At 45.0% G+C, this 72,089-nt stretch overlaps 1 protein-coding gene across 1 annotated transcript; it reads left to right on the forward strand.

Annotated features, from left to right (window-relative positions):
• The first annotated feature begins 4,244 nt into the window (after positions 1-4,244).
• On the forward strand, positions 4,245-31,713 carry ISX (intestine specific homeobox). The gene is made up of 5 exons (XM_054198704.1): positions 4,245-4,416; positions 13,226-13,468; positions 25,937-26,088; positions 30,682-30,798; positions 31,477-31,713. The coding sequence occupies exons 1-5, from the start codon at positions 4,245-4,247 to the stop codon at positions 31,711-31,713; spliced, it is 921 nt and encodes a 306-aa protein (XP_054054679.1).
• The last annotated feature ends 40,376 nt before the right edge of the window (positions 31,714-72,089 follow it).

Here is a 72,089-nt window from a genome sequence, read left to right on the forward strand (position 1 = left end):
TGAGTCACATACAAAAGTGGGAGCTTAAAGGAGAAGCTCCAGAGGCGTTGGGTGGAATATCATCCAATTACTGCCTTCATGCAAAGGAACAGACCAGTGGGGCAGGAACAGCCACGCTTCCTGACTGACAGCATAAATACAGTTCTTTTTCCTCTTTGAGAGTGGCAATATAGGACAAAAACCTCCCAAATATTGATACCAAGTTGATTTTGAGTCCGTATATCCAGGATTTTTCGCTTTCTGAAAGCTCGCCATATTTTAAAAACCTCACAAGCTTTGTGGACCTCTAGATTTGCCTGGCACAGGCAGGACAGGTTGAGAAAAATCAACACAGCATGATTTTGCTCTAGACACCTGTCTTCGGCTGTAAGGAGTTGCCTTCAGAGCTCAACAACCCCAGGGGAAGATGTGTTTCCTGCCTCAAGGAATTTATACACTAAATTAGACAGGTAGCACAATAATTGTAACAAATGAGTCATCTGCATTTCCAGGTCAAGCAGAAATGTAAAAATATCCCTAAACTACCCTACAAAAGCCATTAAATTAGAACTTGGCAGAAAAATATCTTCTTCGTTCTTTTTTAATTTAAAAGTAAATCATTTCTTGTTTTGAACATAAATAATTTGTTACATTCCAGCAGCTCAATCATTTGAAAAAGGGGGTCAACTGAAGTATTTTAATTTGCAAAATGTTAATTTGCATTTCAAGCTTCTATTTTTTGCCAGTCGTCTTTATTTTAAAGTAATACAAAGCAAAGAAATTCCAAACTAGCAGTCATTCCAAGGAAAGTATATAATTTTTTTGTTAATGAAATAGCATTTATCATTATTTTTCCATTTTTATATTAAAAACTATTAAAATGTTCAAGTCCTTCAGTATTACTTAAACATTTTGATATCAAATCTGCATTTTATTCTGAAGAAAGTTTTGTATGCAAAACGTGGGATTTATGCATCATTACACTGCTGCTTTCTAATCCCCTTTCAAGAGTTGTCACTTATTCATCCTATTTCCTACTTTAACGCTTGTTGTGTTTTTCTATATAGAAGAACAAAAATATATTTCTCAGTTGGCATTGCCTTCAGTTTTAATAAAAAGAACAATACAATAAGACAGAACAAAAATAAAGCCTTCACAAGGAAGCTTTCAAGTTGTAAATTTGCATGTGCGCGTCTCATTTAAACAGACACAGAAAATCAACTTCTCCCTGGGTGCAGCAGGGAGGTTTAAAGTCACAGACTAAGACAGAATAGTTATACAAACAAGCACGGTTTGATTTTGTGACATGGGAATACAGCATTGTCCCAGCAGGTGCCTACCCAGAGCGAGTTGGCGGCGGTGGAGACAGGCAGCATGTATTCTCTGAATATGGAGATACTCTGGTTTCACTTGTTACGTGTCGTCAATGTGATCATTGAATAAAGGTATTTCACCAAGATGAAAACTTGGAGCGCGCCTGTCTCGGCTCTCTTTCCTTCAGAAAATTTTTAATGCGGAGTCACATGGATTTCTGTAGGAGCTGGTGTGAGCGTTCACAGAGATGTAACCGCCAGAAGGCTATGTTTCTTCCTTTCAAAACAGTGTGTATTTAATTCAGCAAAAATGGAGCTGGAGCAAAGAGAAGGGATAGGAGGTGTATTTTTTGCCCTGAAGTCTCTAGGCTAATTTACCCAGTCAGTGACCTCCAAAGATATGAGTCCTCTCATAAGGAGTGTTGGGACCTATCAGACTTCCCCGTGAAATCCTCCTCCTCCTCCCCCTCCCCCTGCAACAAGAAATGAACCCCTTGAACACAAAGAGGCTTTAATAACAAAACAAAGCCAAAGCTTTCCACAGCAAAGGAATATGTGTCCTTTCTTGGGCTTCGCTTGGCAACTGAAGCAGACAAATCCATGGGCTTCACTCCTGCACCTACATAGAGCCTTTGGAAAAACGGGACAGCAGGGGAGGCTTAAAAAACAGAGTCTCCTGGTCCCTAGAAGTGGTTACGCTGTGCCTGAAAGCTTCCAGATAAAAGGTAGCACAGTAAACATCAGAGAGTCCAGACACTGTCATATATGCTAAAGTAACACACCGGAGGCTGGGCTAAGGACATTCAACTCGTGACATCTGGGAAGTAAGATTTGAAGACATTACTCTATAGGAAGCCAGTTAAAGCAAGAAGTGGCCCCTTTTTTAGTGCCTTAAGCAAGTTGAGTAGAGAAAGTAAGGCATTTGTAAGAGAATGCACCAGGTTTCTCCTTGTACTTTTTCATATTTTTTGAATCAGGAATTACGAGGAAAAGTAGGCGCTTTGTTTAATAACAAAAGCTCCTTGTTATTAAAATACCTGCCTATTAAATAGGCAGTTTTCATCCAGTCTGTAGATTCAGAGTATCTTTCTTTCCCTTCCTTCTGCATACAGATGACACGCTCACCTCTGCTCAGCCCATAAACTACTTACTCTCTCATTCTGCCTAAGCAGAGAAGGGGAGAACATCCCTCTTTGTGTGGCCAGCAGGAATTACAGGCACTGGCAGCAAAGCAGGAGAGGATGGCTTGGCCAGAGCGGCATCCCCCTGTGCGCATCGATTGAAATGGCAAGGTGTCCTCTCCTTACAGAGAGGGCCACAAGACCTTTTGCACCCACGCAACAGCTGCCACCTCACCACACAACCAGGAAGGCGCAAGATCCTCCTTTACACAAACGGCTCCATTGAGCCACTGGTCACAGGGATGCAAAGGGAACAAAGAAAAGCACTTCCCACTCTCTACCCATGCATTTCGTCAGTGTGAAAGACACTCGCTTGTCTACCCTGTCGCCCTGTCAGGAAGAAGCTTGATTAATAAAATCAGATAATTAAATATCCTTCATCCCTACTGGCTGCACCATTTTTTACCTCTTTCATTGTTCTTTCCCCACCACCCCCACCGCTTTTCCAGTATCTCGAATCTGGAAAAAGTCTTTCATCTTATCAGGTGTGGTTTATTGCCCCCTGGTTACACAGTAATTTTGGTCTCTACTCCATGAAAAGGTCATATGATGGGATATCAGCTCAAGAATTGTCAGTTCATTGGACAAATAAGGCAGGGCCTGCCAATACAATTATAAGAGCCTGATAACGAAGGTGCAGAGGAGAACCAGCAGGAGAGGGAGACACAACCATAGCAATTTAAAAGGTGAGGGGCAATCCCAGAAGGCAAGAAATGTCGGTGGGGGCAGGCAGAGGGAAGAAATGGGAGTGTATCTAACCACACATTCTTCCCAAAATAAAAACTAACAAGATAGAAGTGGCTGAGCAGAGGAATCACTGGCATTTATCTGCATTATCCGGGAAATCTCCCCCTGCGGTGGACGCCTGACTGAGAGGCAGAGGCAACTGGTGATGGTTATCAAGCTAGCTTGCCTCATAGCTCAGGAGAGAAAGAAAATAATGTTTTATCTTTAGGAGTACAGGTGGGGGGGTAGAGGGTACTAATTCCTACTCCTAAGCATGTTGCAAGGGGCATCTCTTTTTCTCTTGTGGCTGATAAGATGGGATGATGTTGAAAAGCACCTGTTTGGAAAGTTCAAAGAGTTTCCAAAGTAGAAGAAAAGAGGATCTGAACCAAAGCTAATGGCTGGGGGGATGGCTGAAGGATAACCTGGGAATTGCTGGTGAGGGAGGTTTCCCTGTGTGACACCTCCTTGTATGTGAGAGAAGTTTACGGGATGTCTCGCTGGCTAGTAAATGGCACGAGGGACAAGTATTCATCCTGCTGATTAGTTTCTTAACTCCATAATAGTACAAATGTAGTGGGCTTGTCGCAGATTTCAGCCTGAAAGCAGAAAAGAAGGGTGACTGTCCCACAAACAGGATTTACTAATGAGAAGTAACCCTTCCCAGGGCATTTTTCACCTGGATCTGCAAGGAGCCCACCTCCTCCTGGGATGGCCATGCAATTGTTCAGAGATCCATAAATCTGTGCTGGCTGGGGGATGTTCAGCAGTGAGCGGGGTTGGTAAGACTTTTCACTCCCATTTCTAATGTTGTCTTCCCCAGACATGGGAGTGCAGGTCTTGGTCCCAAGCTGATCAGCAGAGAGGAGCAGGCGTGTGTGCTCACTCCTGGGTTGTCTTTGTTTTTCCTCCCGGTGCTGCTGCAGGTCATCCGGGCACGGGTGGGGACAGACGTGCACCTTCCCAGCTGCATGTTTCTCGGGGTGCTCCGAGAGCCAGGAGAGCAGGAGAGGACTCTCTGCCTTGGGGCCACTGTGGCAGAAAGATGACAGACCACCGGGTGTGTGCCAGCCAGGGGAAGCCCAGCCTGTCCTTTTCCATTGAGGAGATCTTAAAGAAACCTTCTGCTAGCACCGCCGTAAGCATTGAAACCAGGAACAGAAGTAACTACGTTGAGAGACCTCCAGCCCTGAAAGCAGGGTCACCACTGGCCTTTGGTAAGTACCAGTTATAACACTTAATGAAAATGGTCCTTTCTTTTTAACCCCTAAAACTACCCCGTATGATTATGCAGAATTTGTATTCTTTAGTTTTTGTAGGAATCTGTGATTTCCCTAATCAGGTACAAATCATTCATTATATATACAGAAATAATCTTTAAAAAACAATTTACTTTTGATATCACAGTAGACTGGGCTCTGCTGCCAGCCTTTGGTGGGATTTTGTACATTATGAAGCCCCTGTGTCATTGGAGATGTGGGTATGCAACCTGATCAGTTATTGCAGATAGATCTCTTCAGTAACAATAAGAAGTACTTATAGTAAACAAATACAACATCCTAGTGCCTTTCTCTTTAAAAAACAATACTGTTGTTATTAAAAAAAAAAAAGAAAAAAGAATCGCCTGTCATAACGAAGGACAGACATTCAAACTCAGGAAGCTAGCCTAAAACTGCTGCCGCTTAAAGAAGTTGTTGGAGTTTCACTTATATTAAGAGCTGACTGCTGTCTGGAATTACAGCCAAATCTCATATCAGTACCATTTTCAGAAAAATCCAACCATTCATCCTCAAGCAGGAGAAATGGTCTGCAAGGGTAATGGTAGCTAAGGAGTGTTAGAACTCAATTGCTGGAACAACAAAAGAGAAGGCATTTGTGTTTAATCATTTCTCCTTATCATCATGGACACTAGGTCCTTTCATGAGCTGAATAAAACCAGCTAGTAGAAAACTAGCGTGACTTCTATCTTAGCAAACCAGCAAGTGCATTAGCCTTTTTGACTTCAGTTTCCTCAGTTTAGTTACTTTGGCCTTGAGTGAACTCTTACTCCCACAGAAATTGTCTCTTTCTTTCCTTAAACAAAGACCAATGGCCAACATTTTCTGGATCCAGTATTTCTTCTTCTTTTTTAATCTACATCTTTCATGAAAAGGAGATGTTTTATGTATACAAACACATCCACTTAACTGAAAAATGACCTGTAGTTTTGACAGAAAATTGTCACTCACTTCTTGCTCAACTGCTTTCAACAAAGCTTAATGCTACACTTTATATTTTTTAACACAGAGAGATCCTTTCATGGATCAGGTCCCCATTTCCCAGGGCACTGGATGAACCATCCAGCAGTAAGGGAAAGAGTCTTTTTCCAAAAGCCTGGCAGTCCAAGTGACCGTTGCTTGTTCGCATAGTTTCAACTCTTTATGTCTGAACTGGATACTCACCTGGACTGGAAAGCAAACCAAACCTAAATCGGGAAAGAAACTGCAGTGAAGTGAGCACCACACTCACTTGTGTAACATTAGTCACCAGCTGGGTTCAAGCCCAGTCCCACTAATGCTGCCTCTCCGCCATGCTTTGCACAAGACCTGGACTTTTCTTGTTCACTTCTGACACAGGGTAACTTCACTCACTCTGTGCAGAGCTTGTTTCCTGATGATGGGGCAGCACCAGCGCACAACACATCTCACAGCCGTGGGAGCCCCAAGCATTGGGGCTGAGTATATAACCACTGCCTTTGTGCCAGTACCCGTGGCTTTCCATGGAAACCTGTGTATGGGGAAGAGCGATGGCGTGCTGCTGTATTTTCACTGAACCATAGGATTACTGAGGTTGAATGGGACCTCTTGAAGTCATCTGGAAATCCAGCCTGCTACTCAAAAAAGGGTCAGCTTCAAAGATAGATGAGGTTGCTGATGGCCACAGCTAGTGTTTCTTGGCTGTTTCATCACTGGTACAGTTGGAGGACTGCAGCATTTAGAGGTTTCCTAAAGCTGCCGTTGCAGATCGGACCTGAACAAGGGCAGACCATGTTTTAAATATGGTCCTGAAATAAGTGAGAGCTTGGTAGTTTATAGGGGTGGACAAGGACATAGCTGATGCTGGTGCAAGCATAATGGGGCCTCTGAGCTGAAGGTGCCAGGTTGCAAAAGGGGGTAAATGCTGGTGTGAACTCTCTGGGAGTGATTTTTTGTGAGCTGAAAGTCCTTTTGAGAGGGACCATGGCAGTGACTTTGTGCCACTGGATCCAAAGCGAGACAGATAACACCACTGAAAATGAAGTCAGTGCTGTTCATAACATGGACCATAGAGCCGCATTTTAACAACATAAGACTATTCTCTGAGAACTGAGAAGCATGGCAGAGACAGGACCTTTTTATATTAAGTCTGTTTCACGATCAATATGTTGAAGCCCTGTTTCACTGTGTGTCTCGGCTAAGCGTGCCGCTCCAAGCACAAGGTGTGACAAATCTGTATGCAGGACGTGGTGGGTTCCCAGGATTGCATTACTGCACTGCCAGTACTGCTCATCCCAAATTGCTCCACCCGAGAGTACAGTCAGTTTTTCACCTTGAAAGTAATACAGGCAAAACAGCCAGGCCTTGCCTTTGATTTCGCTTCATCGCCTAGCCGAAGAGTGGCTGTGGCTGTAGCAAGAGAATATAGTGACTCTTCTCTCCCTTGCTAGAAAGCAAGGTTGGATTAATATACTTAGGGCAATGAAAAATGTAAAATAATGGAATAGTATATATACATGAAGATTCACTTAGCTGTCACCGGAGCTGGGAAAACAGGAAAGCTGTAGAGATATTCCAAAATGTTGTTGTACATTGCTTTTGCAATTGATCAAGGGTGTTTAAAAAAGACAATGAAAATTAAGCTTTATCATTGTTGGTTTTTTAACACCAAAGAGATACCTGAGATTATTACCCTTTGCTGTTACAGACGAACTGCCACTTTTTGCAGATAAGGTTTATTTATTTCAGGAGTTCAATACCCTATGCTGTACATCTTGGGGTAATTGCTGTATTTCATCAAAGTCATTCAACTTCATGCCATATAACACTGGCATTAAACAAGCTGTGTAAATATCAGCCATATCTAATTTGTCTCAGTGCGGCCAAGGTCAGGGAACTGAAATGAGCTAGAGAACTTATTGGAAAATCCAGGATGGGACGCAAATCCAGCTGCTTTCCCAGAACAGTTCAGCAGCAGCAAAGGAAGTACTACAGGTCAGAGCTGAGTTATATCTTACTATGGATTTTAAGAACATTTCCCGTATGGTATGCGTCTGAGCCAAGCCATGATCCATATGAGAGCAAGAACTGGCACCACACACATACATACCATAAGGTAAATTCCCTGGACAGAAAGTATCATCCAGCTCGTGTGCTGATCTAGGCAGTCTAAGTACCAAGATCATACTTGTCCTGACGTCTAAATCTAGCTATTAAGAGCTGAGGAGATGGGTAATACCAGAGGACCAGAAGATGCAGAATGTCAGAAATGAGGGATATAGACAAAGCTTACCCTGGAGTCCTTTCACAAAAAAACCCAGGGATGCTGGACCAGCTAACTTCTAGAAGTTGCTTCTAACCTAAATTATTCTATGATTCTTTAACAAAAAGGATGTTGTGATGTACATTGCCAGCCTCTCATGGAAAGCTGGGGCAGGACTTGATCATTTATGAGAAGATGTCTGGGCCTGACTCCTAAGTTCACAGGTTTTCGTGAGTGTAATTCCAGCAGGACTTGGAATAAGGAGTGTGCACTCTTCCCAGGAGTATGTGACTTCCCAGTTGAAGTATTAGTTATTTGTGAGTTTACTGCGCAAACACAACTACTAGATGACATGGAACTGCAGCTGTTGATCAGAAGTCTACTGAAATTTTTGAATTTTTGAAAGACTCTTACCAAGTTAAAAAAGAAATAGTGAACAACAAAGCATTTTAGTATTCAGTCTATACTTTTCCTTTCCTCTTTTTGTCACAGCACCTGGAAAGCGTAACCATGGCATTTGCAAGGGACACAAATAAACACCCAGCAAATGCTTGTCTCCTCCCTAGTGCCAACTCTTTCATTTTAAACAAAGATTAGCAGGCCTATTTCAGAAGAATTCCTTCTTCTGAAATCCCTGGGAACTTGATTTCAATGTGCTTGAAAGTACACCTGAAATAATTGTTCATTACCCCCCCAGTTTCTGCCAGTGAGGTTCCACCAACAGGAGGCCCTTTATCAAGTCAAGGAGTTTGGGATAAGGATGTTACACCTGGGAAATTAATAGTAAAAGAAGTAATAGAAACCTTAATTTTGTCATTCTGCCTGTGTTATGCCCCATTATGTTAAGGATATGCAAATTAATAGGAATACAACTGCCAATTCAGACACAAATGTCAATATGGTGATTGTTTACTTCATCCTTAGCAACACTCCACCCAGCTTTATTGCAAAAGAGGAAACAGCTGAAGGTATATAACTGAACAGATACCACCTGGCCAATATCACCAATTCACCCCACCTATTACAAGGGAAAACAATCCACCTAACCTAAAAAAAAAAAAAGAAAAGAAAAAAACAAGGTATAAAGAGAAAACCAGCACAATAGAAAGCTGCTTGCACTTCTCAGTGATACTCTTCCCTGTTCATAGCCTTAGTAAGACCCTAAAATCTTAAGTCTTATGCCTACAACAGGTCTGTCTGTCTCCAGTGATTACACAAAAAGGCTTAAATGTAACTTATGGCATCTGAAATAACCTCCTGCTTCCAAAAAGAAATCTTACCGTCTTGACTGAATTTTCCCATCCTTTCCTACACAACTGAAAGTCAAGCCCAAAAGACCATTTTAAGCCACAAGTCAAAGTAATTTCTGTGCATAAGAGTAACAAATATCTCATGTTGTGCCAGGCTGAAATGTCATTGCCATCTCCGGGAAAAAAAACAAACAAACAAACAAACAAAAAAAAGAAAACTGCATTCCCTGGAGGAAATTTTAGCCCATGCCAATTTGTAGATATTTTTCAGAGCTCCCTGCTGGAGTTACATGAATACGCACCAAAAATTACTGGCTGACTTAAAGAGTTACCATTTCAGACAGTCTCCTTGCTTGTTCAGGACAGCAAGGACCAGAGAAGGTTTCAACGCAATTAGGATTAGACCTTAGGGTTCCTAACTCACAGATATGTGCTTTAAACTCAGTAACATCTATCTTCAGTCTTATCCTCCAGAACACTTCCTTGATTTTTCCAGCCTCTCTTTAAGGTTCATGCCACTCTAATTTTCTTCTTTGATCTCAAACAGATTCTCCCACTCCTTTCCAGTTCACAGACATGGATATTTTCCCGTGTACCTAGGACAGTCTTCCATTCCCTCCCTGTTTTCTCTTCAGCCTGTAATTATTCTATCCATGCACATATATAAGTTGTGCTCATCACTGGGGTATGTGATCATCTTGAGAAAAATTTTGGGGAGGAAAGTTGTGTATGAAGGATAAAGACATTTGAAGAGCCTTCTATAGTTTAGAAAATGCAAGTGTAATTCTTAGAAAGCTTTAATCACTGCCCATAAGAGAACCTTGCTCAGGTACCCTTATGTTCCTCATTACTGTAGGATATAAGTACCGTTAATTCTGTAACATATTCATTTTCACAGCATCATATCTAGCAAGGGAGTGCAACTAATCCTTAATTTAGGGATGGAGGACTGAGACAGAAGTCCTGGGCTAAGAACCCTTGCCAACACTGATATCCTCTGAGTTTTTGAGCAAATAATTTAACCCCACCCCCATGCTAGTGACCGCTCCCAGGTCTCTATCCTTCTGCTTTATCCCACAAATATTGTTCAAAACCTCATCTGTTTTCTCAACAGAAAACTCAAACCTAGTTGATCCTAAAGGAATTAAATGAGTCCTATTTTGCACAATATGCCTCAAATACAGCGGTGGACCTCAGACCACGTTCTTAAGGTCTGCATGGATGGACACATGCAATTGTGTTTAGAAGTTTACCCAAAGATTGGTGATAATTTGGAAAGATAACATTTGAACAATCATCCTTTATTGACATGGGGCTTTGGCTAATTTCCAGAGCTCTTGTAACTCCATTTTCTTCATGTCAGTGTCAGCCCTCTGTAAAATTCCTATTGTGTGGGCTTTTACTGAGGGCAGAACTGGGCACTGTGTCTCCAGATGTTATAATTATCATTGCTCCAAGGCTGCTTACAAATAGAACTTGTTATTTGTTCAGAAAATAAAACTCTGACAAGTCGAAAAAGTTAGATGCTTTGCCAATGTTAGATACTGCACCAGAAGTAAAAGATCTATTAAAAAATTGAGTTTATTCCAGTACAGCTTGTTGGGGTTCAAACCTGCTGCTATTTAGATATGAGAGGGGAGTGGGGAACATGCGCTGCAAATCCCAGAGCCTAGGCAAACCTGTGCTGTCACATTCACTTCAGGGTCATGCTAACCATGGAACATAAATTCCCCAATGGGTCCATTATGCCTATGTGTTGTCTCTTACTCTGCCTTTCTAAGGAAAGATATCCAGGCATGGAGAAAAACTAAATCAAACTCTTGGTTTGCCATTAAAGCAGCACAGACCCAGTTATCTTGTGTCTGAAGAGTCAAGCCTGAGCCTTGATTGCATCTACCAAAGCCAGTGCATAAAGCACCCAGAACTGGGCCTTATGGTGAGGCTTTAATGTGGAAAAGAGCGGGTAAGAGAATGGAAGTATTCGGTATACCTCTCTTGGGATGCTAACAGCCACAGATAGACCACTGCCTTGAACCACAAGGCTTCCCAGCATGTTATATTTCAGTGCATGGCTTTGCAAGGTCTGCTTACCTTTAGAAGGAAGAGTAAGGACTCATACTACATTCAGGAGGGCAGAAAACTAATCTGAAAGATCTTTGCAGTGCCTCTGCTACACACAGGTATGATGGTGTTAGTAATAAGGCAACACCATGGCAGAAGAAAGATAGTGGCTTCTGTGATCAATTTCATCACCACTCAGGGTCAGGTGTCCCAGCACATGTCACCACTGGTGACTGCTGAGGTTACCTTCAGCTCCCATTGTTTGTGACACTCATGCTCAAATCTAAACCTTATGGCTGCACTTCATGAAAATGCACTTCTCTTACGTTTGTCTTGTCAACAAGAGCATGCCTGTGATTTCATGAAGAGGACTGTCACTACCTTCCTGGATATCACTAGTGTCACCTGTCACAAAAGCAGATGGGAAATGTTGACAGCCTGGGCAAAGGCTGCCTTTAGAATTATCCAATGCCTAAATCTGGGCAACAGGCAGCCCAGGTGTAGAAGAAAGGACAAATGGACCTGAATCAGGGAAGACACTGACATTTAGCCTATTCTCTGGCCCATCTTCCTATAGGGCAGGTGAACCTACACGGACATTTAAGAAAGGACTAGATTTTCAAAAGCATTTGGCTTACAGCAAATTCCACAGCGATCTTGCTGACAGATTTTCAGAGCAGCTCCACATCTACCGTATTCTGGAGTTCTTCAGAAAAGGCAGCCATTGGTTTGGACACTAACAGAGAAGCTGAGCTTTCTTGATCATTTGGTTGCGTTTCCTGACTTCCACAGTCCTTTTTTGAAAATCTCCCACAAAAAAAAGTTATAAGATGAAAGGTTTTTTTAAGGTTTGAAAGTTTTAAGGTGGAAGGAAGTGGAGAACAGGCTAGATTTTGGGGTCAAATTCATGAGGACCATGCCCCTGCAACATGGGGTCATCTTGGTATTGATGCACAGCACAGAATGATTAAGGCCATTTAAAATATCACAGAATCACAGAATGGTAGGGGTTGGAAGGGACCTCTGGAGATCATCTAGTCCAACCCCCTGCCAGAGCAGGTTCACCTATAGCAGGTTGCACAGGAATGTGTCCAGGCGGGTTTTGAATATCTCCAGAGTCGGAGACTCCACCACCTCTCTGGGCAGCCTGTTCCAGTGCTCTGCCACCCTCAAAGGAAAGAAGGTCCCTCTCCTGTTTAGGTGGAACTTCCTATGCTCAAGTTTGTGCTCATTACCTCTTGTCCTGTTGCCGGGCACCACTGAAAAGAGCCTGGGCCCATCCTCCTGACACCTACCCTTTAAGTATTTATAAGTGTTGATAAGGTCCCCCCTCAGCCGTCTTTTTTCCAGACTGAAGAGACCCAAATCCCTCAGCCTTTCTTCATAAGACAGACGTTCCAGTCCCCTGATCATCTTCGTAGCCCTTTGCTGCACCCTCTCCAGCAGTTCCCTGTCCTTCTTGAACCGGGGAGCCCAGAACTGGACACAGTACTCCAGGTGCGGCCTCACCAGGGCAGAGTAGAAGAGGAGGATGACCTCCCTCGATGTGCTGGCCACACTCTTCTTGATGCACCCCGGGATGCCATTGGCCTTTTTGGCCACAAGGGCACATTGCTGGCTCATGGTCATCCTGTTGTCCACCAGGACTCCCAGGTCTCTTTCCACAGAGATGCTCTCCAGCAGGTCAGCCCCCAACCTGTACTGGTGCATGGGGTTATTCATGGGGTGGTGCAGCACCCTACACTTGCCCTGATTGAATTTCATAAGGTTCCTCTCTGCCCAAATCTCCAACCTGTCCAGGTCTCTCTGTATGGCAGCACAGCCTTCTGGTGTGTCAGCCACCTCTCCCAAGTGTCATCTGCAAACTTGCTGAGGGTGCACTCTATCCCTTCATCCAGGCCATTGATGAATATATTGAAGAGGACTGGAGCCAGTACTGGCCCCTGGGGAACACCACTCATCACTGACCTCCAACTAGACTCTGTGCCCCTAATCACGACCCTCTGAGCTCTGTCTCTCAACCAGTTATCTATCCACCCCACTGTCCATTCATCGAACCCACTCTTCCTAAGCTTCCCTATGAGGATGCTGTGGGATCAGGTTTGAATGGTAAAGTATCTAGATCACACCGATGCTTCTTTTTTTCACACAAACTGGAAAAGGTGCGCTGAATGACAGTTGCTTTATTCAAAGCTGTCTTGTGCTGTGTCCTTCACAGATTCCAGCAGCAGGAGTCTTTTAGACTGTGACTTACCTTCAGCCAAAGTGCTTCTCCCTGCCACATGTGCTACACCCATGGCCAGGGCAAAGAAAACGCAGGCAGCTCACTGCAGGAGACCTACTGACAGCCCAGCTTCCCTCCAGGGTGAGGACACAGCACGTGAACACCTGGAGGGCAAAAGAAAACACGAGGAAGAGGAAGATCAGCTCTGCGATTTCCCAGTGGACCATCCACTTCATGGTGAGTGCCTCTATATCCAAACTGTCTCCCAGAGTACCCAAAAACATAGTTGTTATCTTACAATGATGTACATGGCAATACCGAGTAACATAAGTCACAAATTTTTCTACTGCTAAGCTCCTGTCTGAGTCACAGGGATGGTTCTTCAGTCTCGCCATCATAGCCATGGAGACCCACCCTCTGAGCTAAAGATCTAGCTCAGGCCTGCCAACCCTACCAATTTTAGTGATTTCGGTGTTTATTGCCCTCCTACTTGGGGTGGCAATCTATGGAGTTTCCTGGTAAACGTGAGTTGCACAACGCAGGGAGTGAGGCTGCTGAACATGCCGAATCAGCTCGATGTGTTCCGTACACCTTGGACCCACTGCACAGGTGATGAAGAGGTCATCCGCATGCGCAGAAGCAAAGTGTCGATTTGCAACAGGTCTGGCATGCAGGATGTGCCGGGCACAATTTTCAAGCCTGGCCCTGTTGGTAGGTCTGCTAATTTCATTAGTTGTGAGCACAGGTAGACAGCAATCGCTTAGACAAAGCACAGGACGGTACAAATATACTTTGCCAATATATTGCCCAGAGACTTTAAGCTAAGCAGGATGCATGGGACCTGAACAAGACAAATTCCGAACAAACAGACTGCAATTTATTAGTAGCACGTGACAAAAACTGCTTTAAGTTCTTTGAGTTTTAGGACAGGGTAATACAGATGACCATACTACACTCCAGAAAACAGGCTCTCAGTAGCAACAGTAAGGTGTTTCCTGCATAGTTTGTTATTATTCACTCCTTCCTGAAAGAAAAAAAAAAAAAAAAAGCAATTTCAATTAAGTCTATTGCAGACTCCTAATGGGCTCATGTGACCGCAGATGCAGGGTAACTCACCTGGCTTCACTGAGATCCACACATCTTCCTCAGACCATACTCTGCAAGTTGGCAGAGAAAACATTTCTTTCTGTAAAATGGATTTGAAAGGAAAGCCTTGTTCCAGCTGCTGCTGCTATGGTATACATGAGCCATGTGACAAGCTACTGTCACCTCCTCCTCCTCCTGCATGAGACGGCGTCTGTCTTGATGCAGAGAGAAGTGTCGTAAGATAACTGGATGTTTTAGCCTGCCTCTGCCCTGTAAGCTGCCAGCAGCTGATGGCAGCTGGGCAATATCATGTTGTGTCCTCACAGGAGAGCCAGGGCAGTATGTATCTAGTACTCAGAGCTGCCTGTGAGTGCTAAAAAGGAGTCTATTTCATGCAGGAGGGAGTCCCCAGCCATGGGGAATCACAGCAGAGCTGGGATGTGGCCTTCACAGGGTGACAGAGGAGGGAGGCGGGTGTCCCAACTCCACACGCAGCCTCATTGACCAGCACAGTGTTCGGTACCAGCCTCATCAGCAAAGCAGTAGGGGAAGCCGGTAATCATCTGCACAAAATTGAGCCGAGCTGAGCAGGCTCTTTCAACGACAACTTATATTTTAAAGGCATTTTAAACAAAATCCCTCTGTTCCCTGGTGGCAGTAGGGTTTTGAAACCAAGCAGAGGTTTAATGATCTGCCATTTTCTAGGCTACTGGTTCCTGTAGTTGCTGAGCCTTTGATAGAAACTGGCTAAAGGAGGGGGAGGATCCTAAAGCACTGGACTGGCATTTTACCCGCGGTGCACAAACAATGATGTTTCGGATCCTGTGCACACACTGTGTTATTCTTAGCAGAGAGCTGGAGGCCCGAGTTTAAAATCCTTTCCAGCATCATAAACTTCAGCCTCTTCCCTCCACTTTATGTTAGAGGGGAAGAGCTGGCATCTCTTTTTCTCCTGCCTCTGGCTGTGGCTGCAGTCCCCTTTCTGAGATGAAGTTGGCAGCAGCGCCTGCAGGAGAGATAGACTGGCGCCATCCATGGGAGCAGTCTGTAATCCTTACAGCTCGAGCTGATAGCAAGTGGACTTCTGTTTCCATATCTATCGACTCTGCCATGCTTCAGATGCTCTTTCAACATGGTACCTATAAGCCAGTTATGGGTCCTCTAACAAGGCACCCGGGAGGTACCAAATGCCCACAGCCTATGCCAAGGAGGTGTCCCCAGGACCTCCCTCACACCCCTACTCAGAATGCCTACAACAAACACCCAGGGGAACAGCAGCAATCTCAGCAGTGGGAGAGCTTTCCGATGTGAAAGACAGCAGAAGTCCTTGGCTTGGTGTTCCTTCACCCCTTTCTCACAGACTGCCTCTATCTATATAAAACACCTATATAATTTGTGAGGATGGGCTCTGACTACAGATACACATCTGTATAGTTGTCAGGGAGCAGAAGAAATCAAGCATGCTATGCAACCAGCTTGGAGGCGGGAGGGATGGGGTTTGTCTGGTGCTTATTTGGATAGGAGGAGAAACATGTTGAGAAGGCCATGACAATATGTCCTTCATGGGCATATTGAGATAGCAAGAGCACCCCAACTGTGACCCTGAGTGTGGAATTGGAGCATATTTCCAGGCAAGCCCATAACTTTGTAGTGTTCCTAAAAACTTGGTTTTCCCACAAAATGGCTTCTGTGACTAAGTGGTTTAGAAATGCGGTGTCATTTAAAATGAACAGATTTATGCCCTTATCACAAACCATTTACAGGAAGCAATGCCTCTTGCACTTTGAACTTAGAGGCTGCATTGTAAGCAAAAAAAGAAAAAAGCCCTCATATGCTACAGATATTCTGACGGTAGCATTTAATTTTGCTAAACCCCCATTTGAATTTGGAAGCCTTTGTTTTGAATGTTGGGTGCTTTCACTTGCGGCCTTCTGTATGGGAAGCTCAGCAGAACTTTTTTTGAAAGCCCGGCTCCTGGCAGCAGCGCTGATAAAACCCGTTTTAGAAGAAGACCATTCTGATAGAGGCCTTACTTTGGAGCTGTGGGTACAGGCTCTGGCTTGGGCCAGCTCTCTGTGAAATTATTAATTGCTGCCATTTTGCTGTGTGCAACCACCATCACTGCCAGGGTCTTCAAAACTTAAGAACAAGCAGGGCAAACTCTTGTGGCTGTTGGTCAGCATCACAGCAACATGTCCATGTAAACCCCCAAATTAAATACTGACCTCCCACTTGCCTTTTAATTCCTTCTCTCTGCTCTGTGTGACACCCTTGAGACTTGACAAGTTCGTGACAACCAAGTACCGGAGCCCAAGCAGATTACATGCCCCCATACCTGTCCGACCTGTGGCAGCTCCTGCTAGACTGCCACATACAAGATCTCAGCCTAGTTCAGATCCTCATGGGAAATTCCCCTACAATGTCTTTTACACATGCAGGGTTTGATTGTATACGTTTGTCTGTGTGCGCTGTAAGTATTTACATCCAAAGGCAGGGGATGAGTGTGCCCAGCATTTCACATGAATAATGGTTCCAGTCATGCTCCAGCAAGGGAGCAGTCAGCGCCTTGGAGAAGCCAGATAGCAGCATCACCTTAAGACACTGGCAGGTGCCTGGTCTGGTGGGATTTCTTGTCTGGGCTATAATTCAAGCACAAAGTAGCTCAGGCTTCCATAAATGGAGCTGGCTCCTAATTCCACCAGAAACTGGGGGCTTCAGGCCATGGGAACAACTGGACAATGTTGTTCCCTGCAGCTCACGTCTCCATTATTCACTGTAGAAGAGGCTGCCATACTGAATCAACATCATCCAAATATTTCCATAGAAGAAATCCTCTGCACATTGCTGACTGGGAGCTCAAGGATCTTGTTATTAATCTAATAGTTTTATAATTATGATAGCATCTTTGCTCCCAAAGCATATTGACAAATTCTGGTGGCAATTATCATAAAGACAACAGGAAATAGAGAGATGATCTCAGTCCTGGAGAACTTCCAGTGTAAGTCATGTACCCTCTGTATTGATGCCAGTTGCCTGCATATTTAGCTTAGTGTTTATGTTTTCTTTGAAGCCATAAATTCATTTGTACTGTTCATTTGTAGACAATATGGTCAAATCCATGTATCCCTGTGAAACAGCATGGTTTATCTCTAGCAGAACAGTCTTTTCCCCAATATGCTGACTTATCTTAATGCATTTAGAAAACACTCAAGAGAGCATGAAGCACTGTATAGTCACAATCCCAGATAATTATCGGCTGCCCAGAATATGCCAATGGGGACTGAGAGAAAGGGCACAAGCCTCCCATTGTCCTGCAAAACAAAAGGAAGAAATTTTAAATGAAAAGCAGGAATAAAAAATAAATGCCTATATATATATATATAATTTTGCTGCCATTAGCTGTCTTACCAGTCTTCTGTTTTTCAGTGTGAATAGTCCCTGCAGCCCTGCGTCTCTGAAGTGCAGTATTCCTATATACATTTAGAAATGCAGCACACCATTGACCTTGCTTTGGTGGGTTTACCTGAGACATTGTTGCAGGCTGGTTCTTTGTTTTTCTCCCTCTTTGAAGACTGACTGCTTATAATCACACCCTCGATATTAAATGAAAGGCACAAAACCTGAATCCTTTACTCCCACCCTCCAGACTATGTTCACACACGAGTCTTACTGATACAAGTAAGCACTGAAAAAAGCAAAGCTGTCAGTGGTTGGAGGGACTATCATAAATTCTGTTTCTGTTTTTTCTTCATTATTATTTTTTTTTAAAGTAAATGTTAGCATTCAATGCTTTCATCCAGCAGCCCCTTCTTTCCTGGGAATTTTGGATCCAAAGGGTACACTATGCAGGACCCAGAGGTTAATTTGTTCCTGCTAGTCAAAAATGTGTAATGTGACCACTTGTAAAGTTGATAGCATGTCTTGATAAGTTTATTTCAAAGGTCTTTCGAGTACTTATTGGCTTTTCCTAAATTGTCTGAGAACTTTGCATTACACCTCTGGGATTTGGTGCTTTTAATTACAGTTCTTTAAAATTGAGGGCAGGCCTTTTACCTACTGTATTAGCAAGTGCTTTATGCTGAGGTGGGAAACAGCAGAGACTACGTACTAAAATAATGATGGAATTATGGTTTCTTGGAGGGAGCACAGACTCTGAGGCAGGGATGTAAACAACAATGCCTGATTGATGTCTAGAGGTTTGCGGGCACAAATAACCACAAAGAGCAGGAATAAAGCAGAAAACAAGCTCTCTGTGCAACCTGCGATAATCTCAGCTTTCTCCATGGGCAAATGGCTGTTTTCTGACAAAGGCATTGACAAGAGAGTTTGAGAGTGGTGGAGAACCTGTTTTCCTCAGTGAAAACTGTTATTGGATTAGGCTGGTCACTGCTCGCTTGTCCTTTAGGTGAAGTTTGTCAGTGGACGAACATTCACAGAAAGTAAGTTTCAAGCCTGAGATTCAGCTGAACGGGGAAGCTACACATATACTTACCCCAAATCCACTTTGACCTGAAGGAGTTCATGAAGGTGCAGGTCATTTAGCCTGGTTATAGAACTGATATCAAGTGACGGAGACTAACACATCCCCATGTCAGTTGGGGTCCCTCAAACCATGGCCGGTGTGCTTCCTTCTCCAGATACTTTGCTGACCGCTGGCTGTGCCAGAGCTACGCACAACACCATTTCAGGTTGGTGTACAACCAGCAGAGGTTGTAAACACCATTATCTCTTTGCTGGCAGATGAGAAGGGTTAAATTCACCGGGGGCTCAGGCTGATGGCGAGCACCATCCTCCGCAGCAAACTGTCCACATGAATGGTTTCATACGAGCTGTCTACTCCTTGCCGATTCCTCTGACAAGCAGACTAAGAAATTCCCCCGGCCGCCGCCACACAGCTCACTTAAACAGGTTCCTGGTCTGGTATTTTTAGTATTCCTGCTCACAGCACCTAAAGTCTGTACCTCTCTTCATTTCAGCCTTGCTGTCAAGCGATTAGGCACTGTACTCTGCGCCAGGACGGAAGCAACTCTCCGTCAAGGAGTTTTGGACTAAAGGGAGGGAAGTCAAGCCTTTAAAAGTTCAAGTCGTGCTGCTCTGTCTTAACTTCTGCAACGCCTGAACGGCCAGCAGCTGGATGCTAAATGCTGTGTTTCACTAGCAGGAGGCTCTATCCGGAGCACATTGTACCCATCCAATTAGGATCAGTCTCGCTGGCTATGCCAGTCCTTCTTAACGAAGGCTGGAAAACCACTTTAATAAAGATTAGCCACACTGCCATACTCCCACCTAAATATTGCAGCGCAAGCTCTTTTGAAAGCCATGAGCCACCTCTTTAACTGGGAGAGGGACTGCCACGGGCACACCTCTGTACACAGACAAGCACGTTTTGTCTTGATGCCATCAGCACTTTGTAATAACTCTTTGATAGAGTTGCAATTGTTTTTGCTGTGGGCTTGGCTGCCACAAGCAGAATGTCACCACAAGAGAATAATGTTCAGAAAAGCCACGGGAAGGAACCCGCTGGGAGACCCACATATCTGTAATTGGCTGAAGTAAAAAGAAAAGAGAGAGGAACTTCTTTTAAAGAGGGTAAAAGGAAAAAACAGAACTTAACCAGGTATAATGAGGCTCTTTTTCAACGCCCCTGAGTTTCTTTCTGAGAAACAAATGATACAGTCAACTTAGTTACACACAGAAAAATACATTTCTGAGGATATTTAGCTCAAGTTTCTCGCTTGCTTATGTAACAGTTTTCTCTCTTCTTGTCAAAGAAGCAGCAAAATCTTTAGATCTGGTTATCGCATACTGTGAGAGGGTGTCTGTCCAGAGATGACAAAGAGGATTGCAGCAAGATAAACTGATCCCACCAGTTTTCATCTACCCAGACTACATACTGCAAAGCAAATATGTGCCAGCACTAACTTCCAACCCTTCTCTTGGGGTTTTAGTTCCTTATCCTTCTAGTGTGTGCACCCTTGTAATGAGAGCAAGTAGGCTTGATACAGTCTTAGCCCGCTAATGGGTAAGTGCAAATGGGAGATACAATTGCAGAGATTTCACTGAGGTAGCATGTATCTATCTGGTTCAGGTACACAGGGCAGCTGAGAAACAGCAGTGCAAGGTGTACCGTAGGTTATTGGACTACTGACTACAGTCCAGAACGAATTTCCCCAAGTACGGCGTTGCTGCAGATGCCTATCTTTTACTTAGCAAACTCAGGAACAAGCAGTAGTCTTCGGTATCGATTGGCTCATATCTCTTATACCTTGTACCTGTGTTATACCTAAAAGGCACTGAAAATAAGCCATAATACACTAAGCTAAAACTATGTAAATAAGCAGTTGCAATTCAGACTCCTTGAGCTTAACTTCCCTTACTTTTTAGGAAAGGAATGATGGGGGAGCTTCAAACCATATGGATTTTTGGAGGTCAGGGATCACATCACAAAGTTAGGAGGGACCTCTGGAGACCATCTTGTCCAGCCCCAGCTCTAATCAGGGACAGCTTAAATCAGGCTGCTTAGGCCTTTGTCCAGTCAAGTTTAGAATATCTCCAAGGATGGAGACTTCTCAGCCTCTCAAGGCCCACGCCAGACTACCTTCATGGTGAAAACCCTTTCTCCTGCTATGTTATCAGAATTTTCCTTGCTGCAATTTGTACCCATTGATCTCATCCTTTCACTGCACACCTTCAAGAAGAATCTGTATTTCTACAAACTCAAATGTTTAAACTTGCTTCAAGCCTGACCTAGTAACAAAGCCACACCTGCAGGGGACAAATGGAGCCTGTTACTGAATTTAAAGGAGCTATACAGCTTTATCAATGTGGGGAATCTGGCCCTTCCAATGTCAACAGTAAGGCAACGTACAGACAGCTGTATCTCTAAGCATCTGCAAAAGCTGACATATTTAGCTGCCTGCTATTTTCAGGCTTGGTTTCGGCAGCCAGCTAACCTGCAAATGACTTTCACAGAGCATAAAAGTTCTTGAATATCCCCATCTTTTACATAGGAAATAGCTCAGGAAACTCAGGCAGGCTTTTATTTCCCCAGAGACTCTAGAGCTACGTTTGTAAAGCCAATGTTACACTTGCAACACTTTCTAGCCTTATATCTTCCACCCACATTCTTTATTAGACTGTAATTCTGAATGCTGTTGTTTGCTATGGGATCTCTAAGCTGAGGTCCCAAGGCAAAGGGAAGTATCAAAGCTACAGTCAGAGAAAGTTTCATCTTGCAAGAGAAAATGTTAACATACAGTCCTAGGTATTTTGTATTTTTTCATAGTTAAAAAAAAAATAGCATGACTGATTACATATAGAAAAAAAATGCACTATTCTAGATTTCCTACTGGCAAAAGCCTTGATTAGTTCACAGGAGTCTATTTAATTTCATTTCCAGTTGAAATCAAAGCCTGTCCTTCAGTCTCTATTGGCCCATAGCTGACCTCATGTTATTGTATTTTCTTTAATCTGATGAGTTTCAGCTTTGAAAAAGCTGGTTTCAGTAGGATTGACACTTCTGACCACTGTGTAGATCCTTCCCTTACATAAGAGTCCTGTCTGTAAAACAGTTCACCTTTCAAGAAGGAAAAATGTGGAGGATGTAAGAGTGAACTGATAGGGAGTTTCTTTTGCCCATCACCAAGTTATCTGAGTCATTTTCATATCAAAGAAGCTGATATGAGACACCAGAAACTCACAAGCCTATTCTCTCTGAAGCCATGCTCTCCATTCCTGGACTCTTCTTAGCTGTCAGTGGGACAGAGTACAGTAAGACATTATCTGGCAGATCCATTACCCATCCCATCTCCAGCACAATTTAAAATACTGTATGGTTCAAGGCAGTGGGTCCAGCTCTCAGGTACCGTAAGATGGCCCAACTAAAAGTTTCTTCACAAACTTTCACGAGCTGTGCACAGCCTTTGTCTTCTCATTCTCATAAATTCTTTGTAGGATAGACTTTGCAGGATAGACTTTGCAGCTCCTTCTAGAGTCATGATCTGTACTGACTTTGTTCTACACCTCGGCCCTATAGAGATGGTATTGCATGGCTTTTAACAGCTGATTTCTTGAGTCTATCTGTAGGCTGACTAATCCAATGGACTCTGCAGTAAGCATCCTTCCAGTGCCTACAAGTAGTTAGGGTGGTAGCCAAGGATAGATATCCACATTCTTTTCTCTGTTTCTGATGTGTATGAACATATCCTCTACGGAGAGGTCCTGCAGCTAGCATGGCTTAATAATGCAAACCATTTCTTTGTAACCCAGGTAGTATTCTGTGTTTTGGGCACTAAAACTCTTGGCCTTAACTTAGATTCAAGATTATAAAGAGGAGGTGATGGCTGTCATCATGTGTGTTTACAGGCAAGAACTAGTGATTGCTCTTTGTATGGTACCCACTGCAGTGATGCCTGATCCAGCTGGTCTTTGGCATTCACTTTAATCCCATCATGGTCCACTTGAGTCATCCCATTTCTATACAGTCTAGTTAATGTATGAGACAGAAGGGTTTACACTGGGCTAAATCGTTAGTTACTGTATTCCACTGTATATGGAGAATACTATAAAATACTTTGATTTTTTTTATCTGAGTTAACATCTGAGATATTTTAAAATGTAGACAGTTTCTTTCTTGCTTTGCATAGTCATGAAATTTTATTTCAGTTCATTAATCTAATACATTTTTTTAAAAAAAAGGTCTTTTTTTGCTAATTCAGAAATCTTCTGTGAGGTAGGCAGATTTGTTCTCTTTCTCCTGAAGGCTTTCTGATTGCTAGAAGGCACATAGACTTCTTGGACATACAAAACCTGGCAGGACAAGAACCCTGCCAGCATCCCAGATGTTTACGTACAGTTGCGACCACAGGAACAAGGGTGTGGTCACAGTTTGAGCTTGGATCTCTTGCTCCACCCAGGAAATGTTGTAGGTAGACTGCAGCTTCTCCCAGATTAGTGGAGCCAGTCTTCTACCCTGGATAGAGGCAGGAGCTCAGCTCAGTGTTCAGGAAGATGTACAGGACATCTCAAGGAGGCCTCAAATTCCTGAGACCAGGACAAACTTCACTCATTGGGATCTGCCATATGAATTGCCCTGTGCTAGAGAAATATAAATGCCATACATTGTAATGATAGAAATATAGTGGGGAGATTCATTACTGTATGACAGAACATGATGTGCTTGACAAAATATCACCTTTGTACTCAATCCTAGCTGTCTGCAGTGTCTCCCAGGAGGATATGGAGGCCAGCCGCCCACAGAGAGGTGTGAGCTAAAAATCTTCCAGAGAAGGCATACCGTTATGAACTGTTGTCTCTACCATATCTACAGGAGATGCAGTCTCCTGAGATTCATATTCTCAGCACTGTTATTTCCCTTTTAATCCACATAGCAATAAATCCCCCTTACAGCCATCTTTTGGGAAGGTTCAAGTAGATGCAACTTTGTAATCAGGGTTTCTTAGGAGAGAGTGCCCATTGCTATCTTGAGCAAAAACGCGCAAAAATATTTCTCATTTCAGCTCTCTGCCCCAGTAATGCCAGCAAGATTCAATGTAAATGACATTTTTCCCTTGGGGCTGAAGCCAGTGCTGCAGTCTAATGAGTAGTACTTTGATAGTCTGGTGAAAAGTCTAATGATACAGATTTAACTGTATTGGACATCAGCTTTATTAGGTCGTTTCTGAGATATGGGTGTATTGACAGTGTTCATGATAAATGACACGACACTCCTCAGTTATTCTTGCATGACTGGTTTCCTTTCAAAGTACCTGAAAGGTTTAGAAAAGATGAAATATTCACAATGGAATATATTCACTTAATGGTCCCCAGATGTCACGTCCTAGGCACCTTCCTACCAAGTCAGTGGACAGAATTTTGTATTCCTTATTTTTTGTGTCAACAGAGTCACAATGAAGTTTCAATTACAGAATGAAAAATGTCATTTTCTGGTTGGCACAGAGCCCAGTTTATATTGGCCAAGGTGTTTAGTTACCTTTTTCACTGCTTTATCCCCAAAAGGAAAAGGTTATGCTAATGGTTGAACAAAAGAGAGGGGAAAAAAGTACCAAGTCTATTTGAGGGACTAAACTAACCTTCTCTGGGTTAACTGTTCACATTAGGAAGCGTATGCATCTAGTTACATAGAATGAATTGCTTGTTGCCATCAGAGCACGGAAGACCAAAAGCAGTTATTCAAAAAGATCATTTTCTCAAACAACGTGGTGCCATTGCCAATTACTTCAAGGTCACTGAGTAGCAAACTCATCATAGTTACTAGTGATATTAAAACTTTTATACTCCTATCAGGCTGCAGTTTGCCAAGCTCAGTAGAAAAAACCTTGTGACTCACAATGCTTCGGCCATGGCTTTTTGCACTGGTCATTCAATGTCAACTAGAAGATACTCCGTTTGTGCATGAAAGAACATTCCAGCCTTGGGATGAGTTCTGCAGATCAGCTGCCTTAGAGCTCGCTTCTGCTGCTCCTTTCTCCTCCTTCTTGCAAGACATAAGCCCACCAGGATCATTTCAGAGCAACATAGACCTTATTCTAACTTACACCAAGTGGCATACAGAGTTCATAATCTAAATAAAATACCCTGGTGTAGAAGGGCATTTTCAAAACAGCATAGGAATGCTGCGGGAAGTCTTTAGTGTGGTCACGCCACAGTAGGTGAAGGAACGGCGCAATGTAAGAATCCCCTGGAATTCACAGCACCCAAAGTTCCCCATGTGCTGCTCCATGGGTTTTAAGGCCTTGTAGTTCCTAAGGCTAAGCTTGTTTAGAAAGTCCTCGCACAACGGTGCAGTCAGAATACCATTACTTTTCTTTGTAAGGTTACATTTTTAATGCCACACTGCAGTGAAACTGCTGCCTATCCCTAAATACTGCCGAAGGAACGGTATGGGAAGAGAGCAGCAGTCAGTCAGTTTGGAATGGTTGGCTTCCCTCCACAATATGCACACATGTTTGGGTACTCTTTCATCTTGTTGGCATACAGGAGGAGTAAATTCATCAAAATCGATACAGGGACAATGGAATAAGATAATACCTCAGGGCTTGAGGAAAGCTTAGTAAGACCAGTATGACAGGAACAGATAGGGATGGAAAATTTATGAGCTGAAAGAAAGATGGTGATTCGTTACAGGCATGAGAACAGCACCAAGACAAAATGGAATATCTACTCTTTCATTCCATCTGCATTAAGGGTTTCTTCACAAATCGTTAATAAGCAATTATAAATTAGCAACAGATGTGTGCATGTGACAGACAGGGGCAAAAAGGGGTCAGAGGTTGGTCCAGCACTAAAGGACTTCGATGACAAACCCATTGCAGGGCTACTGTGTTTAAAATACACAGGGTTTTGTATCTCTTGACACGCAGTGCACCAATGGAATTAGCACTTAAAATGGGCGCTTTTGACTCAGTCCTTGAACAATAAAAGAGTTCATTCACGTTTACTGCTGGGTCAGGAGACAGTCACCTATGGTAAGTAGATATCTAGAAAGTGTTGGAGGTGCCATCCCATAGCAATTAACAGAAATTGATGGATCTCTGAATCTTCTTGTGGCCCTGTGGCCTTTTCCCATAAAATGTGATGCGCTTTTCCTTGCTTGCACAGTTGAGAGGAAAGGGAAACGGAGAATCCGGACAACATTCACAGCTGAGCAGCTTCAGGAACTGGAGAAGATTTTCCAAGTGACTCACTACCCAGATGTCCATATACGCAATCAACTGGCAGCAAAGATAAACCTCCCAGAAGCCAGAGTTCAGGTACATTGTGTCTCCAAAAGGCTATGCTCACTGCACCAATACTTTATTCAGAGTACGTTCTTAATAGTTTATGCCTGGATGACAATGATAATGAAATATGTGACCTCTGTGTTACCTTACAGAGGAGGCCAGTATCACTGTTCTCTTTCTACAAACAGGGAAAAAAGTATTTGTCACCTAGCTAGGACTAACCACATGAGATTAATCAAAGGGATAACAGGAGCTCTAAGCATACTAAATGCATAGCAAACAGGAGTTACAGATGATTATGAACAACCTGTTGGACTCTGTAGCAACAGAGCAGCCATTTATGAAAATATTTATTAATCATTTATCAACCTTTTATAGACTAATGTACATCCAGCATGAACCGTCATCCACATCCATTTTCTACAGGGTTACAAAAAAAGTAAAAATAACTGCCCAAATGAAAATGCTTTCTTACTGTTCTGTATTTTGATATCGCAGACTATAAATGCCCTGGCCGTAATTTCAGTGCATGGAAACTAAACCAGTTCCCCCCAGCTGTAATGTAGTCTTGCTGACTGAGCTCAAAATTGACCCCAAATGTTTACTGCATATGAAATCTGCTACATTAACATATACATACCACTGTGTATTGGAATTTGGTGTTGTTTACCAGGCACTGTTGTGATGATTTTTGCATAAGGCAGTTTCTCTACTTGTCACAATGCTAGAGTGATCAGTGTACTTCTATGCACATATCCCACTCTAACAATCAAAGTTCAACACAGAGCGGTTTATTGACTATGACATGCCTGGGACTATCGACTAACCATGATGATATTGCTTTATAGTTAGGTGACAGGGAAAATTGGAACAGCATAGCTGTAATAAGCCCATTAGCAATATCACTGCACCCACAATTCATTCCCAATGGTATAAAGCACAAGCTGGGCTACTAGTCAGTGTTCCCAACAGAACAGCAAATCACATGAAAGACAGGACAGTCTTCTGTCTAAAAAATCATTTATAATTGGGGGAGTGGGGAAGGGGAAAGGGTTATTATGGGAAACATCAACCTGAGATGTAAATGAAGGAGGTAAAAAGCCCCTTGTGTATGAATCGCAGATGGCAAATTCCCAATTCAGACAGTGTTATGCATGGCACAGGAAATTTTGCATTTGACCTCATCTTGGCTGATAAGTGGAAACTGGCCACAGAGCTGTAACTATGGTACAAGTTATAAGTTTGGTTACAAGTTATATTAACAAGGTATGGTTACAAGTTATAAGTTATAAGTTATAATTTTGATTGATTGCATTTGTCAAAGAGAAAAAAAAATAGAGTACAGCGAATTTGTATATGCTCTTGGTATGTTGAAATAATAGTTTCGACAAAGGTAAAAGCAGCATAAGTCAAATCACCTCAGAGAGATATTTTAACTGGGGAAAAAAAGGTGAGCAACCCTTGGGTAACCACGTGAAACATTTCATAAATGTGCAGAAAGCTTGTGTCCTCCAATCAAGAAACAAAGCTATGATTGCCGTGAAACAGTTTAAGCGGCTAGATGGAATTATATCCCTGCAGGTGTGCATGCCTACATGCAACACAAAATGAAGAATGTTGTATGAGTAAACATTAGAAACAATAAATTATAAAAAATGAATAAGCAAAGCAGAAGGATACAGGCCAAAGCTTTGGTAAGAAAAATTAAGGATCATCAGAAACTCAATAAAAGTCCATTAAGAACAAACGAAAGAAGTGAAGAATTATATTGATCTGTTACAATAAACAGTGGGACTGTCAAGGATAATGCAGAAATGTCAGAGATGTTCAGTGACAATTTATGTTCTATCCTTGGAAATATGTCAGATAAGGTGGTAGTATCACACAATGATGACGAAACACTGTCCATAGGGCAATGTTGAACAGCAGCTGTTACAGATGCATATATTTAAATCCAGACATCCAGTTGACTTCCCCCCAGTAGTTCTTAAAAAGCTGCTTGAGAAGCACTTTGGGTCATCAGTGTTGATATTTAATCAGTCCTGGAGCACAAGAGAAGTTCCAAGGGCCTTGAAGAAAGTTAATGTTATGTCAGTATTTAAAGGATAAACAGGATGACCAGATAATGACTGGCTTGTCAGCCAAACATTGATTTTTGGCAAAACAGTGATAAAGACGATATGAGTCTCTGTTAATGAATTAAAGAAAGGGTAATACATTTAATGCTTAGGAACACTGATTTATTGAAAATAGATGATGTCAAACTCATCTTTTTATGATGAGATTATTGGTGGCAGTTTTAAACTGAAAGAGGACAGATTTAGATTGGTGGTAAGGAAGAAATTGTTTACAATGAGGGTGGTGAAGCACTGGAACAGGTTGCCCAGAGACGTTGTGGATGCCCCATCCCTGGAAGTGTTTAAGGCCAGGTTGGATGGGGCTTTGAGCAACCTGGTCTAGTGGAAGATGCACCTGTCCGTGGCAGGGCGGTTGGAACTAGATGAACATTAAATGTCCTTTCCAAACCATTCTATGATTCTGTGTTTCTACGTTTCTGTGTATTTGGTTGATAAAGGGCATGTCATTGTAAGGACCTTGCCTTGGACCTGCTTGGATTAAGAAAACGGAGCAGATCACAATGGCATGTGCTAGTAGACAAAAATCTAAGTCCACAACATGTGTCCAACTGGAAATTAAGACATTTCAAAGGAACCATTTACTAACACAAATGTGAATGTGAACTACATAATCAGTAAAATCTTTAATGATAGTGCTATGAAATGGTAAGAAGATTAAAGGACTGGAAAATAATGAAAAGGCTGACTCTTCACTACAGCAAGCTCTGGATCATTGCTCATGTGTCTGCAAGAGAACAACAAAGGGACAATCATACAGAGTAACAAACAGAGGACATTTCTACAACATGGGTCATGCCACCCTCCCTCTGCATTCTGTTTTAGTCCTTATTTCCTTGGACAACCTGCTGACCACTGAGAGGGCAAATGAGTCGTTTGTGAAATCTCAGGCAGGATTAAGGAAGCACTTGTCCGTGGCTCTAAAGCCACTGGTGTGACTTTTGTGAACACACCTGGGAATACTGTACTCTGTCTCAGTGCCATAGCTCAGAAACAATGGAAAAATGAAGTTTAGTAGAGTGCAGAGAATAAATGATATCAGTAGCTTGATATCTGTGGTAGACAGAGCATGGAGGAATATGTTTAAATCCCAGTAAAAGAAATGCAAGGTGGGCACTGAGAAATCATTTTAGGGGTAAGGGTGTTGGAGAGCTGGTTGGGCAAAGAAGAGCAGTTTGGTCTGTGAATACAGCTTTGTCTTTATTAAAAAAGGAAAAAAAAACTGAAAGTGAGGACTTTATCCCATGTGCAAACTTTGGAAGAAACACTTCAGAGGCTGAATTTTGGCTTCAGTCCCTTCTCTGCCCTCAATCACTTTGTCAGCATTAAAGAGAGGTCATTTTTATGGTGCTGTTTCACCATATAACTCTTGCATGGTAGAAAGGGAATGGAGCAGTTCATACAGACTAAGCAGTTCTCAAACACATGCAAAGCCAGATAAACAGGACTGTCCTTTCAGTAACCTCAGATACTGCCAACTATCAGCAATATAACGGAGGGCTCCTGACATTCCCATCACTTCCTGGGCAAAAGATGTAGAAATAATTGAGTTGCTCATTATTGGGTTTAAAATACATATGTATTTACCTCCGGCAGCATCTGGTTGTGATCGCTAACACCTTGTGTTCATATGAATCATTTGCCCAGAAAGAAATGTTTACAGTCAAATAGTAAGTTCCTAAGCCAGCTAGAAACTACAATGAAACGGGGATTCAACTTTTCACAACAAAGCAGCAAGATGCACTACTGTGACTGCACAATATATAGTTGTGTGCCTCAGCCAGAAGCCAGACAGGTCAAATCAGCTGACAGATGAAAGAAACTCCTTTGAAAAAATTATTTGTCTGTTTTCCAGTGCAAAAGAGATAGCAGATAGCATACAACTGCTGAGTGATTTCGAAGGTGGCATCCTCTTGGGTCTTTTGTGTAGGTCCCTTATGTGAATTTCAAAATGTTACCAGCTAAATATAGGAAGAGCCCTGTTACTACATTCGCACTGGTGACACATTTTTATTGCACCCCAGCAAAACATCTAGGTGGGTTTTTTCCCAGTCTATTGACTTGGGAACAGGGTGAAAGAGTCCTGTCATGCAACAAATCACAGCTCCTAGGGAAAGAAGAATGCTGTGTGCCTTCACTACTGCAAAGCTTTGACCGTGAAAGGGTCTGCTTTCCCAGGAGAGCCCTGGCAGACCTGCTGCACCCCATCCCACTGTCTTTCCTTGAACGGGGAGATCCTAGTTTTTCTGTGAGGTATGAGAGAAAAGACGCTGTCGTGATAATGCAGAGATCCTGCATGCTATGCAAAGTGTGAAACGTGCTGTGTTGAACCCAATGCTTTCCTTTAGGTTCAGCCCCTGGTTCTGCTGAGCTGGAGATCAATGTTTTCTGATGCTCACTTAGAGAGTAGGGAAAGTAGTTGGATGTGAGCAGATCCTCCTTCATCTCCTGTTCATTTCTGTGCCTCTTCTTTCTTGCCTGTATCCAGATCTGGTTCCAGAACCAGCGAGCAAAGTGGAGGAAACATGAAAAATTTGGCAACTTTGGTGGCCTTCAGCACCTGACAGAAGTTGACTTCGTTCCTGCTCCCAAGTCAGATATCACAGTGAGTATCAGAAGCTAGGTATAAAGCCACTGAGGGAGAGATAGCTATCCTTCACCAGGTTACCTCTTCACATGGGAATATGCTAGAGAAGAAGGACCGTAAAAGACCAAAATGGCGATATAATGAAGATAAATCACAGCAAATAGGGTCAAATAACAAGTTCTTTAGGAATAAGTATTATGCCATTCTTCATTAAATGAAATCTGTTTTGTAAATATGGTGTGAGGTGTCTCTTGCGGGATGATCCTTCCCCATTTTACTGTAAATCATACTTTGGATCAAAATATCTTTACCACCAGAAATTTCCTGAACAGGAAAAAATATGACATTTGCAACCATAAAGCCATGCTTCTTTACAGACAGTCAGTATATCTCTTTACAGTGTCCAGCCTTGTTAGGCTTTTTGACCTCGATCCATGTCCTTGCTAAGTCTAGGACGGTTAATATTAGCTAGGCTGGCACACAGGCTCTTCCCTGTCAGGAGTTTTTCCATGGCTAAAACAAAAGCTATTTCACCTTGCTCCCTGGTGACAGCACATCACCAAGTTTTAAGGAGTCTATTCTAAACTTTCCTTCTTAATTACTGAGCATCAGGGAAACAAATAAGGTTGATCGTAAATTGTATCTAACGAAAAGTCTGTATTGATTCACCTGAGACTTCATTTTTATTCTTGAAAGGCTCCTACCTTGATGCCAAGAAAGCTCGCTGCTACGATCCCTGCCGTGGGATACTACTCACCACTGCAAGGGCAGCTGACAACTGCTTGGTTGCCCAGCATGCTCTCCTTCGTCCCCCGCCGCTTGGAGCTGCTGCCCTTCCCAAAACCATACTTGCTCTTCAATGTCCTCCCCCCTTACAGCACACCGTTACCCCACAAGTTGGAAAGGAGCAGTATCTGCGCCAGCTCCACATAGAGGAGCGTACAGGGGAGTGGGGGAGTTTAGGGGCATGCTTTTCTCACCCATGACTATTTTGGGGGTGTGCAGTTCCTCTTCTTAAACAAGCCTGCCAGGACGACAGGTGGCCTGTGGTGAAAGGTCAGCTTGCTGCAGGAGTGCCACCACAAGTTGCCGCAGCCTAGCGAACATGGGCAAGAGCCACCATGGACTGGGAAGGAGCTCTCTATCTGTCTGAGGAGCAGCATGCTCTGTAGAAACTCAACCATTCAACTGAGAGCCTCTCCCTGGGGAGTCGGTGCACCAAGAAGCCCTGCAAAAGGACTCTTACTCAGCCCTGAGACAACGTTGGATGACCCTATTGCGCTGGTGGCTTGGGGTAGGCAAGATGCCTGCGATGAGGTGTGCATAGTCCCAAGGTCCAGCCAAATGGGCTTTCTTCCACAGGTTGAGGTTGCTTTCCTCATACATTCTGGTCCTCATGCGCTGGTGGTTGCAAAGAACATGTTTAGGTCAAAAATCAAATTTTCAAGGTACTTTTTTTTGTTTCCGAGTAGTCAGTGAGGAAGGGGGGTGGGTTTGATTTGCTGTCTGTGGTTTTGACTTGAATAAATAATGATGCTGATGGTACAAAACTGGGAGGAGTGGCTGATACACCAGAAGGCTGTGCTGCCATTCAGTGAGACCTGGAAAGGCTGGAGAGTTGTGAGGAGAGGAACAAGTTCAACAAACGCAAGTGTACGGTCCTGCACTTAGGGAGGAATAACCTCATGCACCGGTACAGGTTAGGGGTTGACCTACTGAAAAGCAGCTCTGCGGAGAAGGACTTAGGAGTCCTGGTGGACAAGTTGACCATGAGCCAGCAATGTGCCCTTGTGCCCAAGAAGGCCAATGGTACGCTGGGGTGCATTAAAAAGAGTGTAGACAGCAGGTTAAGGGAGGTCATCCTCCCCCTCTACTCTGCCCTGGTGAGGCACATCTGGAGCACTGTGTCCAGTTCTGGGCTCTCCAGTTCAAGAAAGACCAGGAACTACTGGAGAGATTCGGAGGGCTACGAAGATGATCAGGGCACTGGAGCATCTCTCTTATGAAGAAAGGCTGAGAGAAGTGGGTCTGTTTAGCCTGGAGAAGACTGAGAGGGGATCTTATCAATGCTTATAAATATCTAAAGAGTGGGTGTCAAGAGGATGGGCACAGACTCTCTTCAGTGGTGCCCAGTGACAAGGGGCAATAGGCACAAACCAGAACATAGGAAGTTCCATCTGAACATGAGGAAAAGCTTCTTTACTTTGAGGGTGCCAGAGCACCGGAACAGGCTGCCCTGAGAGGTGGTGGAGTCTCCTTCTCTGGAGATATTCCAAACCCGCCTGGACGCGTTCCTGTGCAACCTGCTGTAGGTGAACGTGCTCTGGCAGGGGGGTTGGACTAGATGATCTCCAGAGGTCCCTTCCAATCCCTGCCATTCTGTGATGATGTGAAAGGGGAACAAACACAATTTGAGCTGAAATATGACAGTCTGAGAGGGGTAGCAGTGCTGAGTTCTGGATTTGGTACCTTGAGTCTCTGAGGGCAAGAGAATTCTTCATCTGGTTAATTAAAATGCTTATGAGGAAGCCTCTTATTTTTTGACCTGAATTAAGAAATCTCTAAAACTCCACCAGAAACAATAACGAAAAGAGACAGCCTAACTGAGTTTAATCTGCTAAACATAATAGGATGGTATGACCCCACAGTTTGGTTTAATTGTAGATCAATAATGAGATCGGCCTGCCCACTTATAAAATGTCTGTATGCCTTATTATTTACATAATATTCATCTCCTGCCAACATACGGTGATTTTTTTTCTCTGCTTATTCAGGGTCCCATCCTGCTCCCACTAATGTCCCCACTGACTTTCGCGGAAAGCACTGTTGGAAAGCACTGCTCAAAGGATTGCACCATCTTCTGTTTTACAGCCACAGCACATACTGCACACTGACAGGGGAAGCTACTGAGCAAAGCTGTTAAAATGTGGTCTCCCTCCCAGACATAGCACTTGTAAGGGTAGCCATTCATGACACAGTCTAAAAGCAAATCAAATCATGACCCAAAGGCTTGGTGGGGATGCTGTCCTATGCACATGGGAGTGCGGGTGGGTTAATGACTCTGCATAGGTTGCTTACTTAAGAAATCCCTCTGGCCAAACTGCAGCTGCCAGGTCTTCAGCCTTCTTCTAGCCGCTAATTGTTAGTTACATAGTGGATCACAGTGAATCAATAGCTTTCTTGTTGTCTTGGTACCAGCTTTCTGTGTAGTTCACGTTTGGGAGACCTGTAAACTAGGGAGTAGCTGATTGTTGCAGGGAAAAAAGATAAATCCTAGTCTATATGGGTTTCATTTCTCCAGGCCACAACTATTCAGCAGAAGTCAGATATACTGTGTCCTGCCTCCTACAGGTCTTACACAAGACCTTTTTCCCTCACCTGCTTGGGTCTTTACTCTACATCCTCTTCATCCCTGGCATATTATCTGTCATCTGAAGGATAATCCAGATACAGGGCTGAATCAACAGGAATTACCTATGGTGTTCACCTCATGCAACTTTAGATGACTGCATTGCAGCCACGCACACCTGAATTAAGCACCATGGGCTCACTTTAATGAAGAAAAAGTGATCACACTAAAGTTTCTAGGTTAGGTGAAGTCCACGCATTAGTGCAGTTTCCCGGGGTGAAGTGTCCCTGTGCAAAGATTAGCTTGAATATAGGCACTGACGTTGTAGTCATCTAAAGTTAATGCAGCATCACTCTTTGCACCAGTAGACCAGGGCTGTAAGCCAGGACCTGCATTGGGACAGCTTATCCTGGGGGAATATTTGTGTAGCATAGAGGAGGTTCTGCGATGATCATAACATGACAATTTTTCTTGGTCAGGATATGGAGTGTTTTAATTTCACGAGTCTTTTAACAGAAACCAAGCAGCTTGCCAGGGTTATTGTTTAATTTCTGTCAACTACACACGTCTGCATGATAAACCCATGGCCAGGGTTCCCACTCATCGTGATGCCTGCCCAGAATCTGGAAGCTCTGCTTCATGCCTCTGAGGTCCTCTAGAAGCCCTGTTTTGGAGCAGAGAGGTGAGAAGCATAGCTGCTGAGCAAACTTCAACTTCAGCTTGGAAAATCAAAGCCTTAGAATTCCTTTTTTGCTATCATATTCAATACTTGGAGGGTTTGTTTTGATGTAGAACAGTTTTGCTTGTGCTTTCTTGTTAATTTATGAAGTTTCAGAATTTCCCACTGAACAGCAAATATAGGTTTCAGGATATGCATACCATCTCCATCCATATGCAGCTGGTCAAATCCCAGAGAGACTTAATACCATTATCTTGTTTTTCACCAATTTCATAATTTTATTCTGAGGCGCAGGCAGAACAAATTACCATTGATTGGTGCAGTTTCTGGCAGTGGCATCTTGTTAAGCCCCAACACCTCCTAGTCTTCCAGTTTTCATCCCATCTCATGTACTAGTGGCATCTTTTCCTTCCTCTGCACCCTCCACCTATCTTCAAAGCAAGAAGTAAGAAAGTTCACTTGTTTCATGTCTGCGGGGGTCCCCAGGATGCTATTTTTGCATTGGTTTATACTCTGATGTTTCCAGAAAATGCCAGGTTGGGCACACCCAGTCTTCGGGAAACCCTAAACTCCACAGTCCTTCAGACATATAGGGGGATTGCTTTGGGCATAAATGTGTCTTAAACCTGACAAAGAGTTGCTAGAGGAACAAGTCATCCAAGGAAGCTGACCACATACTAACAAGACCAGTGTATAGAAATGCAGCTGTAGTTTCATCCTAACTTCAGAGTAATAGTCTGTGGTATTCCCTGCAATAATCCCCAAACTTTTATTAACACTGACAGAGCTGTTTTCCTCTGAAATTCAGGAAACCCTTCACAAAGCAGACATTTTGAACTGTGTTTTGAACAGGGAGATGCTGGGGGAATAGAGCACCAGTGATTCACCTCTCTGAGCAGGTGGCTGGGAAAAGGAGTCACACTTCTCACCACTGGTGCATGGCTCTGGCTGTGCTGCCTTGGAGTGAACTGGTCCACTTGATCGCCCAGCACGTGTGCTACACTTGTGCCAGCCAGAAACACCCTGGCCACCTCTCAGCAGACTAAACCCCCTTCTCAAACAAAAATGTGTGGTTGTCACGGAATCACAGAATTTCATGCAAAGGGCCTGGCAGAGATCTTGGGCTCGATTCCGGTCACGATAACATTTTGTTCCCTGGGCAGATCTGAATCACTTCTCCAAGGCAGTAGCAATGAGAGGTGACAGCGTGGAGCTATGCACTCCCTGTTGATGGACATCCTGGAAGGCTGTTGCCGCAGCCTGCTGGATCAGGTCACATTAGCCTAATAGCATCTTGGAAACAAGTGATGGGAGAGTCCCGTCGTGTCCTAGTCCCTGACAAAAATGAAGGGCCATTATTTATGGTAGATGCTTAGAGGTTTTGCTTCACCTGATTTCAAATCACTCAAACGACAAGGTTTACAGCCCCCTCGGGGGACACCCCTCTGCAGTCTCACAGCTCTCCGTGACACTTCACTTACATTTTCCTTATGACGGTTTCATCCTTTAATCCCCCATAAAACCCCTCGTAACCCGAACAATTCCTGCCCACAGCTTATGGCCCTGATTTCCATTTTCACACTGACTTTTCTCAGTGAGCCAGGCCACCAATTTCAGGGAAATTAGTTCTTTTTGGCATGAAGAAGACACAGTCCTGCCAATGGACACAATCCTGCCAATGGACACAATCCTGCCAATGATGTTTGCACGCTGCAGCCACCTCTGAGCCCTCAAACTGCCCTGGCTTGTTCTTTAGCTCACCTAGCTATCTGTTGCCCTTAATCTTTTCTTGGAAGTCCACCTGGGACATAGATATTGAGGGCAAAATTCTAAATTGGATTAAAAACAATTAGATGGATGACCAAGGTCCGAGAACCAACGTAAATTAGCACCAATCAAGAGGGCGGAGACTGGGACAAAGTCCAAAGGGGGTGGTAAATATGCGTCGAGGAGAAGGGGATGGGGAGTGTGGCAAGTTTTCAGGGTTGGGACCAGCTTTGCCCTGTGCTGCTGAAGGAGAAGAGGGCATGGTTGTACTGGAGGAAATCTGGGTTTAAAAAGGACCCCACACAAAAATGGATAATGAGACTACCTGACTCTTATTTACACAATTTAATGTGGAAAACTTGCTGCATATCAGACTGAAGTGCACACCAGTGGGCAGAGCAAGAAGATACGTGCACAATGATTGCTCTTCTGATCAAAATCTCATTTTGGGGGTATTTTTTACTCTTAACTGGAGTTTCCAGATTGGATGACTTTTAACTGTACCACTATAAGAGAGCCCAGGGGCCTCTAGAAAGCTTTTCTGTTAGTGTTGCTGATGCTGTTTTGTGGGGGCGGCTAGAAAAGAGAGCTGGGGTTTGGAGGGGGTTGTTTGCTTTTAAAGGTTTCTTTTTTCTTTTTTTTTTCCCTGTGGTTACTACATGTTCTGATCACGGTCAGGGAGTGTGCAGAGAGGGTGCTGCCTGCTCTGCAATTCCAAACAGGTAGGCACCAGACCTTGGGTCAAAAAAAAATGTGATTTAAAGCAGCCAAACATCTGGTTCTTCATGCTTGTTGACCAAGCTCTCCGTCTTTTTCCTGCTCTACGCTCTGACCTGCGTTTGCTAAGCAACTGCAAAGTGTCCTTCCTCTGATGCCTCGCAGCTCCCCTTAGCCTGGACTAGAGGTCTCACCTAAGAGCCTGCTTCTGTTTTCTTGCTCTGCTCCCTTTTTGCCCCTTGGTAGTTTGGTGTATTTTTGTGTTATGAGAAAACACTATTAATTCTAGCTCAGGGACGCAATGCGCCCACATCTGCACGTCTCAGGGAGATCAATCAAAAAGACTGTGTGTAAATAAGGGCTTAATTCAAAACATAATGGTCATTGGAATAATTCAGGTGGGCTTTTATCAAACCAGGAGAGCTCAGCTCGTCCAAGAAGGAGTCTTGTGGCACTTCCTCTTTACATGTGTCTTCATGCAAACCTGCTCTCTTCCTGGGACAGTTTTTACCCCACTTCCATGACAGGTTCTTGCTTTTGCTGAAATCCATTGTTTACAGTGTCTATCCAAAGATACCTGCACAGACTAATTTTGTTTTCAAGTGGCTAGCAATAAAAACTCATTCCCTGACCTCCTGAAGCCCAGCAGAATGGAGAGGGTGGGAAGAGAAAAGGCCTTTTATTTCAGCTCTTCAGAGCTGGAGTTTCTGAAAGGACTCTGGATTTTGATCAAAAATGAACCTGGTGTCAAAGCCACACGGAGGGGTTTAGATGAAATGCTTTAAAAGGAAACCCAAACAGATTTATTTTTTTTAATCAGCTCAAAGAAAAAAAAAAATCCTCTGTGTCAAAGTTGGAAATGATTCATTACTCAGACAGACATTTTCACAGGCATTTCCAGGAAAGGATGTCCCCTCATGGGGTAGCTTGCATTGGCACTGCAACCCTTTCTGGCACCAGCGTATCAAGCGGTACGTGTTGGCCACCTGAACAATCTGCAGCCTGTTAAAGAATTAAAGAGTACCAGCCAGCAACCACGTGCCAGGAATTCATAGCAGCTGCCCCTTTTTCTGCATTTCAAAAATCTTATAGTCACATTCTTTGCCATTGCATTCCTCATCTTTGTCACACAGCTGATGTTGAGCTTACAGGACAGAAATTCACTGAATCTTTCACCATCTTCGATTAAATATAGATGCTGCTATTTACAGCCTTACAGACCCCAGGCCTTGACAGCTTTTAATGGTATTTAATGCTTCTAATAGCAGAAAAAAGCCATTTTGTCTGCTCCTCAACAATAGGAAAAGCCAATTTGACACTTTTCTTTCTTTCTTTGCAGGAAGCACGTTCCTAACTTTGGGACAGTACCCTTTGCTTTGTTTGTGTCTGCTGAGGCTAGGAAGAAGTTTAGGGGCTCTCAGCAATATCAGCCTTGCCTGCCACTAATTTTCCACTCTCTGAAGCCTTTCTGTTCCACCTCTCCTTTCTTTTGTCTCCCCCACACATTAACAGAACAAATGCTGCTGCTACTTTTGCTTTATTCCCTTGGCTAATCTCTTTTTGCTGCTCTGAACTTAGGGCTGTCCCATGCTGCCAGGATTTCCCAGGCAGGAATAGGTGTGCACTCTTTCAGGGGCGCCAGGCAGCGCAAAGCACCTCCTCGCTGCCATGAAATGGTTGCTGGTGTAAGGAGCTACTCCGGAGGGGCTTTCTCCTTCATTCGCCCAGAGGAGGAGCAGATAGGTGTTCGGTGCTCAGGTTCTACCATATGATTCCCAGGGTTATCCTTCTTATAGTTAGGAAAAAGCAAGTCCCCACCAAGGGGTCTTAAATCTCAGCCTGCATCGCAGTTGTTTGGGCAGTCTTTTATTGATGGCATTTTGCAGCACTCCTCAGGGCAATTCCCCGGCTCTCAGTCACTTTGAATTTTACCAAATTTAAATTTTCAAAAGTTAACATTTTTCTGTGTTACCTGTCTGCCTTAGGCCAATGCCTTAAATCTAAGCAATGCAGTCCCTGAGGCTGAGGAAAGTGCGCTCTTTTGCTCACGGTGCCAAATTCTGGCACCCTTTTGAGAACAGCACTTGGAGCAGGAGCTTGAAATCTGGCATGGAGGTGGCCTTTTCTGTTAATTGTGTTCTTTGCCATCATTGTCACCAACTACTGTCATCTGGCCAAAGTATCAGTCTTTGAAAAGTATTGGTTTGCGCAGGTTTATTCTGTGTCCTTCAGATTATAGCAATTACCTTCCTTGTGGAGCCGACGCTCCCTAGCAATGCTTATTCTGATGGCTCAGCATGAGTTCTGCCACAAGCTTAGTTCTTGGCTTGCTGTGAACAACACATGGCCCAGACTCTCACGATAGCCTGTTTCCCCTGGTTTCTAAACGCCCCACCGCCTCAGTGGTAGGATCTGGAGGGTGGAGCAACCTCCCCCAAGCTTAATAGCCAGAGCAAATACGCCAGGGGAGGTGGGGTGGCAGGGAAGGGTTCGGGCTGGAGAGGAAAAATAGGACAAGGACTGACATAGGCAGAAGAGGCTGTCTGGGTGAGGACACTGCTGGGGAGCCAGGGAGGTGTGACCTGAGGTGACCCCAGTGGGTTCCTGGAGCCAGGATGGGTGGGTAGCAGCGGACTGCACAGGAACAAAGAGGCAGGGTGAGGGACAGGCTTGGCCCTACCTATTTCTATGAGATGCTCAGCCAGTGGCTTGAACTGCAGGTTTCCCTCATGCAAAACTCCTTTTCCGCATGGCTGGCTTGGCTGGATCACGCTACAGCCCCATTTGGCATTGCCTGCTTGCAAAAATAAGATCCCCATACTTTGACAGTGGCGTGCCAAGCTCAGGAGAGCTCCCAGCCTTTGCCAGCCTCTGCCCCGGTTCCTGTCTGCACTATAGGGGTTGCGTGCCCTCGTAAGACGTGAGTCTGTGGGGCTCAGCCACCCCCAAGGTGGAGCAATGCAGAGGGCCTGGTGTGCTGGGAACACTTCTAACACCAGAGCAGGCAGCAGCTAAGGCCTGAAAGCTCGCAATTGATAATAAAGAGAAGAAAACAAGTCCTGCATATGGCCTGTCTTTCAGTGAGTCCTTCCATCCTGTTAATTCAATGAAATCTGACCCCACAGGGGAAAAAGCATTGTGCAATCATTTAATTAAGGACTCTGTCACAATGCAAGCACAAAAGGAGGCAGAGCTGAGGATTCACTCCACCGTCTCGGGGTTTCCTACCCTTTTGAGTGCCTGATTCAGCTACCTTGATCGCTTTTTCTTTACTCAGCTTTTGCCTGTGGTGGTGTGCAGAGCATCACTAGGGAGGGGTGAATGGTGAGGAGGGTAAGAATCCTTTGTGCCCTGCAGAGCAGAGAGCTATAAATTCTCCTTGACTGATGGAAAAACCTTGACCAGACTAGGAAGTATTTTATTATCTAATTATATTGTACGTTACTAAAAGACAGCAATAGAATATGTAGATAGCTACCTCTGATGAGTGTATGTGTGGTTTTAAATGTGGGTATGTATGTATGTGCGCATTTCTTGAATGAAACTGTTCAAGAGTGTACTGGTCCAGAAGATAAATTGCACTGATAAAACTGATTATTTTATAGAAACTGAGAGCAAAAGAACACAGATCCAACCACACTGGATCTAACCCCATATGAACACCCAGCCCAGTACCAGAGACTGCTTAGATACTCGGCACTGGATGTCTGCAGCATGTGCTACTCCATGTTGTGTTGTGTGCGTCAGGTTATTCCTGTGCATTCTTCCAACTTATGGAAACAACCCAACATGCTGTCATTTCACAATGGCAGCCTCTCTGTCTTTGACATCATCCTCTAGTTGTGATGTCTCCTTGGCCACCAGAACCCTTCATGACTGGGACTATCCTTTTCCTCCTCTGTGCAAAGCCTTCAGTCACAGCCTCATCCCTATGCCTGCTTCAGAACAACAAATCGTAGTATCTCCTCATCCTACACATGTACCTGCCTCCTTGGGTAGTCATGGTCCACCCACTTTTCACCCAGACTCTTTGAGTACTGACTAAGGTGTGAAGTGGATGCAAGCTGTCTCATGTGAAAAGCAGATCCATTTTTACCCCCCAAATATCCAAAAGGGTCCCCACGTGTTACGAGCCTTTGCTGACTTGTAAAACCCACAAACTACACATAAAACAAGTAATTTCCTATGACCAAGTTACAAAACAATTAGGGTGGCAAACACTGCCTTCTGACCTAAACCTTGTGAAAATCTGCTGTTCAGGTCATTGTAACCGGGTGCTAGGGATGGCCCCAGGAAGGATGGTGAGGCTGGCTGTGGAATTCTGGTTCAGTCCCTGCTGACATCAATCCATCATACTTGGCAGAACCAGAGAGTGGTATATGCTGGAAAAAAATCCTCTAACACCCACTCGCTGAAAAAAACTACAGCCTGTTGACGTTGCACTGGGAGTTACTCGAGTGCAGACCGGCATTAGCACAGTGTTCCAGGACTTAATATAATTCCAGGCAATTTATTGCTCTCCAATATTAAAGCTGCTGTCCTTACGAAAACAACAGCACACAGTGGTGTCTTGTGTTTTCTGTGTTTAGCTGAGCTACCTTAGAAATGCTGCTTTAATAAAGTTAAATCTGTACTCACATTACAATGTGCTGAATAGTGCTGAAGGAGCTATGAAAATTAGTTCCTCCTCTTCTGGGAAGCCAAGTCTTCTCAGCTCTTGTAGGATCTGTTGCAGCAGACAGCACTAGCCCAGGAAACGTTCTATTGCACTGCTATGCAGTAAGTGGTTCTTAGTATAAGTGTTTACTAGAAACAAAATTAAGCTTGTGCCTTTGTTTTCCATGGGGAGGATGCTGATCAGGGAGATAATCCTCGGTCCCGCTTCTCCCAGCGGACTACCCTGACCACTGGGCCCCGGTTGGGCTCTTTGACATTTGCCCTCCTTCTGGCCCCGCGGCCTTTGCATTCCTGCCTGCACTGTGACCCAGCCTGAAAAGGGATTACCCTCTTCCCACACACCAGAGCTGTGCATCCCATCTTCCTCCAGACAGAGAAAACTTAGGGCGCACATCCTGGTGAATAAAAGCTGTAACCAATAGGTCTGGGGTCCAGCTGTGGCTTTTTGCCAGGGATTTGCAACGGTGGCAAACATCACACCCTCAGTGCTGGTAGGGGCAGATGCCCTCTGCGATGCTGGCTGATCCCACCTCTGAGACAGGTTATATACCACGTTTAAGTGGTAGGGGCTTTGGGACTTTAAGCATGCCAAAACTTCTCCGTAGGGTCTATAGGGAAACTATCTAATTCAGGCAGCCCAGATGTGGGCCACAAAACTATGGCTCTGCAATGCCTATATCAGGCGTGGTCAGGATACCGTTCTCAGTGTTATGTATATATATATATATATATCTGTTAACAATACTTATCTTCTTAGAAGGTGTCTTCACCAGCCAGGATGGTAAATAAGGGATGCAGCACCATACCTTTTCATTCAGGCTCACGGAACACCTGCTCTTGAATCACATGAAAAGAAAGAGGACAAAAAATCTTTTTAAAAAAATTAAAAATCAGATGAGGATAGCTTAATTAAAAGATAAACACAAATGAAATCAAAACAATCAATGGTAGTTCAACTCTAATAGAATTTTATCATCAGCAGAGCTGCTGTTGTTTTTCCCTTCCTCCCAAAATGGGACACTCTGGAGAGGAAATTTCCCTCATCAAATTTCACATTCGGTTGAATTAGTCTGAGAATCTTTTTAATAAAAAAAAACCCAAAAAAACCCACACACCAAACCTTGAAAGAAGCCCTTAAACCAACCACGCTGTGCCAGACTGTTCAGTGAGGGAACTGGAGGGTGTCAGCACTAATCACCTGCCCCTGTTTTCTGAGGGTAAGTTCGGCATGTGTCTCAGAGCTGGGGAGAAAAGGCTCTGGAGTTCTCCGAGGAATTGGATTGTAATTCTGATGTGATGGCATCAGCTAATTAGCAGCTCTAACAAACCTCACCTCCACCCACTCTCTGGATTTTTCTCCAATTACGGGTAAGAATGAAGCCTGCAAAAAGGGAAGGTGAGGTGGGGGTAGTTGTCCGTAGTTATTGAAGGTTACACAGCTGCAAAGAATAAAAATGACTACAGTATTTAATGACACTCCTGTTTAATTCTGACAAACAGGAGCATTAACATCCTGCAAATAGGGACAAATTAACGTGGAAGATACTAAGCACAGATAAGCCCCAAAGCCCCTTCTCTGGCCCTTTCCACAGAGCTAAATTTTACCATTATCGACGAAAGGGATTTGGCAGACTTTACTACTCCTACACATATGTGTGTGAATATAAATTTATAATTTCCTTGAGGTTCTGCTTTATTAAAATTCTTAACTACAGAGGTTTTCTTGCTGCACTCTTTTCTCACACGTATCATGCAAAGCAGCAAATACTGTTTACCACAGAAAGAATAATCACTTACATGCCAAAGGCAGAAAACACTTTAATTGCTGCTGTCCTCAAAAGAGTTTTCTGCTATGTTCAGAAAGTTTGGGTGTGTTTTTTATTCCTCAGTGGCATTGGAAAACTCTCCCACTGAAACCAGTGTAGTCCATTTTTCATTGAAATCACAGTGCTTCCCAACTGCCATAAAATGACGCTATTTTACAAACGCCATAAAACCGCACAGAATTTTACAAATGTCATAAATGTGGCCATGCAAAGAGTGAAAAATGTTCCAAGTGTGGTTCCATCTCTCCCAAATAACTGTGACACCTCTGTCACAGTACAAAGCTTTGGAACAGTTATATCGCCGCACATAGCAATGTAAAGTGCAGATGATGACACCAACAAATGCTCAGTGCTGACACTTAAAAGAGCAGCTGTAAAAAATAGCAGTCCATGATAAAAAGCACAGCATCAGCCATTGACTTTATGCAAAATATATAGTTACTGTACAAACATACTGGGCTGCAAAATATAGCTAATAAAATAAGTGATTTGCCTGCCTGCTGCTTCCAGAATCACTCACAGCCTCCAGTAGACACAGTTCCCTAGGGGTGATGGAACGTATTTTCCAGCAGTAGACAAGAAACTCTTGATGATTTTTTTTCTTTTCTGCTGGCAGCAAAGAGCCACCCTTGAAAATCTGATTTTAACTCACTAAATTCATTACAAGCTCCCAGTGTAAAAAAACCTAAAAGCAGGAGTGCAGGTGCTAAATAAATCAAACAGATTACATCTCTCAGGGATAGGACCTCTTCCTCCAGCTCCGAAAGAGCCAAATGGCATGCCAACATTTTTATGCAGCATGGAGCTGCTAAATGTCACCTCGAAGTAAGCTGGTGTGACAGTCAAGGTATGTTTAGTTTTGACCAATGCAGAACAAAAACTTGGTGAGCCACCAGCCAGGTTCAGGCTGCAAGCCACTTAGGCACACTCACCCTGAGCAGAGACATCCTCCCCTTGGCTCGGGTGGCCCACGGATGGCTCCCTGGACACTGCCTGTGCGTGCCTGTGTCACATACATGCTTTCTTACTCCCCTCTTGCCTGTACTTTTACTGCATAAATTCTCTCCTTGCACAGGGCATCAATTTTGAGGTCTATGTGCCAATAAAGATCGACTTGAGGAAACTCTGGGAAGGCCAGGCAGGCCTCAGTTTCTCTGTTGACAAAGATGAGTTTCACTGTCTAAATACAAGACAAGCAGAAATCCTTCTGGTGGTGTCCAGACAACACCTACTTCTGAACAGTAACCAAAGTCCCTTTTCCTTGGCTGATGCCCAAAGGATCTTGCATCTCAACCCCCAGGCTGGTCACCTGCATCTTGCTCACAGGTGAAGATGGAGAAAAAATAACTAGATAAGCTTAGGAATATGAGAATTTCTTCAGCAACCACCATGCCTAGGAGATGAGTAGCTGGCATAGAGATTACTCTGCATGTACGCTAAGGAGAAGCAGCCAGCTGTACTCCGGTCTATTACCTTCTTGACAGGTTTGTATTCACTTTCGTGGGGCATCATCCCCCTGTTCAACGAAGCCTTTCATCAGAGAACCAAGTTCCAGGCTGGGAGAGGGAGCGGTGGGCATGTTGGGTAGAGTTTCCCCCACCACCAGCTCTTTCCTGTGGAAAGACAGTCAATGTTCACTAAGTCTACCACTTAGACAAACTTGGAAGCATTTTACACAATTTGCATGTTGGGTTCCCTCCTGGCGATCTCCCTCTGGCACCGCTACGTGGGCAAGGATCCCCGAAAATGGGGGACAGCATTTGCCAAGAGCCTGGGCTCCCCAGAGGTGCACGGTGCCTTGGCTGTGGACTGCCACCCACCCCTCTGTGCCTTCTCGCACAGCACTGCTTCAGCTCAGCTTTTCTCCGCAGAGAGCTGCCTCACCTAGGAAAATAATCAAAGTACCTGAAACCCACCAGGGCACTTTCAGGGTTTCCTACAAAGCCTCCTGGGATTGCCCTGCTGTAAATTGACCTCTGAAATTTCAGACAGTCTCCTGGGATCACTGAGGAGTTAGCACAGAACAAAAGGACAACAACATGAGTTTATGGCTTGAGAAATCTAAGGCAAAGCAAAGCAATGTCATTTCTGGATGGTCTTTTGTCCACTTGAGGGTTTCTTTGTTCGTTGTTTTCTATTTTTTTTTTCCTCTCCTTGTTTTAAAATGCCGACACATTGACAGATGCTTCCCATATATTTCCATCCTATGGTATATTAAATCTTGCTGCTGAAGCAGCTACAAGTCCTTTCAAGGGATTATTTCCTTCATTGTTACACCTGGGTCATCTGGAAATCTGAGGGGAGAAAACAACATTCTCCACTGGCTCCGTGATTAAAATGATTTATCTTGCCACATCTCGCAGCATCACAATGAGCAGAATGCCACCACCCTGTGTGAATGCTAGCTCCCGCACAAGGCTCCGCTAATGGCTTCTTTTCCCCAAGCAGGAATGGCTTCAAAACCCCAGAGTTTTCTTCTGAGGCCAGAGAAGTACCTGACGCTCAAAGCCAAACTCAGATGGAAGCAACACATTAGGTAGGAACTGTATTAAAAACTCAAAGCAACCTTGTTCTCCCTTATTAGTTGGGTAGCGTAAAGGCAGAGCCTGGGCTGATGACAGCAGGAATGTGTTCATTAACCGAAGGCATCACAGCTGCCTTCCTATTGCTGAGCTCTGCAACTGCGAAAATGCTGCTCCCACCCAGAATCAATGCTGCTTCAGTAATATGGTTTAATCTAAGCATTGCCCCGTTTATCCTATTATAGACTGAAGTTTTATCTTACCTTTTACATGACTTTTTTTTTTCCTTTGTGAAAAAATTCAACTAAAAAACCCAATAACTTTAACACTTGCTCTAAGCAATGGTTGCATTGCCCACCACAGTGGCAATGCCCCCATGCCAGTTAAAAATGCCTTAGAGAAATAAAACAAAACCATGGTCTTCTGAGCGTTGGAATATTCCTTTGCAAAATAAATATTTAACCATGTGTTGCCCCACACCTTGAGTTTCCTGACATCTGAAAGGCCATTCAGTCCGGTATTTGCCCCTCAGTTGAAGCAGAAATTGTATGCAATACTTCTGTGTCTCCTCACGTACCAAGAAACACATGCAAAACACAGCCTGGCCCAGAGTAATCCTACCTCTCGACAGACGCCGTTCCTAAATATCTCAGCTGTTGAGGCAGAACACTTAGAGGGGACTGGCAGCCATTGGGAAAGCTTGGTGCAAAGTCACACACCCTGAGCACTGCCAGGAACAACATTGTACATGACACACACCACACCAGTCCTTGCTTTTACATTCCCTGAGCAGTACCTCTTACAAGCTATGACCCTACCTTAGAGCCTCGCTTCACTCTTGCAATTTTTTACCATTTCCTTATAGAGAAAAGGGTAGATACACAGGTCAGTGCATGAAGCTGGACAGCTAGTTGCCCCACTGCTCCCCCAGGAGGTATCTGCTCCTGTAGCTGACAGCTCTACCCTGCCCTACTCATTAGGTGAAAAAATAGGGAATAGGGAGCTCATTTCATCAAATTGCACAATACACGGGTTTTACTACCTGGGAACAGCTGAGGAGGATCCCAGCTCCTTCTCAGCCCAGCCAGCAGAACAGGTGCTAATTAGAAAGTGCAATTTAGCAATGACCTGCATATGTCACACAATCTGCATGGAGCTGCACTTATGGCTCCTTGTCAGCGCCGGGGTTTCAGGAAATACAGGTTGCAAAATAATGTGGATTTCTACAGAGGCTGAGGAGCGTGGCTGGGCTGGAAAGAGTACCTGGCATCCATGCCCCACTCCTGAAGGTAAGTGCCTCCCAGACCTGCAGAGGAGCACCAGCTTATTAAAGCGCTCAAGAAGGCCAGTTAGCTCCACAGGGTGGAAATGAGTATCTGACCAACCAGGTAGGCCGGCAGCCTTTGCATTATTATTTTTTTCCTCAAACACCTGCTACATGACTCCAGTCCTGCACTACACGCCTAGGATGGGATCAGAGAGACCTTCCTGCTATCTGTATGAGACAATTGAGTCATTTAGCAGCAATTAGGCTCCTGACTGGCTTAACTCATTTACAACTATACACTGGCTCCTAACAACTCCAGAGTTCCAAGGCATTATTTGACGGAGGTAGTAAACCAGCCAGGGTGTTGGCGAGGCTGAAATGGAGCTAAATAAGTGGCCCATAAAAAGGTTTAACCTTTAAATGCCTCAATGGGAACCACTGCTATACCATTTCAAGGTTAAGTGAAAAACATTGCCATGCTTGTCATCCCCTTTTGAGACCAAAGAATATAGCTTGAAGCAGTTGACCAACTTTTCCAAGTGCTGCTTCTCTGTCTATACAGTAAGAAAAATTTTCTTGTCTTCCTTAATGAAGAAAGGGGTCAATTTTTTTTCAATTTCCTAAGAAGCATCACTGTAAACTGCATTCTTAGCATTTACTGTAATGCTACTTGCATTCATCTACCTGGTATTTTTAAAGAAAGTATCAGGATATCAAGAGCCCTGGAGGTGCTGTGACTGGCACTTAACCTCACATATTAGATACAACTTCAGGCTCTCTCTACAGGTCTCGCAAAGACATGGGCTTCATTTTAGTTGCTCTAAACCACTCCATACAGAGTCTTTCCTGATTGCAGGGGGAGCTAATTTTTGTATGCTAAACTGACCCATCGCAAATTGCTTCCTTGGGAATCCACCACAAAGAGCCTGGCAGACGAGGGGATTAGATATCTATTCTTCCCACCCATAATACTTTCTTGTTTTTTTCTTGCCAGTGTGCTTTCCCCCTGTATCTGACATCTGCCGGGCTACGAATTAAACCCCGCACAAGCCCTGGCACATGCCACCGATGTCCATCAGCAGGTTCTGACGTCCATGGTGATAAGAGCGACTGCCTGAGCTGGTAAGGTCTGATCTCTTGTGCTGTCAACAGCACGCTCACTGGCTCATGATGTCCTGGGGGGCGACGAGGATGTGGATAAAATGCTGCAACCAATTGTTAATCTGCTTGAGTCAGTGCTAAATTTGTTCTATAAACATTTGCCCTGAGCGCATGAGCCATCGTGCGTGTGGTGCTGCTTCTTGGCTGCTTATGAAGCTGCAGGAGCTGTTTTGTCCCAGTTGCCTCATGCAGTAGTGCTTAGAGAGTGTAACTGTTCCCCTGGGGAAATAAGGCTACCTGGAGATCCCGGGGGGGATGCAAATTGTGGATGGCTTTGCTCGCCTTCTCCTCCCAGGGTACAGTCTCAGGGCATCTGACTGCACTGAGGAATCTTATAGCCAGCTGGAACATTTTACTGAAGGTGGGTAAAGGCATGTATGAGAGAGAAGGCAAAAACACAGGTAGATAATTAATGTCAGGAAGCAAGAGTTTATGGGGTTAATCAGATCCCTGATGAATGTAGGGACAGGCTCTCTGTTGCTCAGCAGAGTTCTGTTGGCACCAGCACGGTTCAGTCTGCTTGCCCCTTTGAAAATTGGGCTTGGGGATCTTTTCCCAAGACACCATCCTCTCTAGGTTTACCCTGCTGCACCAGAAGCCCAACTCATCGAACTCCCACCCCAGGCAGGCAGCGATTCTTGGTCTGTGCATTTCTCAGCCTATGATCCTCCCTAAACAAGGCTGGGAGGTTCTGCATCCAGGAGCACTGGCACATAACAGAGGGCAGCACACAGAGGGAGGGACCAAGGCCCTCCAGGCAGCCAAAATGCTGATTTTTCCCTGCCTTCCAAAGAACTGGCCTGGCAACCTTACTCTGTGTCTAACACCGTTTCTCTGCAGACAAGGCTGCATAAACTCTCAGAAGAGGTCTCTGTTGGGTGCAGCATGGGGGCAGTCCACAGGGATGCCCTTTTTCTCCAGCCAGTGACCCTGTGCGTACTTTGTGTGACCTGTCCTTGGGCAAAGGGTTGGGCAAAGGAAAAACAACTCACACCGGAGGTCATGACTAAAGGAAGAGAGAAACAGCAAAGAGCACAAGAAAGAGTGAGGAAAGGCAAAGGTAGCAAAGCAGGCAAAAGAAAGTAAAACTACCAATGTGTTAAATGCCTCCAGAACTAAAGCTTTCTCTGATTTTTTTTTTCTAAACAAACCCAAAAAGGACAGCCTGGCCATGTGAGAAACCCCTCGCCTGCTCCCAGCCTCCCCCAAGCAGAACAGAGATGCCATCCTCACTTTTGCCAGTGAAAGGTTTCAACGCCTTTCTGAGCCGCTGCCTGACCATGGCATCCTCTAAACCGCCCCCGGCGGCCCATCAGAAAGCTGCTCTGGGCAGCTCATTCCCCAGTTCCCCACTGCCGTGTTAGTGCGGAGGAGGACAACGGGAAACTATAATGCATTCATACGCGCAGAAGGCCTAATTGGATGTTTGCTGGGGGATTAGCTGCTTGGCTGCCTGCTTCAGCACAGCAGGCATCCCGGCGTGTGGAAATATCACAACAACAAAATGGCAGCCTGTTTCAGTAACAGCATAGGCTGTGTAGAAAAGTTTTATGCACACTACTATGACAGGGAACCTCTTAAATTATCAGGAAAAACATGAGTGTTTGACTGGTCTTGAGGAAGTCGCAGTATTGCTTCAGATATGGCAGTAACTTGGCCTTGTTGGTGAGCATGGCCTTGGTTCTCTGTAAGTAGTTTAGATTGCCCAGGTTAATTAAGTTAAAAAGTGTCAAGGACACAGAAATGCTAAAGTTCTTGTGTTGCACGTATCATAGCTGTCTCCTTTCTGCAAGCCCTCTGAGAAATTCTCCCTGAAGAAATTGAGTCCTTTTTTTATTGAGAGAAGTACGCTCTGTTTATTAGTATCTCTCACACCTTCTAATAATTTCTTTTTTTAAAAAATAACTACGAAATGAAGCATAGGGCAAAGTTATCTTCTTATCTAGTGAGCAACCTTATAACTTATTATCTGCCTCCATCATTAGGGCAAAGTTCAGGTGGGATGTTAAGTAATGCAGAAGCAGAACTAACAACGGCTGTGAGGTTCCTAGGTGGTTCCTGTCTCAGTGCTTTGGGCTGGCACCACATGGCAAGACCTGGAGTTTAGAGCCAGGCCCCTGGTGTGCTTCATGTGATTTCTGAGGCCTAGATTTTAGTTGCTTTCATTCTTAAGCCAATAAGCAACAGAGGCACAAGAAGATAGGCTCAATCTCTTAAGGGCAGAGCAGGTATTTTATGCTTTGGCACGATGAAGACGTTTAGCAAAGTTGTTGCTCAACTTAGAATGGCTACATATATGTAGTAAGCAGTAGTTGCTAGAAAAAGCTACTTGCTAGAAATGGCAGAAACTGCAATATAAGCAATATACACGTAAGAATTTTAAGGACAACGTTGTCTACGTCGACTTAGAGGAGCACTAGGTGTCAAGAACAGTAGTGCCCAGGGCTGTTTGCACCACCCATTTCCCTCCAGGTAGTGGTCTCCATCTGAGATATACTTTGTGTGTTATGTTTCAGGTAGAAAGTTGATTCCCTCTTCATGGGGCTGGGGTGGCACCATACAGAAACTTCAATTCTTGTTGTCTATGCAGTGGCCTTTTCGGTCAGTCCTCTCTGCTACCCCTCTGAATAACCTGACCTGCAGAAAGCACGCTTAAAAAGTAATAAAACTGAACAAGCCATGAACTCAAAAATACAAGTGGAGCAGCTGAGAACAGTTCTGGGCTTTCGTTACTGGTACCATGTCAATAGGGGATTTGCTGTTTGTCATAGGAAACTGCCAGGAAACGTATTTAGGTGCTGACTTCTGAACTTCTCCTTTCACCTGTATTTGAACCCTGCTAAATGATTTTACAACTATTATTGCTTTATAACCCATGACTGTAAATTCTTCCATTAGATTTTATTACTTAAGGATAAAAATGTGTGCCTGGGGTTTGTATTTATATTTAATAATATGCCCTCACACACGAAGTGACTGATAAGATATAAGATAGAAGGGACAAACGGTGGTTTGTATCTGAGAACTGCGGTGTCCCTCACTGGGAGCCCATGTCAGGGCTGCAGCGGGGAGATCTGAGACACCCAACCCCCAGTCACCTCCCCAGAAGGCCCTCGGAGACCAGGAGCGCTTTGTGCTGGTAAAGGAAGGAAATACTAGTTTTGCCAGCCTCAAGCAATAAGAAAATTATTAATCTGGCCCTATAAAATCTCGGGAATGTTTAAAAGTATCATTTAAAACATGAGTCTCTTCTGGTTTTGTTCTCTTTTCTGAGGCTGTAGGGCTAACAATTTCAAGCTTTCCTCCAGCATCTGAAGGGCTAGGCTCTCTGTTCATTTTTAACAAACCCTAGATTATGCTATAATGGCAGGATTCAGAGGGCTAGGGCTTTATGAGGGGAAAAAAAAAAGTAGAAATAACTATTGCAAGAAAACTGTGATAAAAATGATGGGAATTGATATCATTGGGTCCTCAATGTCTGTTTCTTCTAGATGCACTTATTGTCTCCCATATGATGAACTTCAGAGGGACAAAGCTGTTTCCTTCCTTTGGTTTCTTTATTCCAGCCCATTTTTTATAGGTCATTTCCAATTAGAAATATCAACAAAAGGTGACGTTTTCTAGCAGGCTGTGGCTAGGGAGTCTTCAGAGTGCTGAAGTCCAAGCGGGGAATTTTCTTTCCCCCGCCTCCTCTGTCACTTGGCAGAGAGTCAAAACCTGGCAGGGTACAGCTGGGAGCCCCGGGAAGGAGAAGCGAAGGCCTGGAGCAAACGGCAGTGTTGCAGCCGGAGACAAAGCATCAGAGTGTGCAGGGAAAGCACAAGAGACGGACAGCCCGAGCGGCAGACAGCCAGACGCACAACAGGTTTAGCCTTCAGTCATCTGACAAGCGGGTTTGCCACTGCTGGGACAGGGCTAGCTTTGCCTCAGGACAGCTTGACATTTTTCAAAGGCCTGCGTTTGCCTCCTTAAAAAGGCACCCGCAGGGGCTCTAGCCAAAAATACCCTCTTCCACTGGCTGAGGACCAACTGTCCTCCAAAGGTCTCAAAGAGCTCACTTGGGAGGGAGGTCTAAAGCACGGAGAAGCTCAACCTCAGCCTGAGAAATAGGTAGCTGTGAAAGGGGAGGAAGGAGGGTCTCTGCTCTTCCCAGAATAGGTCTCTCACTTCTGCTGAGAGAAAATCAGGTTGAACAAAAGAAAAGGGTTTCCATACCAGGCTCAAAAGAGAACAGTGACTCCAAGAGCGTAGGGAAAATCCACTCCCTGATGGACCAGAAAACGCTTAAGAAACGACAGGAGTCTGAATGGACACTGAAAGTTTGGAGAGTGCTTCAGGGTATTTCAAATTCACCATCACGGCTCCTGTTTCAGATGATACAGAACTTGTATTTCACAGTTTGCTCCCTGTTTCTCTACCTCATCTGTCTCCATTACTCAATTGTTCCAAGTAAAACTCTAAAGGTTTTGCTCTGCAAAATGAAGAATCGGTTCGCAAGATCCCAAAAGACAAGAAATGTGCATTGATGGCATTTTTTAAATGGTATTATCATTCTGCTTTAACAAAGTTTAAGGCAATTAACTCCCTAAGAGCCTCAGGTGGCTGATTTCCTGATTACTCAGCCAGAGGGAATGTCATTGCAACTGCAGCAATTAATTAATTAACTCACACCAATTGATTGGAAGAGTCACTCCATTATAAAGCTTTTGCTTCAGTCTCTTGTCACTTTTCTGACACTGCTGGGAGTTTTTTTAAGGATTTCCTGAGGTTTTGTTTCAGCCCAAAGGCAAACTCCTTTTAACAGTTACAGTCAAAGCAATATGTCAACTTTTTCTTGCCTGAGAATGAAAAAGGCCTGTGCATGTATATCAGGAGAACACTAAGTATGCTCAGATAACATGACTAAGTACTTAAAAATCAGGAAAAGCCAACTGTAGGGCTGTGTGTCCAGCTGGGATCGACAGTATTAGCCCATGATTTCACACCATCAGACAGCAGCGAGCAAAGCTCAGGGAGCAAAGTGTTGGCATCACTGTCAGATTCAGTTCTGCTCCTGGAGGCATTGCCTCCTGCAGCCACTGATTTCATCTGAGACAGCAGGCTGGAGAGACAGAGCTCCCCATCCACCGCTGGGGAGGTTTGGAATGCGTGGGGAGGCACGCTGGTCAGACGTGCCAGTCTGGGCAATGAGGACATCAGTTTTCCCTCAAGGGTCAGCAGAAAGATGGGGCCTTTGTCTCCACGTTCCTCGCTCCCCTCCACTGAGCTCTGATAGTGCTTACTTTCTCTGGGAAGTTATCTGAGATGCACAGGCACTTGTCTCCTGCCAAGAAATAGCTGTGTCAGGACTGCGTGCCATAATTTCTCTCTCTGTTCCTTTCCTACGCTGATCGTGGATTTCAACTCTTTGGGCTCTTCTCCAGCTGCTGTCAGATTTCTTTCATTTTTAAACAAAGTTCTTTGGTTTTTCCCCTGCAGAAAATGAAATTGCAGGGAACATAGGCAGCAGGGGTCTCCAGTCCTGAAGCAAGCGCTGTCTCAGGGAAGTCACCACATTGCCAAGCTGAGATGTCTCCAGGCTGGGCATGGACTATCGGTGACAAAAATACAGTGCATTTTCACTGGGTTTGGGTTTTGTTTTGGTCTTTTTTGTAAAGCATGCAACCAAAAAATTTCCCTTAATTTTCTGGCGACTGACGTGCTTTGTACATGGGTGGTGTGACTGGAGAACCCGTGTGGTCCTGCAGCACCTGCTCCTCCTCATCTGGCAGCTGGAGCCTGCCTCAGGGTCAGGCAGCAGTGTAGGCTGCAACCTGCACAATGCTGCTCACCATCTCTGCTTTCCCCTTCGCAGCCTCACGCTTTGCTTCTGCCCCCACACCCTCCTGCTGACGGTGAAAGACACGGGCAAGGTTCATCATGGTCTCATCAAGTCCATATCCTTGCCAGTCACCAGGTCCTCCACAGTGACCCCAGCGATAAGAAGATCCCATGGGCTGCCCCAGCATTGCGCCTGGGGCCAAGGTGGAGCAGGATGCGGCTGTGATGCTGACAGTGGCTGTGATGCTGAGGACTGCCCGCTCTCCTTCACAGACCATGCATCCCATACCAGGCAGTCCTAATGGTGCTGGTTATCGCCCTCTAAGCCTGCTCTCTGGTTTCATTTCTCTAGCCATGGAATGCCAGCAGTACGTAGTGTATTACTGGGGGGCTGACTGATGGGGCTCACCAAGGATTTTTCTACAGGTCTCACTACAGCTCACAGTCCAGAGGTCATGGCATTCAGACTGGACAAGGCTTGCTCAGTGCTCCATGAGGTCCTGTCTGGTTAGCATTTCTCCTCACAACCCCAACTGTTCATCTCCATCCTTTCCCTACCATCCCCGGTGACTTTGGCAGGGAAGGTACGGGGCCCATCTTCCAGGGTATGAATCTTCCTTAAACGCTCTGGGAAGCCAAACTGCGAAGTGTTCCTAAAGTTCCTGGAGATCTTGGCCCTGCAGTTTCAGGAAAATAACAAAAACTATCTTCCCAAAAGCAAGGGAGGGTAACAAGGTGGCCTAGACGTGAGAGCAGCAATTCTGCATGAGTGCGCTCTTGGCACAGCTGGATGTTCCTTGTACGTCTTTGTGGAAGACAACAAGGTCACAACCAGATTTGGGGATTGGTGCCCTTCCTTAGAGTCATGGCCCTGCAGGTGTCCCGTCAGGACCATACCAGAGCACACTAGGGCTCCTCTACAGTCCAGTGGGAACCAACTGCAGTGGGGAGGTTATGTCACATTTAGGGTCTCACCCCAAACTAAAGCCAGGAGCAGGAGGCCTCTTCTGAGTCCCAAAGCACAGACATAGCTTCAACCTACCCCTGCTGCAGTTTTCTGTCCATAAACCAGGAACCTTGCTTCCTCCTTCTGTGCTGGACCAAAAAGACATCCATGAGTATGAATGACTGAGTCAGTCATAAGGGGGATGCCTCAAGTAGATGCCTAATAATGTCAGCCCCAGACTTAGCACAGAGTATTTGTGGTCAGTCCTATACGATGCTACAGCTGTGGCAGTAAATCATCATTCACACCAGGGTTCAGTCCAGGCTGCTTCATTACCACCCTGTGAAACTGTGTTAAACTAGTTTCAGCTTAAGTCTTTTCTTGTAAACGGCACCAGGGACTAATTAGCCTTTTTAAATGTAATGTGTCAGTGAGTGCTGAGCTCCTTACTCATGACTGAATTGGTGCTGAGAGATGCGTGGAAGTCTCTTCCACGACAGCAACATCAGGCACTACCCGAGGTTGTATTGACCATTGCCAGTGGTGGTCCCTGCTCCACAAGTGAGTTCAAGCTTCCTCGATTCCTTCCTTCCTTGGTTGCCTTCATGGTCACTAAGTGTCCAGACTGGCCGGTCTGCGTTTTCATGCCTGTTCCTAGTAAAAACATCAAGCCTGTGTGAATGAAAGCAACCTGCAGTACAAGAACAGCACGTGAGTGATAGTCATGCGGAGGCAGTGATGTGAATGACTGGAAATAATGTCAGCCTGGGAATCCCCATCTCTGGCAGTGACCTGTTGTGTGTACTTGGACATATGTGTCTCTACTTCCCTTGACACGGCTTGTTGCTGTTAACCTCAAGTTCATGCTTTGTCTCTTGTAACGTCAAGTTCTTCGGGGTGAGGACCATCCCCAGCTTCAGGCTTTTAAAGCTCTTAATGCAACTTGATCTTGTCCAAAGCCTCCAAGCACTCTAATCTAAGTAATAATAATAATAATCTATTCACGGAGCTGTATAAACATTAATCATTTTTCTCTGTCCTTTACAGAAGAGTGGTTGCCAGAGGAGGGTTACACTGCCCACTTTGAGGTAGGGTTATATTTCAGGATGCTATCACTATACTTAATTGATCATTTCTTCAGCACCAAAAAAAAAAAAAAGTCTCTGCTCTTTTAATCTAACCCAGTGTATTTGCTATACTTGCAAACCCTGTTTGCTGCATTGTCAAAAGCTATATTTAATTTTTATCTTTCTATATCATAATAGCACTTAAGAACCTCCATTACAGAGCAGGACTCCTGTGCTGTTGCATGAGCACAGAAAAAAAAAAAAAAGCAGTCTTTGCCCCAGAGAGAGATATAAATGGTTATAAAAACAGTGATAATTCATTCTTCTAACACTTTTGTGAAGTAAGCAAATATGATTATCAATCAACCTCATTTTACAGATGGGGAAGTATGTCACAGAAAGGTTAAGTGATTTATCTAATACCACGCAGCATGTCAGTGACAGGAAAAGACTAGAACTCTTGATCCCAGAGCCAAACACAGTCCTCTAGTCTATACGGCAGGTCTTTAGCAGCAAAACCAGAAAAGGGAACCAGAGTTTCTGAAACAACCGTTTAAAAAATGCGGTCTATTTTTGAGAGAGAAAATTATAAAAGTATTCCCCAATATTATTTTAATCTGTTGTCAATAATTCAAGTCCCTGAGATGAGAAATCTTGGACTTCCAAAAACTGCTCTCAAACAAATAAACCCATGTCTCCCCAGTGTGCTGCTTCTCTTTCATTCCCCGGTTTCCCTCATTTCAAAACATCACATGTAAAAATATTTGCCTAAAGCAGCAAAGGTTGACCCCATGGATTTTTGTTTCTTGTTTTTCCTGGTAAGACCCAAGCAGCCACATGTTCTTTAAGCAGCGTTTCTGAGATGTGTCCCCAGATGGGGCCGTCCATAGCCGATCCCCAGGGCAAACCAGCCCCATGCATGTGCCTGGCCCCTTCTCTGTGCCTGGTGGGGTGTCCTGCATGGAGGGAAGAGACCCTTTCCCACTGCTGCCACAGGTAGCCTGGGAGAGGGACAAGCTGGTGCTTAGCTCTGCACCACTTCCCCTTTGGTGGGACATCTTGAGGGTTCTGTTTGAGGTTTAGGACCTGCATGCAGCCAACTCCAGACCAGCATGCCCACACCTGTTCAGGCAGCCGTGTCCTCTGCAGCCTGGTGCTGAGCTGTGCTGCAGCCCCTGTCCCTGCAGACAGGCTGTGCGTCCTCGGCCCTAGGTTTGCCACCAACACTCAAGAGGGTTATTTCTGCCTCCTTTTTCTTTGCAGCTGGCTATCATCCTACATTCATCTGGCAGCATGGCCACAGACACTCTTCTCCAGCTTCAGGCCACAAAGAAATGTTTGTCAGTTTTCTGAAACATGATTAATATTTAACTTGCCCAAAGTAACATCCCACTCCAGCTGGCAGATGTGAAACCTCAGGTGTGGCCGTGGCAAGGTACCCCATCCAGCCTCCCAGCAAACAAGGACACACGCTAGCCCTGAGGTGCCAGCGTCCCTTCCCTGCACGCTCACAGCTCCCATTCCAGCTGGAAAAGTTCTCTGGGAGATGGAGTCCAGAAAGGTCTCCTCTGCCACGTGCCCCAAAGGGCATCATCATTTATTCCCTCTTTACCTTTTCACCTCTGCTTGCCCTGTTTGTAATGTGGAGTTTATGATGTAATTATATCTCACACAGCTGAAATTGTCCCCTTATCACCAGACTGATTACACTTAACAAGGCATAAACTCCCTCTCTCGTTCTCTGCCAGGAGTCCAATTTTAAGCTCTAATTGTTTTATAGGCCTTTTGCACTCAGGAGGAAAAAAAAAGAAGAAAAATTGGTTGCCATTTACATATGTTGTGTAAGGCACATTTCTCACCCTCCCATCCACACAATTGCCTCTTGGGGACTGCCCAAATGACCAACAGCCCAACAGCTTATATGCCTCACTGCTTTCCTGATGACTGCAAGAAGCCTCGGCTTTTCTCCCTCTCAAGTGCAAACTATTTCTTAGAGGTGAGCAGCAAAGGCCCCTTTCCAGGGCAGGAGTTTCTGCTCAGGGTCACCAGCAGCTGCCTGAGGGCGCGCGGTGACCAGCCGGAGAGCACCGAGCTCTGCTCGGACCTCCATGTCCAAGGGCTCAGCAAAGGCGCTTTGTCTCGAGTGAAGGGAAGGCGTGCGGCGAGTTACTGTGGCTCAGCTAGGACAACCTGAATGATTTCTGGATCTCTAGGAGAGTGGCCATGGGATATCACAAACAGCAGCTAGGTTATGCACTGGGCAGCCCTGACATCTTCGCAGAGCATTTTCCCTTTGGTGTGTTTTCTTGCTTCCCATTTTCCTCCGCAAAAAAGGAAGACACAAAGTGATAGCCACAGAAACAAGGTACACTTATTACCATCTTCCTTTGTCGTAATTAAAGTTAAAAGAATAAATCAGTCTGGCCAGCCCTTCGGAAACACCTTGATTAAAGGTGATGACAAATCATGGAAAAGTGCCTTTGCCATTGCAGCCTTTCCTTCCAGAGGTGTTAAAATATGCCAAGGCTCTTTCACTTGCTTATTCAGTTTGGGGCTCATTTAATTATGGCTTATATGTATTCCAGCAGCACCTATAAGCCAGTTGAGAAGTGAGTTGTACAAATCCAAAGTAGCAGATAATTCATGCTGCACATGGTTCACCCAGACTCTCCATAGGTACCACTTCTGCCTACAGATCCCAGCGGAGCAGGCAGGCCAAGGGCAGGGCTGATCAGGAGGAACACACACACAGGCAAGGAACAAGCTAGTTGCAGCAAATGTCAGATCGTCATCATGGTATTATTTTTATGGTATCATTCTGAGCAATAAACCCCAGCAGATTTATTGTTTTCAGGAGGAGATTGACTAAAAGAAAAGGGGCAACATGAACAGATGGGATCTGAGGAAGGCAGGGAAGCAGGGAGAGGAAGGAAGAGTGCACAGAGGCAAGTTTCCCAGCATTTAGGGGCAGGATCACAGCCTATCAAGCTGCTTATGCCCTTTTTTGATATTGGTATTCTGTTCCCAGCCTGCATCCACCTGTGGCAGGTGGTGTGCAGCTTTCTAGGGTAAGTTTTTGGTCTTTCTGTGCATGTACAGTACCTTGCACAGTAAGAGTCTTGCTGCCTGAGCAGAGATACTGCTGTAAAGGGAGGTGACCCAATACTAAGAAAAAGAGCTTGTGTAAGGACTAGGTGGACCATCAGAATAAGGAGTAGAGAGACCTCTGCAGTGAGGACACTAGTGGCATTTTCAGAGCACAGAAGTCCATGCTGATGGTTTTCTCTGTCTTGTCTGGCCCTCCTCCATGTCCTTTGGCTGCTAGAGCTGTCTTCTTCTGCAATATCTTTTTTTTTTTTCCCTCCTTCATTCCCCAAGCTCACTTGGCCCTAGGGATGTTTAGTGCCCTATTTGCAGTCCAGGCAAATGGCCTTTCATAAAATTCAAGCCAGATGCCCAGCTGGTGAACAAATCACATAGCTGAATTGATTTCTGTGGCACTATGACAATTTATAGCATCTGAGGCTCTGGTTTTATAAAGTCCAGTGAGCTTGAAGGGGAACCTGGAAGGGCTGCATACACCACAGGTTAAGAATGTATATTGCTGCATGGGGAATTGGGAAAGGTTTTGGAGATAAATGCTGTGAAGCGAAGCTGAGGAGCACAAGCAAAGCAGGTGGGCTGCCAAGTGAGGAACACAGAGGAGCACTGTGGGTTAGGAGTGAAGGGAAATGATTAAGCACATCAGGGCACACTGGCTTGCTTTCCTGACACACTTGCTAAAATTATGATGATGGAGAAAGGAAATGCACCAAGTTCTGCCCATCTGGTAAGGAGGGCATTTTGTACAGAGACTTGTAAATTCTTACACTGGTAAACAAATTCACAAGGGCGTAGATGTGGACGTGGTAGAACATGACTGCTGGCTGCAGGCCATGCCCGGCAGTACGTGCCCAGCAAGGGGAGCGTCAGGAGGGGTGTTGCAGTGAGCCTGTTATTGTTCCATTGTTTATTCTGGTTTCATTAATGTCTTCATTAAAGATCTGGAACAGTTTGGAGGAACGAGCGGAGAGGATGTGAGAGCCTGCTTTCAAAGGCAGCCAAGAAGGAGAAAGAACAAACCAGGGGCTGGAGAAATTGAAACAATGGGAAGAAATTACCCAAATGAAACATTAAGCGTGGCAAAAAAAATGTAACTTGAGGAGATTGGGGAGGAAGGAGGAAAATAACCCAAACCACAGGTGCTTAATAGGAAAGAGAGAGTGAGAGCTGCAGCAGTGGAAGATGACTATGGGTTATAATAGAGGACAAATTGCATATGACTGGCAAGGCAATGGAACACCCTCGTACAGGCACAGAGGTACTGTATGTGTTATGCAGAAGTAAGCCCTGCTCTTATTTCTCTACGGATGTCACACCTAAAGTATTGTTTTCTGTTCTGGGCACTTCAATACCCAAAAGCTATTGACAGAGCAACATACATTGATTACCAGAATAGAGACATCTAATTACAAGGAAAAGTGGAAAGAGCAAAGTTTGTATCAGTTCACTAAGCAATGACTGAAAAAAAGTAGGATAATTGCTGACAAGTAGGCAGATGTAAAAGAGGGACAGCAAAATCACTGGAAGGAAGAGAAGCATAACAAAGGATAAAGAAATACATTAATTTATAAAGTTTCAGAAAACTTTACCAGGCAATGATAGCGTGTTACTTTGTGTAATAGGTTTCCTCAAGGGGAGGCAGTGCATCTTTGTGACCTGGGATAAGAGAGGTGCCATAAATCACTAAAAATATTTTGCAGGGAGCAGAGAATAGGGAAGTTGCCAGTCGCTTTTCCTAAGTTTTCCTAATATTTTGCAGACAGTTCTTGGCTTGTCACTTTTTTGCTTGATGCAGACCATTCAAATGCTTCTCAGAAGGAGGCATGAGCTTATTCTTGTCAGCCGTGCCGCAGGTGGCATTTTCCAAACCCCAAACCTTGACCCACCAGGCCTGCCTCTTCTCCGCCATCAGCCTTACATCTGCTGAACTGCTCTTATTTCAGCAGCATTACAGTTTCCCAGCCCATAAATTAAAGGAAGAGAGGAAGGACATCCCATTTTACTCTGTCACACAAGACAGCAGAGGGTTAATCTCAAAGTGGAGTGAATGAGAGCAGAAGCTGGCTTTATTCTTCCCTTCATACTTCCTGCTCTCCTCTTCATTTTGCTATTAGAAGAGGTCAGAAGGACAGAAAAAGCCTATATATTTCTTCCACTTCAGTTGATATGATCTGCCCCCAAGGGATTCCTCCCTTTTGTATTACCACAATTCCCAGGCCCATCTTCCTCCAGGCTTTAGTTTTCCATTATTCCTCAATTATTATGTCTGATAAAAAAAATCAATTATTCCATTCAGTCTTCCCCAGACAGCTCCAATTCTGAAAGGAAAGGACATGCCTAACCTGTTACCAACCTGTGCTAAGCACTGCTGCTAAAGAGAAATCTCTTAAACCAACCCAGGAATCCGCAACCAAACAACCCCCCCACCATTTCACAGGGGATTGAGTGTTTTTGTACCAGGCAGATTTATTTTTCCAGGTGCAGTGATCTGAACTGTCATGCAGTAAATATCAGCTGCATTTCCTTTTCTGTTGGTCTTTTCTTTTTTCCCTTCCCCGTTTTTGTTTTTTGTTTTTTGTTTTTTTTATTTTTGTCTTGAAATTCAGTGGCAACAGGGTGCTCTGTCACAGGCAGAGCAGGGAACTCAGCATTAACTTAGCATTAACTCTGGCAGTCTTAAGGTAGCTCTGATTTGCTGCAGAGAGAAACAATTCAGCCCCATTCTGCTAGTAAGATTGTGGGTACAGCACATGATATAATATGCAAAAGTAAAAGGGAAAATCCTCAGGGCCATTTTAAGGATGTTGCTAGTGCTTTGGCAGCTGGGTCCCATCTTTGATGCTGTCTTTGAAGAATACCTGGGACAACACCCAACATATCCATCCGCAGCTAGCATTGCAAATAAGTAGCAAATAATTAGCGTATACCCACAAAACACACAATTACCTCTGTCTTGACTCTTTATAAAGCACTCATAATTGCTTTGATTAAATTTTAAAGTGTCATTTCACATTTTTACAAATGCACAGAAAACTCGGAGCACCAGAAACTGAAGCATATGTCGTCACACACAGGCTCTGTCGCCCAGATCTGTCCTCCCACAAAGCCTGCCCTGCTCTCTGTCACTCACCAAGGCAAGGTACTTACGTGACACGAATCCTTGAGGTCGCAGAAGAGTATCAGGTCACCCAAGTATTTCAGACACCTCTTTGCTGTATCATGGAAATAGAGGGACAGAGACCTCTACTTTCCATGAACAAATATGTATATGGCTCATAGTTTTGCACGTGTGTAATTTTGCATTTGTGCATGCCTGTGCACATGTGTGCATTTACATTGTCGGGGGTTGGACTAGATGATCTCCAGAGGTCCCTTCCAACCCCTACCATTCTGTGATTCTGTATTGTCAGTGAGGGCCTATCAAGGGACTGAGAATCCTACAAGAAGACACCAGTTAGAAGATAAAACACCTGGCCTTATTTCAACAATATTCTAGTCTATGCAGCTCAGTCCTGTGTATGACACAACAGCTGCTGTGACGGTCAGTAAGGAGCTCCTCCTGGTTTCCCAATTATACCACTGTTTTTAGGCCCTGTACATCTTTTGCTTCATCCCCCTGTTGACCATGGCACTGGCATGGAGACATAGAATCATAGAATGGTTTAGGTTGGAAGGGACCTTAAAGATCATCTAGTTCCAACCCCCCCTTGCCATGGGCAGGGACACCTCCCACTAGACCAGGTTGCTCAAAGGCCCATCCAGACTGGTCTTGAACAATTCCAAGGATGGGGCATCCACAACTTCTCTGGGCAACCTGTCCCAGTGCCTCACCACCCTCATAATGAAAAATTTCTTCCTGATATCTAATCTAAATCTGCCCTCTTCCAGTTTGAAGCCATTACCCCTTGTCCTATCACTACATGCCCTTGGAAAAAGTCCCTCTCCAGCTTTCTTGTAGGCCCCCTTCAGATACTGGAAAGCTGCTATAGTAGTTTGGGTTGGAAGGGACCTTTAAAGGTCATCGAGTCCAGCCCCTGTGCAATGAGTAGAGACATCTTCAACTAGATCAGGTTGCTCAGAGCCCCTTCCAACCTGACCTTGAATGTTTCCAGGGGTGGCACATCTGCCATCTCTCTGGGCAACCTGTGCCAGTGTTTCACCACCCTCACTGCAAAAAAATTTCTTCCTTATATCTAGTCTAAATGTACCCTCTTCTAGTTTAAAGTCATTACCCCTTCTCCTATCGCTACAGGCCCTGTTAAAAATTCTTTCTCCATCTTTCTTATAAGCCCCCTTTAAGTGCTGAAAGGCCACATCCTGGCTGCAGGAGCAGCTGTTCTGTCCCCTCTCCTGGGTGGTGCAGTGCGTACAGGCACACTTACCACACCGCCTCTCAGGCAGGGTGTCACCTGCCAGGCAGTACAACTGAAACCCTCTCAGGCAACAGGCACGGTGTTTTTCAGGTTGGCTGGGAGACCTCGGGGCCAGGAGGCACTGGGGGAGGTTTGCTGGTGTTAGCAGGAATGCAGCTGGAATGTGAGATTGGAAGCTTAGCAGAAGGCTCAGGGACAAACATTTGGACTACAAAATGAATCATTTCAAATTGCTGGGGAGAAAGACTTGAAAGAGCCCCACCTGCCCACCACTTTTTATCAAGGGCATGAATTTCACAAATGAGCAATCATTTGCAACCACAACCTGCAGGGAATATTTCCTTGAGATACAGCCATACATAAAGCTTTTAGATTAAGAGACGTGGATATTTGCAAATGCCATCTTATTTTGAAAGCTGTCAAAACAGCAGCAGCAGATGCATTTAGTGGGAAAACTAAGCTTTCAAACAGCTGCCCAGCATCTCCAACTTTTGCAGCTGGATTTTTCAAAAGATATGGTTCAAACGGTGCAGCCGTAGGCCTGACCTTGTAGACTTTTTATGTCCTCTCACAACGGCCTTTAACTAGAAACATTTATTTGGCGAAGAAAAACATTTCACAGAGCTTAAGCAGACAAGCTACAGTTGAGCAGCCCCACAGATAGAGACATGACCACAATTATATTATCAACAGACCATGATGGTACCTCAGGAGATGAGGCTGCGCACCGTGCTAATGCTGCTTGGTATATAACAAAGCCAGCCTTTTAGCTTCATTACTTTGGCTGTGTCCTACTGCTGTCCTGGGGATTCTCCCTTACTTATTTATGTTTCTGCCCTTTAGGTCTTGAAGTCACAGCTGCTGCAAGTAGCAGAAAGGCAGGAGAGAGAAGAAAGACCATCAGACCTGGAGAGGCTGTGATCTGGACTGAAAAAGAAATGAGTTCCCTCTCAGATGAAAAATGCAAGGGAAATGTGGAGGGGTGGGGGGAGGTGATCTGCAACAGGTATGCAAAGGGAGGGAGAAACAAATCAGAAAACAGTAAAACTGAAGGAGGCTTGGCGGTGACAGGTAATAAATTCATATACAAGCAGGCCATGTACAAAAAGCAGGAGGAACTTTGCCTCCGCAGCCAGGCCGTGGCTGTTGCAAACGCAACGAGTCGCTGCGAGCAAATGCGGGCTTGTCCTCTCCTCCTCCAGCCCCCCTCGCCGGCCCCGGCAGCGGGACGGGGCTGAGCACCACCGCTGGGACAAGCCGTGGTGAAAACCTCGTGCGGCAGCTGTGGGCAAGGCACTTTCGCTCTGTCCGTGGCAGCCTGTCTCAGCTGGTAAAAGGAGACCTCTGAGGGTGAGAGCACCAGCTAGCTCAGGAGAAAGAAGTTATCTGCCTGGTTCGCAACAGCCGGAGCTGAGGAGCAGTGGCTTACAGCTCCTGCAGCAATAGGTCACTTTCTTCCTGTCCCTGAGGTGCTGCAGCAGGTAATAGCCCTTTCCAGCCAGGCAACACCCAGCGCTGAGGGGTTATATTCTATTTTTAGCATATAACAGCCAGAAACATGTTCCCGAAGTGAACAGAGTTCAGAGAAGAACAGTAAAAAAAGATGAAAGGGGCAGAGGAGTTGATTTACAAGGGAAAAATAAAGGATTAGCTTGGCTCAACAGCAACTGCGGGGAGATTAGCAGGTAACTGAAAAAGGCTGGAAGGATGTAGTCAACAAAGTGGGGTCTGGGAGGTGGAGAGGAAGGCTTGTGGGGAAGGGAAGGGGCATTACCGCTTGACCAAGAGGCTTCTATTAGTAGTAGCAGGTTGAGAATGACCCAGACAGAGAATCTCCATCAGAGATGTCTACGAAGCCAGAGAAAGCAACTACTGGTCATGCCTGACACACCGATGTGTGGCTGTAATCCCCGTCGGGCGTGGGCAGGCTGCCATGCTTCCCTCTAAACAAGGGTGCAACCTCCCAACAGAAGACAACGGTTGTTTCTCCTCTGAATTGATGCTACGGGCAATTCCAGTAAAGCCACTGACTTCACCAGAACTGCATGGTGAAGCCTGCATGGTGAAGACAGCTGCATAGCGTAGCAGCAGTAAAATGCACCCCTCTTCTGACTGTGCCAAGTACTAACAAGCTTCCAGTTATCACCCTACCACAGAAATGGCGTTTTCAGACTCCCAGATTCCAGGAGAAGTTGCCCAGAACATGTTTCAGGAGGAGCGTGTGACATCCTGGGTTAGCTACCCCTCAGGCAAGGTGCTACAGCTGATGCCATGTGTCTATGAACCCGCCCTTAGTTTATGCTAAAGTACTTTGCCCAGGTGTAAGAAAAACGATGCAAAAGCTGTTCCATGGATTTGGTTACCCTGCTGCGTATTGAACTGTTGTGTATGCCAAAGGACGTGAAGTTGTATTGCATATTTTCCCAATCCTCCCTATTGCTGGGCCTGCTTACTGGCAGCGAGCAGCGATTCAGAGTGCAGGTACGGCTCATTTCAGCTTGCTGCTTGTTGGCAAGAGCAAGCAGGCAAATGCATGTTGGAAACCACTTCCCACAGGTGCTCCTCCATGAGCTGAGGCCCAGTGGGGTGTGGAATTCACTTCTGTGACATCTCCACCCTCCTCTGCTTGCCGATGTTCCCAGATTTCAGTCCAGCTGAACGGCAAACAAAAACATAACAGCAGGAGGGGGCTGTGATATACACTTCATACATGCTTTTCAGTCACATCACAGCTCTCAGAACAGCAGCGATATTTGTGATTTTGCCCATTGAGTTATATATCCTCTCTCCTTTTGAAAAAGCATGTGGTTGGTTGAGAATACTGAGCTGGAAACAGGAACTTATGGATACTGGTAGAGCCCTGGCTATCCTTCACCTATAGCAGGCACACAGCACCCTGCTGTGGTTTCTGCCCCTGCAGGCACCCAGCTCTGGATGCAGGAGGACCTTTTGGCAGACCCCTCCTGTTGCACGCAGGGACATCTCTAGGCTGCTGTAGTTGGCGATGTCCTTTCCCAGCCCAAACAACTGTGGCACTGTTCACTGCCGATGGAAGCGAAGTTAACCAGAGCGATGTCTGTGAACAGCCAACACTTTGGAAGCTGTCCAGAAGGCTGTAAGAGGCAAGAACTCATGCTTCACTGAAATTTTTTGATCTATTCATCTAGCAAAGGTCTATAAGAAGCAAGAACACCATCACAGGAAATACAGCATATGTACAGTACAAAGTACATAATATGTAAGAGACTCTGAGGATTAGTAGCAGCCAGTCCCATCCTCAGGAAAAGTAGTAGTACTTATTCACTGAACAGGGGACACAGAGGAAGAAAGAATGAGCATCGAAAGATCAGACAAGGGTTTTTTCCACATAATATATCCCCAAAACACTGTGCATCAAAGCACTTGGCAAAGTATCTCTTCTCCAGATATATGACTGATTTTAGTCTTCCAGAGCACAACACAAAATCCAAGGAACATACACTTCCATGAAAGACAAGAGCATCTCTTCACAAAACCTATAGTATCCATCCAACTCATCATATCATCAAATATACCACTTCATATCACCTCCATGAATGGCCATGGTATATACCTAGAAGATATATAGGACTGGTCAGAAGTCCTTCAACACCCTGAGACCAAGTGCTCCTCAGGGCCTGGGAAATATCTTGTTCTCTATCTATGTCATTCCTGGAGCAGTTCTGTGGTGTCCAGTCCACCTTTGGACACATCCGCTACCTTAGTGCTCCCTGTGTTGATGACAGCAGGCAAAGTTACAAATGTTGCTGAACTTCCCACTCTTTCTCCCACCTGTGGCAGCCCAGCATGAAAACTCCTTCCTGCACCTCTGTTTAGAGGAGTGGATGGGGCAGGGTGAGGGCATCTGCTTCTCCCGGGCTGAGCTCCAGCCAGAGCCCCCACAGAGGCAGCATTGGGCATCACTGGTGTTGGACATCGCCGGCAGCCTGGCCCCGTGGAGCTCAGCACGAGCAAATCCCCGCGCCGGGAGAGAGGAACGCAGCTGCTCAGAAAAGCTTGCAGACAGCAGGATGCCTAACATCCACGGGGCAAACAGAGCTCAGCATGAGGGAACGAGATTTTAAAATAACAGAATGGCCATCTGCCTGCCTGTGTGATCCGTAAGCCTAAGCAGGTCTCTCTTACCCCAGGCCCTTCACCTGTCTCCCAGTCCTAAGCAAAGGTGTGCCTTGAAAACCGAGCCCGTGCTCCATGATCCCTTAGCCCCTGTGGTTTGACCTGCTGCCTAAAATCCCTGGATGGGCTCTGCGGGGCAGTAGAGCCAGATGCCAAAGTGCTGCCATGCCGTAAGCACACCTTCTTCTGCTTTGCCTCTGCCCTCCGGGCAGTGCCAGCTACGAATGGGCTTGGTGTGATTGCGCTGGGAATCAGCCCCATAACCAGATTAACTCACAGCAGCCACAAAAGGCCACTTGGAGCTCCAAACCCAGCCCACGTAGCTCCCTACCACCCAGCAGCACTGAACAGAGTTATGTTTTAACCTGATTTGGGGCTTAGTAAAGAGCGCTGCAGGGAGAGGGAGCCCTCAGCCGGTGCCTCGCTGGGGCAGGTGATTCGAGAGGTCTGAGTTGCACTCCTGGGAGTGGTTCTGTCCAGAGCGGTGGGCAGGGGGAGAGGTGGGCTGCAGAGCATCACCCCGAGCAGTATCTTCCCTGTCGCATGGCAGGAATCTTGCGGCATCCAAGGCAAAAGCCAGCGAGGGGGCGCACAGCCTTCACCCTTCAGTGTTTGCACCGAGTTACCAATCACTGTGTATGAGAAATCTCAGCTGCATCTGAGTCCCAGGGGAACCAAGAGGTGAGCAAGTCTTTGGTGAGCTCGCCTCCTCCGCCAGCTCGAGATCTCCCCAGGGAAGAGCTGGGCCACATTGCCAGAGAGCTTGTATTTCCCTTCCCATACTGTACCTACACACTGGGAACAAAAAAAGGTCAAAATAGGGAAAAGAGGGATCCCACGGCACCATCCAGACAGGAGGGGGAGAGCTGTTCCCTAAAGCCAGGCAGAAGTGAGGGAATTTGCTCTTTCATTTTTAGCAGAAGAGGAGCAGCTGTCTTCCCACCTGTTCCTCTTAAGCATAACTCCTGGATTTCAGTTTCTCAGGCTGTCAGTCTGCTATCAGTTTAAAATGCATTCCCATCGCAACTGCACAAAACACCCCACGCTGTAAGTCAGCACTGGTTTAAGGGAGTCATTTTATCTACGTTAATTTATACCTGGAAGGAAAGCAGTCAGCCTCTAAAACACACATTTCTTTGGAAGTAAGGCTTTGATAATAAGGGAAATCAAACTGATGCAAACTGCCAGAGATTGCTGCACTAAGAGGGGTCAGATCAGTTTTCATCACCTGTGAATCCAGCACATCAGATTCTTTTTTCATTAATTTTTTCATAATTATTCCTGTATTTGCCAATTACCGGTAAAACAGCATCATGTGTTCAAACAAACTCACATCTTCCCAGCCTGTCTTTGCATCTTATTAGATCCGGCAGTGAAGTCATCATGCTAAATTTGTGCCTTCCTGTTTATTTCCACCGCGCCAGATTGCAAGGAGCTGTAGACTGTGTGTTCCTTATAAATAATGATAGCGCTTTGCATTTATATAACCTTCCATCTGTGGATCAAAGAACTCCACAAAACAAGGTTTGATGTTCGCATTTTATTATCATCTTCACTTCTAGCACGGGGAGAGCGGAAGCACAGAGTGAAAGGCCCCCGTTTACAAGCTGGCTTCATTGGCTGGGGAACAGCTCCTTCTGAGTCCCCAATTTTATAAGCCCAGGATGATTTTAAAGCCCCTAAGGCCACACCTGAAATGAAGGGGAACCTGTAGGTGCTCAGGACCCTCTTGACTCCAGGCTTACCAAAATCTCAACACATTGCTGCTTGTGTGGGTTATCCTACCTGGAGAAGATGAAGGAGAGTCTACATCACTTTTGCAGGTGGACACTGGGTCATCTCAAGCAAAGCAGGAGGCGGGTAGATGTGCTAGCCAGGATACTGGCCTCAGTGGATACGCTGCTTCTCAGAGGGGCTCGGTGAAGCGGGTAACTGCTCAGCTTTGGTCAACTCAGGGTGTGAACCCAGTGAGACATTTTCTGAGAGAAAGGAGCAAAGCAGCCAAGGCAGAGGCTCGTTAAATCACTTCGGTCACAACAAACCCATGCAGCGCCACAGGACTGGGGCGGAGTGGCTCGAATGCTGCCCAGCAGAAAAGGACCTGGGGGTGTTGGTGGAGAGCCAGCTGAATATGAGCCAGCAGTGTGCTCAGGTGGCCAAGAAGGCCAACAGCTTCCTAGCCTGTATCAGGAATAGTGTGGTAAGCCGGAGTAGGGAAGTGATCACCCCCCTGTACTCGGCACTGGTGAGGCCCCACCTCGAGTACTGCATTCAGTTTTGGGCCCCTCACTACAAGAGGGACATTGAGGTGTTGGAGCGTGTCCAGAGAAGGGCTACAAAGCTGGTGAGCGGTCTGGAGGACAAACCTTATGAGGAACAACTAAGGGAGCTGGGGTTGTTTAGCCTGGAGAAGAGGAGGCTGAGGGGAGACCTTATCGCTCTCTACAACTACCTGAAAGGAGGTTGTAGAGAGATTGGGGCTGACCTCTTCTCCCTGGTGACAAGTGATAGGATGAGAGGAAACGGGTTCAAGTTATGTCAGGGGAGGTTTAGATTGGATATTAGGAAACATTTTTCACCATTTCACTGAAAGGGTTATTAAACATTGGAATAGGCTGCCCAGGCAGGTGGTAGATTCACCATCCCTGGAGGTGTTTAAAAAAAGGGTAGATGTGGTACTTAGGGACATGGTTTAGAAGTGGTTTTTGTCAGGGTAGGTTAATGGTTGGACTTGATGATCTTAAAGGTCCCTTCCAACCTCAGTGATTCTGTGATTCTATGATTCTATAAATGGCTTTACTCCAGGAAGACTGGAGCAAGCAATGAATGAGTCTCTCTAGAATTAGGTGCTTGAAGGCAAATACCGAGAATAAGGACAGATAGACAGACATAGTGAAAACACCCTCCTCAACAGCAGGCCTGGAGTGACCACTCAGCCAAGTCCGTGCAGCGTTTCTGGCTGTGACCTCTGTGACTGCACGCACAAAATCATTTCTGAGTCAGCAATCACCCACTATTCCAATGCCTTTCATCACTGCCTTGTTGTTTCCTCCCTCCACTACACACAGCTTGAAGTCACTGTGGCAGGATACAGCACCTCAAGTGCCTGGAAACTGCTCAAGGTGCTATTTTTTTGTGACAGTTTAATGCTTACATGTCCTAATGCACCTGGGAGGGCCAGGGCAGGAGAGAAGGGGAGTGGAGATGTCCTGCGAAACGTCAGCAGCAACTTCTAAGTCTCAGAATGGAATTTCAAGGAGAAAAGAGCAAACCAGTTGGCAGAGGAAACTGCCTTTAGTCTAAGTACTTGCTTTCATGCTGGTTTCTGTAAGTCCCTTTTAAAGAAATCTTGTGTTGCTCTCTCTCCCTGCACTTTTAGACATTGCTTTTTCCTTTGAAAACCTGCAACACGGTGATTCTGAGCAGCTCTTCCTTTATCTACTGGCTGGAGATACATGCCAAATAAATACTCCGTATCCCCTGATGTGCTCTTATCCATCAAAGAACAGGCATGGCTTTAGGCATCATGAAATTGACTCTGCATTTTGTATTGTTTCCTCCTTCTCCCCCTCTTACTGCCTGGCCCCCAAGCAGCCCCACTGCTGTACGCACACACACCGAGGCACAAACTTTGTCTTCGTGGCATGGAGTCAGCTCATAAGAGTCATAGTTTAAATATGGCTGAGGGAAATGCAGCTAATCTGTGCGTGGAAGCTCATTGCAATATCCTTAAATAAGGAGAACGGCACTTCTGGGCAATGGCTGTATTAAGTTAAGAATATGCTTTAAATTAACTTCCCCAGAATATGTAAAACCACCAGCTGTTACGTGTGTGCCAGCATACTGATCCATATTGTTTCCATGTGACCCAGTATCCTACA

The sequence above is a fragment of the Rissa tridactyla genome, chromosome 1 (assembly GCF_028500815.1).
Source record: "Rissa tridactyla isolate bRisTri1 chromosome 1, bRisTri1.patW.cur.20221130, whole genome shotgun sequence".
Taxonomy (NCBI): Eukaryota; Metazoa; Chordata; class Aves; order Charadriiformes; family Laridae; genus Rissa; species Rissa tridactyla.

Coding starts and splice junctions, on each gene's coding strand:
- ISX (XM_054198704.1), top strand. CDS start 4,245: ATGACAGACCACCGGGTGTGTGCCAGCCAGGGGAAGCCCAGCCTGTCC. Junction 13,469..25,936: donor AGTGGACCATCCACTTCATG/GTGAGTGCCTCT, acceptor TTGCTTGCACAG/TTGAGAGGAAAGGGAAACGG. Junction 26,089..30,681: donor TCCCAGAAGCCAGAGTTCAG/GTACATTGTGTC, acceptor GCCTGTATCCAG/ATCTGGTTCCAGAACCAGCG.